The sequence below is a fragment of the Trachurus japonicus genome, chromosome 13, assembly GCF_045865225.1.
Source record: "Trachurus japonicus isolate A0001 chromosome 13, Traja_1.0".
Taxonomy (NCBI): Eukaryota; Metazoa; Chordata; class Actinopteri; order Carangiformes; family Carangidae; genus Trachurus; species Trachurus japonicus.
The window spans coordinates 3,220,620-3,292,708 of record NC_140919.1 but is presented as its reverse complement, the minus strand read 5'-3'; the positions used below and the strand labels follow the sequence as shown (position 1 = coordinate 3,292,708).

General features: G+C 42.5%; 1 protein-coding gene across 1 annotated transcript; it reads left to right on the top strand.

The window, feature by feature from the left end:
- The first annotated feature begins 36,087 nt into the window (after positions 1-36,087).
- Positions 36,088-63,105, top strand: LOC146975265 (protein NLRC3-like). The gene is made up of 9 exons (XM_085794584.1): positions 36,088-36,206; positions 39,727-39,840; positions 42,287-42,365; positions 42,526-42,754; positions 42,908-44,735; positions 45,195-45,368; positions 45,460-45,633; positions 61,871-61,917; positions 62,393-63,105. Exons 1-9 carry the CDS (start codon positions 36,088-36,090, stop codon positions 62,929-62,931), a joined length of 3,303 nt encoding a protein of 1,100 aa, XP_085650710.1. The 3' UTR covers positions 62,932-63,105.
- Positions 63,106-72,089: the final 8,984 nt, after the last annotated feature.

Sequence of the window (72,089 nt, the reverse complement as noted above, 5' to 3'; positions counted from 1 at the left end):
AGTAAGGAGGGCAGCTGAAAAAAAAAAGGACGGCAGCGGGAGCAGCGCTACAACAAAGGTAGAACACGTTCTCTGGGAACATGAGGAGCAAAAACGCATCCTTCACATCATAACACTGAGGTGCACAGTGTTTCTGCCCCCCGCCCTGCCGAATGAACGGGCAATTGAAGAAAAAAAAAAGGCATGTAACCAGCTCTTTACTAGCCTACAACAACAACAATATCCTTCTACAAATGAACGATCGCCCCCGTATAATCGTGTAACTTCGGCTAATCATGATTTCACTCACTCTCAGTGGTTATCAGAGACAGGTGATTGAGTCCGTTTTGGCCCATATGGATCTCAGTTTACATAGGCTAGGCTAGGCTCCCACCTTGCGCTCTGCTGTCGGGCTCCGCTGTTTTTTCTCTAACACTGCGGCTCCGTGACCACATAATCTGACCAATCCCGGGGCCCCTCCACACGTGGGGCCCCTAGGCTGCAGCCTAGGTTAGCCTGTGCATTAATCCGCGTCAGCCCATCATGCCTCTGGGCTGAACCAACGGCGTTCTGGATTTGATGCTGCGTGTTCATGAATGCTATGCTAGTGGATTAAATGGATGAGTAATGAGACTTTTACAGGAACCACATGGGGCTTTGAACCATGGATTTTCATCAATGACAACACTGACAAACAACAAAGATAATGTTCAGTAAAGTCAGATGTGTTAAACCTACAGTCACTGATGTTGTGCTTCATTTGTTTGAATCATAACCAGGAATCAGAGTTTAGTTGAAACTGTTTCCATTTTTACTAACAGGTGAATATTGTATGTAACGGATTACAACTTGTCAGATGAAATTAGTATGGGAGTCTTACTTTCTTACCTTTTTATGTTGACATGTAAATTCACACAGTACGTCTGCCTACAGTTCTATAGTTATATATTTCCTGTATCATTGTGTAGACATCAGTCTGTTTTTCAATGTTCTCCACAGTTATATGCTACAGTCAGGATTGGAGGTAAGTATTATAAACTCTTTCATATTTATTTTCAGTCATTGTATATTGTTAAAGTAGATTTAGTGTAAAAAAGCCAGAGAGGGAAGCTCTTTTCTCATTTCTGCTAAACTCAGCCACATGTAGTCTATAACCGCCAAACTAATGAGCTGCTCCTGTAACATCTATTTAAAGTGTATGTGGACTGAAGGACACTTGAATTTGACCACTGAGACAGTTTAAGCAGCCACATTGAGGCCTTTGACTGTCACTGTATAATATAATATAAACCAGTGTAAGTGATATTTCAGACAGACATGGTCAAAGTTCCTCAGCTAGAGGTGAAAGTTTATAAAACTGCTCCCTGTGAGTCAAAACCCAGGGTTTAGTCTCCTCTGAACACATTGATCACATGACCACAAACAGCTGATTGTTGTCGTGTGAACTGACACCTTTCATTAGTTGTCAGTATCTCAGCGGAATGTGAAAATGTCACAGACAGGACAGAATATAAATATTTGTTTTAGCTGCTGAATGTGGCGACAGTGACGTTTTCTGTCCACAATAAATCAGAAGTTAATCTGTCCTGAAAAGAGACCAAACACTGCACTCACCTGTAAACTGTGTGTAGAGACAGAAGTGACCAGAGCACGTTCAGATGGTCATCATCTCTCTGAAACCTTGGAAATCAGTCAGACTTGGTTATTTCACTTCAGTGGTTTCCTCCTGATGTATCTGCTTGTATTAAACCCCCTGCTGGACAACAAGTGACATCACAACACTATTATAGCTGTTAGACTACCAATAACTGTTTATAATAAGAATTATCATCTGATTCATTCAAAGTTATCCACTGAGTGTTTTATGTCAGTGACAGATAATTGTCATAGTGTATGGTTCAGTTCACCTGGGAACATGTTGATTGTTGTTACTTTAGCTTACCTCCCTTATGTTACTTTGACCAAATGCCTGTAATATGTGTGTGTGATAAACAGGAGATTCTTTGATACTTCAGTTTGGACACATGTCAGTGTTTTGTACTTCACTTCTCATCCTGACTGAAGTTCACCACCTGTTCATCAGTTCACAACTAACACATTTATTTATTTAATGTCTTAACCCTCTAGGCCCCAGAGTTCATTTAGGAAAATATTAAGTTTGGATTTCAAGATAGAAGTGGTGAGGGATACATCTATGGTGTAAATGAGAAAAATATTCATAATGACCTAAAGTTTGTGATAGGAGTAAATTTACTCATCTAATTTGCATATTGTGACGTCACCAGGTGGCAGCCACATTGGATTACGTGACTTTCAGTAAAACTGAATTTGAAACATATTTACACAGAAAAAATATTTCTTTCTGTACATTTACAGTCTGCCACACGGGGACACACACACACACAGTGTTTCTCAACACCTGAAGATCCCTTCCTGTTCAGCTTCGAGCTGCGGGAGCCCCTGAAAGAGGAGTGGCTGCGCTCCAGTGAAACTCTTTTTTTCTCAGATATTTTGCTTAAAAACACACCCACAAATGACATCAGGATTGAAACTGAGTGTGTTCGCCAACTAATGGTACCAAGCAGTAACAATATAGGGCAGTAGATTTAAAGATGGGCTTTATTAGCTTTATATGCCGCTACTGCTGCATAAGGGGGCCCCACAGAAAGAATAGCCTAGGGGCCCATGACTACCTTAATCCGCCTCTGATGAGTTCCACTACTGCCATATTCAGTGGGCCACATAACACGGAGGTCACCCCGAAAGTCAGAAGCTTTTTCAGTGAATGTGACAGGCGAGCAGCTCTGATAGTTGTTGTAATAAAAACTCTTGTAATCTCTGACATGGACGCTGCTCTGCAACAGACTCTACTGTGCATCATTAATAGTAGTGAATAGTGAACTCACCTCTCTCTGCTGCTCTGTTGGCTCCTTACATCCTTTGTTGCAGCCGTGTGACTGTCACTTCTCTGACATCAGATACAACGTCCTGTCGTCACGGCGATATATGATACTAGTTGTCATAGTGTTTGATTGAAGATGATTGGCTGGCTCCTACCTTAACCCATAAGCTTCTCCTGTAACTACTATACTCATGTAGTCTGTAGGTTACAGTTGTTATGGTTCTTCAACAGTGGACTGACTGTGTTCCCAGTCATGTTGCTCAGACTAGAGCCAGAAACCAGTCCACTCTGAAACACAGTGAAGTGAGCCTGCAGTCCAGCCTGGTCATGTGACCTTCTACCTGAACTCACCACTTTCATATGAGTGTTCATTCATGTTCATGCCCTGACCCCTTGTGGTTGTTAGGTGGCACTGCGTTACATTGATAATAATATGAACAGGTGAGTGTTAAATGTTCACTGTTTTATTCTGAGTCTCATCACATAATCCATCATTTATTATAATTTACTTATTTATTTTAGGACCAAAAGAGCATAAGAGATTTTTGGTGCCACAATCAAGAAATGATTCAATAATTTAAAATGATGCCTCCTTGATTTTTGTAATTCTTCTTATCATTATTTACTTTGAATCCAGAAATCAAATTAATCTGGATGTATCTGATTTGTAATTCTAAACCAAAGACTAGAAATAAAATCACGTGATCAATTGGTTTTTTGTTTCTTAACTAAATGAGAGTAACTAATTCTTTAACTCTTTCGCGACCATTGACGAGTTAACTCGTCACAGCCTGCCGAACGTTCACGACCATCGACGAGTTAACTCGTCAAAACCGTTTTTTTTACAGATTACGATAATAGACACTCTCAGGTACTCTGTGTGTGAATATGGTTCCTCTGATATGTAAAACTGTTTTAAACTACAATCAAAACATAATGTTTTTTATAAACTGTGTGATCTTGGTTTTGTTTGAGTAATCGGTCTCCTTGAATGCTGCTCTGGGGACAGCGTGCAGCGCTGTGCGGCTGTCGGCTACAGTGTTGCGACTTTCTCGCTGAATCTGGCGACTTTCCAAACCCTCTTGGCGACTTTTTTTGACAAAAGCGACTGGCGACTTTTGCCGGTGCTGTTACAAACGTTTCTGGTGTGGAGACTCGTATCTGAAAGCCCGTTATCACAGCTGTTTTCACGGCGCTGTGCAGCGGAGCGGGCGCTGAGCAGCGGGTGCTGTGACTGGCCGCCCTCGCCCCAGAGCACTCATCGCCGGCCAGTCACACAGCAGTGTCACGGAGCTGCTCCGCTGCAGCCAGAGACCTGCACCGCTGCACCGCTGCTCTCCAAGCTGCCCCCCCCCCGGATTTGCCTACAAATATATTTATTTAGCCGTAGAAATGATTTGGGAGACGCCACACTGCAGAGTACCGGTAAAATGAGCCGATTGCCACTTGACACAAAAGTGCGTTTTTCTCTGAAACTAGAGCGGGAGCTCCGTTTTTGGAGAAACCCAGCTCTCTTCACGAAACGAACGAAACGGCGGAAAAACTCGCCGTTTTTTCGAGGAGCACGTTGGAAAGTCACTCTTCAACCACGTGAAAACTAGGTGATGTACAGAGTTCGGTTCGACGTGAGAAAAAGGTAAACAAATAGCCAAAAACATGTGGTCCGGAGCGGATGTGCTGAGCAATTAGTATGGTCGCGAAAGAGTTAAAGAGTACGCCGCTGCCTCGTCATAGATGACGTAACCTTATTAGCCCATGTGCTGCAGACATGAGACGTGAATGTGGAGCGACTAAAACCTTGGTGAGTTATAAAGCCATTAACATGACCAGTAGTGATGGGCAATCGAGGCTTTGTTGAGGCTTCAACACCTTTTTCGAGTAATGATTCATTACTCGCGAGGCTTCACTGACACAGTGCTCCAGTACGACATCTAGTGTTCAATAAAATGAAGTGCAATTGAGACGTGTCATTCATTGGTTCATTGATTGTTTGAGATTTGATTTGCCATGCACACTCCTGTTCAACAAACGTTACATGGTTGTATGGTTTCAAGCTGACACAATAAAAATAAAAATATAAAATAAACATGAAGTTTCTCATGTGGCATATGATTGTGATAGGCTTTCGGTATTGACTTAGCCTGATATAGCTATTAGGCTCTGCTATGAATTACATTCTCCTCTGAAACAAGTCTAAACAGTCTATGGCTTTATACGATGTGAAATGGTGTAGATGGCAAATGTGATCTCATTTCAAAATAGAAAGAAATATGGCAAGTTCGGCAAAGGATTCGATTTCACGCCTGTGGGGTGAGAGACCGATGTAATCACGATGCGCCACCGTCAGTTTCACGATGTGACGTACGGGACGTGTTAAATATTTCTGAAGCCCATACGGTCGTTGACGCTTCAATCGTTACAAATATGCGTGTTACGCTTAAATAAATTATTTTTCCTCTGCTCCACATATCATGTTATAGAATTCCTGGTACTGAATGCTACACTTTCCAACCAAATCTCTGCCGGCTCAGTTTCTATGTGCTTCGAAGGCTCAGCTCAGCTCTCACAGAGAGCCGAGACAACCAAAACATTGACGGTGCTTCATGAATGACTGAACCACTCAACTGCTTCAAACGTCATCCAAGTGGTTCATACGTCACAAGTCACGTGACCAAACCACGCCTCGGCACACTGGTTCGATACAAATGCTTCATGAGCTACCGCGCATGTGTCGGAGCCTCGGGTGTCAGAGACCCATCACTAATGACCAGTGGTAGCCTACTAACAGGTAGCCTACTGTACCACTTATTCAACATGTTTAAATGTGATTTCAGAAAAGCACCCATTTGTGCTTGTTTGGCACTACTCAGAGCAGAGTAAAATTAAAGCTCTTATTGAGAAACATTGTGAAGCTGTTGCAGTCAGCTTGTTAAGAACAATGCTGTCATTGACAGGCTGTTAATCTTGCCACAAATCACACAAAACTTAGCTGAGACCAACCAGCCCCAAGCCTCTGTCTAACATTAGGCTACCTGGATGTAGTGAATCACAGCAGCAACAGGAGGAATCACTCATTCAGCTTGATTTTAGTGAAAATTTTAATTTGTTCCTGAGTTTATTGTGACTTTACTGTTGTAAACTGTTCCTACTGTAGAAACAGTAGCATTGTTGCCAATAATTTGTTGACATAAAAACGGCAATTAAGACAGGATAGAGACACCTTTTACTGTATGAAGTGTGGAAACTTAAAATAACAAACACTGATTCATTTGTCTTCATTATTCACAGATGGATTTTAAGATACTTGTTAAAAATCTTTGTGGAAAGTTCAATTTAACATTTTTTAAAAAATCAGCATCATAATTGAATGTATTGCAGCCTGTCACTTAATGATGTGCTGGTACTCTGATTTTTATTGTTTGTTTGCGCTTGTTGTTTGGCATTGGTTCATTCATTAATTACAAGTAGCTAATTAAATATTCTTGTGTTATATGATAAACATTTAGTGACATACATTTCAAAATATGTAGTGTATTAGCCTGGGAAGTAAATCCATATCTATCATAGTATTATTTGTTGATGTTTGTTGTGTCAAAATTCACTAGCACCTCCTATAAACACCCCCCCCACACACACACAATTATATATTTTTTGGTGCCGCCGCTGCAAAACAGGTAAGGCAACTTAAATAGTTTCACCTTGACTCAGCGGTTGTGTCGCAGTTTATTTCCTTGTGTGAAGGTAAGGTGAATAGTCTGAATGTTTTCTTCGTTAACATCTATCGTTACCTGAGAATCTGCCCTTCAACTTGTCAACGCGGCCTGAGCTCGTCCGGACAGCCACTGGAGAACAGCTGTGACTTTGTCTGTGGTGAGTGGCCTGTCACTAGATTTACACTACAGGACTGATGTGGACTCAGTGTGGCGGGCTGAGGGGCTCACAAGGTTTTTAAGGCTCTAGATGATGTTCAGAAAGACAGTGAACACCGCATCAAATGAGTCACAGGCTCCTGCTTCAACAGCTACTACAGTCTATTGATGAATATTAGTCTGATCAATACTCAACTGAACTGTATTGATGATTGATTTTCCAGTGTTGATCAATGTTCAGCATCAAGTTGTTCACAGTAACTGAATACATTTAGTGCAGTACAGGTGTGAGATACTTGTACTCTCCTTGAGTATTTCCTTGTTGTGCTACCTCCTGCTTGTACTGCAGCTCATGTACCTGACAGGTGAAGCTACTGATGTAAACCCCTTTTGTATTTTGTGTTAAAATCGTGCAATATTTAATTTTGTCTATTATCACTTGTAGTAGCCTACTATTTTATTTGTATAGTTTTGTGGTGCATTGTTTGAAAAGTTTGGTTATAACTTTTGTTACTTTGGTTCCGCCTGTCCTTGTGTTACGAGGGACAGGTAAAGGTGACGTTCTTGCATGCAGTGACATGAGTTGGGCAAGTTTAGCTGTGAATTGACTGTTCTGTTTCAGTGTCTTTTTTTATGAAGAACGAAACTTGTAATCCACAACACAACACTTTATCCACTCATAGAGCAGGGTTACACTTGTTCAGATTAGAGAGAGCACAAAGGGCAGAGGAGCATGTTAGTAACACACAGGTAAGATCACAACCTCACATCAAAACAGGTAAGGCAACTTAAATAGTTTCACCTTGACTCGGCGCTTATGTCGCAGTTTATTTCCTCGTGTTCAAGGTAAAGTGAATAGTCTGAATGTTTTCCTCATTAACATCTGTCGTTACCTGAGTTCTCTGCCCTTCAACTTGTCGTTGTGTTGTTGTTGTATTATTATAGTGTTACTGTAGCTGAGTCAGAGCTGTAACTGTAAAGTCTGGACCAACAGAACTGTGTCCGCCATGTTGTGTGGATGTTGTTGGTAGAAGCGCTGGAATAAGAGCAGGTGTGGACTGAGTGTGGCGGGCTGAGGGGCTCACAGGGTTTTTAAGGCTCTAGACGATGTTCAGAAAGACAGTGAACACCACATCAAATGAGTCACAGGCTCCTGCTTCAACAGCTACTACAGTCTATTGATGAATATTAGTCTGATCAATACTCAGCTGAACTGTATTGATGATAGATTTCCCAGTGTTGATCAATGTTCAGCATCAGGTTCTTCACAGTAACTGAGTACATTTAGTGCAGTACCGGTGTGAGGTACTTGTACTCTCCTTGAGTATTTCCTTGTTGTGCTACTTCCTGCTTGTACTGCAGCTCATGTACCTGACAGGTGAAGCTACTGGTCACTTTCCAGCTGCAGGTTGTAGATTAAAAACACCTGATGAGCTCAGAAACACATGATTAAAGATGGTTATTGGACAGAAATCATCAATACTGTTGTGGAGAATCTTTTAGAGCTGCAACAGTTGTTCAATCAACATTTTCCAAGCAGAAATTTTCAGTTTTCAGCCTCCAAATTGAAGATTTCCTTGTTTTCTCTGTTTGATTTGACTCTATACAGTCAAAAAACTGAATATTTTTGTCTCTTTGATTGTTGCAGTGACAAAACAAGACATTTGAAGACATGGCCTCAGACTGAGAGGAACTTGAACGCATCATTAGTCTGTATTTTGTGACATTTGATGGAGCAAACGATTAATGGATTGACAGAGAAAATAAGTGTCAGTGGCAGCTGGAGAGGGTTTTTCTCTCTTTGAATTTCCTGTGTGAGTGAAATGACTGAATGATGCCACAATGCCTCCTGCACCAAAGCTAACACACACACACACACACACACACACACACACACACACACACACACACACACACACACACACACACACACACACACACACACACACACACACACACACACACACACACACACACACACACACACACAACATTGGGTCTGTATAATAACAAGGACAATGTGAAGATACATAATATGAGAAACCATCAAAACTCAACTCTGAAGGGGGCTCATTTTAGCTGAAATGCATGACTCAATTTACCACGATGCATTAAGGTAAATTAAGTCACCCACAAAAAATGCATTTGAATTATATATAATAAGTTAGCTTAGCAAGAATTTTGCATTCTATCTAATGAGGGGAATCACAATGTGTATTATAAATCCCTTTTTTTAAATTGTATATCTGTTTTTTACTGAGTTATCACCTATCAGTTTCAAGAGAAATTTGCCAGGCCACTTTTCTCACACTTCTTCTCAGCAGGCTGGATATAAAGCATTGTTCCACCCACAACAGCAACCAAAGACCACTCAAAGCAATTATTTTTGTCAAGTACAGTTGTAGCAACAATTTGAAATAATTTGCAGCCATTGCCGGATAAAATTTAAAGAGCTAGGAGGCTCAACCCCTAAATGGCTCATTTTACCTGATGGTTCAATTTACCTGATGTCGCCCTACCCTACTACAGTCTATTGATGAACATTAGACTGATCAATACTCAACTGAACTGTATTGATGATTGATTTTCCAGTGTTGATCAATGTTCAGCATCAGGTTCTTCACAGTAACTGAGTAATGCAGTACAGGTGTGAGGTACTTGTACTCTCCTTGAGTATTTCCTTGTTGTGCTACCTCCTGCTTGTACTGCAGTTCATGTACCTGACAGGTGAAGCTACTGATGTAAACCGCTTTTGTATTTTGTGTTCAAATCGTGCAATATTTAATTTTGTCTAATATATTATTATCACTTTTAGTAGTCAACTATTTCAATTGTATAGTTTTGTGGTGCATTGTTTGTAAATTTTGGTTATAACTTTTGTTACTTTGGTTCCGCCTGTCCTTGTGTTACGAGGGACAGGTAAAGGTGACGTTCTTGCATGCAGTGACATGAGTTGGGCAAGTTTAGCTGTGAATTGACTGTTCTGTTTCAGTGTCTTTTTTTATGAAGAACGAACCTTGAAATCCGCAACACAACACTTTATCCACTCATAGAGCAGGGTTACACTTGTTCAGATTAGAGAGAGAGAGCGCAAAGGGCAGAGGAGCATGTTAGTAACACACAGGTAAGATCACAACCTCACATCAAAACAGGTAAGGCAACTTAAATAGTTTCACCTTGATGCAGCGATTGTGTTGCAGTTTATTTCCTCGTGTGAAGTTAAGGTGAACAGACTGAATGTTTTCCTCGTTAACACCTGTCGTTACCTGAGTTCTCTGCCCTTCAACATGTCGTTGTGTTGTCGTTGTGTTATTATAATGTTACTGAAACTAAGTCAGAGCTGTAAGTGTAAAGTCTGGACCGACAGAACCGCGTCCGCCATGTTGTGTGGATGTTGTCGGTAGAAGTGCTGGAATAAGAGCAGAAGCTGTTGCTACCTATCTCTGATCAATACGGACTATTACTGCTTATCACTTATCAATACTGACAGTTTCTGTCTATCACTGATCAATAGGCTACACCTCATGTTGTCATCAAAATGTTCAGTTTTCATTATTGATAAATTATTTTCCAGTATTGATCAATTTTCAGCATCAGGTTGTATATTTAGTGCAGTACGGGTGTGAGGTACTTGTACTCCTTGAGTATTTCCTTGTTGTGCGACTTCCTGCTTGTCCTGCAGCTCATGTACCTGACAAGTGAAGCTACTGGTCATTTTCCAGCTGCAGGTTGTAGATTAAAAACACCTGGTGAGCTCATAAACACATGATTAAATATGGTTATTAGACAGAAATTATCAATATTGTTGTGGAGAATCTCTTAGAGCTGCAACAGTTGTTCAATCAACATTTTTCAAGTAGAAGTTTTCAGTTTTCAGCCTCAAAAGCTGAAGATTTCCTTGTTATCTTAGTTTGATTTGACTGTAAACTGAATATTTTTGTCTCTTTGATTGTTGCTGTGACAAAACGAGACATTTGAAGACGTGGCCTCAGACTGAGAGGAACTTGAACGCATCATTAGTCTGTATTTTCTGACATTTGATGGAGCAGACGATGAATGGATGGACAGAGACAATAAGTGTCAGTGGCAGCTGGAGAGTGTTTTTCTCTCTTTGAATTTCCAGTGTGAGTGAAATGACTGAATGTTGTGATAGTGGAGCTGTGAGGTGAAATAAGTCTCGGCCCAGTTGTTGTGTGTGTAATAATCAGCTGTAGCTTGTTTGATCCAGTGGTTTTCTACAGGGACGCTGTCCACACAGAGACTGTGTCACATCAACTCAGTGGATCTCAGTCCTTGTGTGTGTCAGTGGATGGAAACAGTGGTCCATGGATCATGTTGCTGGGCTGCAGCTTCATGACGCCATCTAGTGGACTGATAGTAGAAGTACAGCAGCTGATGGCAGCTTCCTCTTCCTCACTGCTGTGTGACTGCATTCAACTGACACTGATATGAAGCAGAGGAGAAGAGCCAATCAGTGGAGGAGCAGCTGGAGACATGATGGACATGTGAGCTGCTCTGCAGATGAATGATGTGTGTTTCCTCTGCAGGTGAAGCTACAAAGTGTGTGTGAGCTGATGTGGATGTGACCTCAGCAGCATGGATCAGTGTGAGGACAGAGAGGAGGGAGCCCCTCCCTCTAAAACCACTCTGTGTGGGGAAGATCAGAGCCAGACCACAGGTCAAAGGTCAGAATTTAAAACAGTCAGAAAGACTTTTCTCTCTAAAAGTCAGTTGTTATGTTTATTAAAAGATTAAAGATATTTCTCATCAGTTTTTCTCCAACATACACATTTATCAGTTGTGTGTGTGTTGTTTCAGGATCCAGCAGCAGAGACCAGACTCTCCTGAACCCAGCTGTCCGTCTTCAAAGAGCGACGACTCAAAGGGCTGGGGCATTGACGAAAAAGGAGAAAGTGGATCAGCTGATCAGATGTAAGCTGTAAGGCCGCGTTCAGACTGCCAGCCAAAATCCGATTTTTAGCCCATCCAGATTGGAACTGGATGGCTCTTTTTAAGTCTGAACAGTCCCAAATCACATGAAATCCAATTTTTGCAAAACGGATCGAAACCACCTCCAGGAGGTAGTTTCAGATCGCATTAGGACAGATGCGTCTCAGTCTGAACAGCTCCAAACACTCAGATCGGTTTTGACTGTCCGTGACGTCACTCTCCGCGGCGCTGTCATTGTGTTACAGGTCCCGTACGGTCCCATGAGCTCCAGTTAAATATCAATTTCCTTCTTATTACTTTTATTTTATGCAAACTACCGTGTTGTCGGCGACAGGAGTGACGGCGGCGGCGCACTCCCAGCTCGGGGGTGCTGGAGTTTCCCGTCTCTGTGGCTGCACACGCACACACACACACGCACACACACACACCAGTTTCTGGTACACGTACACGTACACACACACCAGGCGGGCTGAGGTTGAAACTAGCGGGGTAGTGCGGCTGCAGCACCGGGCAGATCACTGTGCTGCAGCTGATCTGCCCGGTGCTGCAGCCGCCGCGTCCGCGAGGCATCGCCTGTCACATACGGCGTAGCCTCCGCTCCGACGTCGTTGCTACAGCAACCTGTCAGATGGGTCAATAATGTGGCCCAGTCTGAACAGAGCCAAATGCGATTTGGACACTTGCTAAAAACAGTGTGGACAGTCAGCCCTAAAAATCGGATATGAGAAGGAATCAGATTTGAATCAGATTTGCCTGCAGTCTGAACGCGGCCTAACTGACAGTCAGACTCAGGTTATTGTAGAAAAGAACCAGTTTGTACGATGTGCTGTTGGACCAGGTCTGAAACATAGACTGTAAAAAGAATGGACGTAGCGTCCGTGACGTCACCCATTGGTTTGGGGGAGTCTGTTTTGTGATCCTACTACGGGCATTTGAACTGTGCCATCTTGGATTTTAGTGGGAGTTTACTTTCCATATTTGGAGGAGATGCGGCGGTTAGCCGGCTGTGTACCCGCCTACTGAACTGGAAACAACCAGCTAACGGCCGGTAACTGTCTGTGAACCTCTCACTCAACATAACCACGCCCCAATTTATGTCAGAATTTTAAGCCTAAACAACACTAAAACAGTACAACCCCCCCCCCCCCCACAGTGTTTACGGAGGTAGAAACTATCGGTAGAGACCAAAAACAAAAAATGTACCAGGCTGTAAATATGTTTAATATGTCACAATATGTCACTTGTAGAACCCACAACTCCCCCCTTGGTCTGAAATCAAAGTGTCTCTGTCTGTTGTGAACGTCCTCAGGGGACAAATAAAGTCCATCTTGTATTATCTCTCTGTCCTGATGTTCACTTGACACTGATTCCTCCACAGAGTGGACCAGGAGAGCTCAGAGGTTCCCAGTGGTCAGTCTGCCCAGCAGCATCAAACACACCTGGACTCCACTGTTATGGATCAGTGTGGGGACAGAGAGGAGGGAGCCCCTCCCTCTAAAACCACTCTGTGTGGGGAAGATCAGAGCCAGACCACAGGTCAAAGGTCAGAGTTTAAAACAGTCAGAAAGACTTTTCTCTCTAAAAGTCAGTTGTTATGTTTATTAAAAGATTGAAGATATTTCTCATCAGTTTTTCTCCAACATACACATTTATCAGTTGTGTTGTTGTTTCAGGATCCAGCAGCAGAGACCAGACTCTCCTGAACCCAGCTGTCCGTCTTCAAAGAGCGACGACTCAAAGGGCTGGGGCATTGACGAAAAAGGAGAACGTGGATCAGCTGATCAGATGTACGCTGTAACTGACAGTCAGACTCAGGTTATTGTAGAAAAGAACCACTTTGTGCGACGTGTTGTTGGACCAGGTGAAACATAGACTGTAAAAAGAATGGACGTAGCGTCCGTGACGTCACCCATTGGTTTGGGGGAGTCTGTTTTGTGATCCTACTACGGGCATTTGAACTGTGCCATCTTGGATTTTAGTGGGAGTTTACTTTCCATATTTGGAGGAGATGCGGCGGTTAGCCGGCTGCGAACCCGCCTACTGAACTGGAAACAACCAGCTAACGGCCGGTAACTGTCTGTGAACCTGTCACTCAACATAACCACGCCCCAATTTATGTCAGAATTTTAAGCCTAAACAACACTAAAACAGTACAAACCCCCCCCCCCCAGTGTTTACGGAGATAGAAACTATCGGTAGAGACCAAAAACAAAAAACGTACCAGGCTGTAAATATGTTTTTTAAGCTGTAAAGTCAGCTAATTTAACATGGGGGTCAATGGAGAATTGCTCACTTCTAGTCCCAGCCCCCAGTGGCTGCCGAGGAACTGCAGCTTTTTGAACGCGGAAGTGGTATTCACTTGTAGAGCCCACAACTCCCCCCTTGTTCTGAAATCAAAGTGTCTCTGTCTGTTGTGAACGTCCTCAGGGGACAAATAAAGTCCATCTTGTATTATCTCTCTTTCCTGATGTTCACTTGACACTGATTCCTCCACAGAGTGGACCAGGAGAGCTCAGAGGTTCCCAGTGGTCAGTCTGCCCAGCAGCATCAAACACACCTGGACTCCACTGTTATTGATCAGTGTGAGGACAGAGAGGAGGGAGCCCCTCCCTCTAAAACCACTCTGTGTGGGGAAGATCAGAGCCAGACCACAGGTCAAAGGTCAGAGTTTCAAACAGTCAGAAAGACTCTTCTCTCTAAAAGTCAGTTGTTATTTTTATTAAAAGATTGAAGATATTTCTCATCGGTTTTTCTCCAACATGCACATTTATCAGTTGTGTTGTTGTTTCAGGATCCAGCAGCAGAGACCAGACTCTCCTGAACCCAGCTGTCCGTCTTCAAAGAGCGACGACTCAAAGGGCTGGGGCATTGACGAAAAAGGAGAACGTGGATCAACTGATCAGATGTAAGCTGTAACTGACAGTCAGACTCAGGTTATTGTAGAAAAGAACCAGTTTGTACGACATGTTGTTGGACCAGGTGAAACATAGACTGTAAAAAGAATGGACGTAGCGTCCGTGACGTCACCCACTGGTTTGGGGGAGTCTGTTTTGTGATCCTACTACGGGCATTTGAACTGTGCCATCTTGGATTTTAGTGGGAGTTTACTTTCCATATTTGGAGGAGATGCGGCGGTTAGCCGGCTGCGAACCCGCCTACTGAACTGGAAACAACCAGTTAACGGCCGGTAACTGTCTGTGAACCTCTCACTCAACATAACCACGCCCCAATTTATGTCAGAATTTTAAGCCTAAACAACACTAAAACAGTACAAACCCCCCCCCCAGTGTTTACTGAGGTAGAAACTATCGGTAGAGACCAAAAACAAAACATGTACCAGGCTGTAAATATGTTTTATATGTCACAATATGTCACTTGTAGAACCCACAACTCCCCCCTTGGTCTGAAATCAAAGTGTCTCTGTCTGTTGTGAACGTCCTCAGGGGACAAATAAAGTCCATCTTGTATTATCTCTCTGTCATGATGTTCACTTGACACTGATTCCTCCACAGAGTGGACCAGGAGAGCGCAGAGGTTCCCAGTGGTCAGTCTGCCCAGCAGCATCAAACACACCTGGACTCCACTATTATGGATCAGTGTGGGGACAGAGAGGAGGGAGCCCCTCCCTCTAAAACCACTCTGTGTGGGGAAGATCAGAGCCAGACCACAGGTCAAAGGTCAGAGTTTCAAACAGTCAGAAAGACTTTTCTCTCTAAAAGTCAGTTGTTATGTTTATTAAAAGATTGAAGATATTTCTCATCAGTTTTTCTCCAACATACACATTTATCAGTTGTGTTGTTGTTTCAGGATCCAGCAGCAGAGACCAGACTCTCCTGAACCCAGCTGTCCGTCTTCAAAGAGCGACGACTCAAAGGGCTGGGGCATTGACGAAAAAGGAGAACGTGGATCAGCTGATCAGATGTAAGCTGTAACTGACAGTCAGACTCAGGTTATTGTAGAAAAGAACCAGTTTGTGCGACGTGTTGTTGGACCAGGTGAAACATAGACTGTAAAAAGAATGGACGTAGCGTCCGTGACGTCACCCATTGGTTTGGGGGAGTCTGTTTTGTGATCCTACTACGGGCATTTGAACTGTGCCATCTTGGATTTTAGTGGGAGTTTACTTTCCATATTTGGAGGAGATGCGGTGGTTAGCCGGCTGCGAACCCGCCTACTGAACTGGAAACAACCAGCTAACGGCCGGTAACTGTCTGTGAACCTGTCACTCAACATAACCACGCCCCAATTTATGTCAGAATTTTAAGCCTAAACAACACTAAAACAGTACAACCCCCCCCCAGTGTTTACTGAGGTAGAAACTATCGGTAGAGACCAAAAACAAAAAACGTACCAGGCTGTAAATATGTTTTTTAAGCTGTAAAGTCAGCTAATTTAACATGGGGGTCAATGGAGAATTGCTCACTTCTGGTCCCAGCCCCCAGTGGCTGCCGGAGAACTGCAGCTTTTTGAACGCGGAAGTAGTATTCACTTGTTGAACCCACAACTCCCCCCTTGGTCTGAAATCAAAGTGTCTCTGTCTGTTGTGAACGTCCTCGGGGGACAAATAAAGTCCATCTTGTATTATCTCTCTTTCCTGATGTTCACTTGACACTGATTCCTCCACAGAGTGGACCAGGAGAGCTCAGAGGTTCCCAGTGGTCAGTCTGCCCAGCAGCATCAAACACACCTGGACTCCACTGTTATTGATCAGTGTGAGGACAGAGAGGAGGGAGCCCCCCCCTCTAAAACCACTCTGTGTGGGGAAGATCAGAGCCAGACCACAGGTCAAAGGTCAGAGTTTCAAACAGTCAGAAAGACTTTTCTCTCTAAAAGTCAGTTGTTATGTTTATTAAAAGATTGAAGATATTTCTCATCAGTTTTTCTCCAACATACACATTTATCAGTTGTGTTGTTGTTTCAGGATCCAGCAGCAGAGACCAGACTCTCCTGAACCCAGCTGTCCGTCTTCAAAGAGCGACGACTCAAAGGGCTGGGGCATTGACGAAAAAGGAGAACGTGGATCAACTGATCAGATGTAAGCTGTAACTGACAGACTCAGGTTATTGTAGAAAATAACCAGTTTGTACGACATGTTGTTGGACCAGGTGAAACATAGACTGTAAAAAGAATGGACGTAGCATCCGTGACGTCACCCATTGGTTTGGGGGAGTCTGTTTTGTGATCCTACTACGGGCATTTGAACTGTGCCATCTTGGATTTTAGTGGGAGTTTACTTTCCATATTTGGAGGAGATGCGGCGGTTAGCCGGTTGCGAACCCGCCATGGATGTATTATATTAACTGGATACCGGACCGGAAAATGGCCGCCGTTCATTTCAATGGAAGTTGCTCGCCTGGCGCATACGCCGAAAAAGTTTCTGACTTCCGGGTTTACTTCCGCGTTATCGGGCCCATAGAGCATGTGCAGTTGAGTCATCCCCCATGATGCTCTGCGGTCTCCCATCATGCCCTGGGGCAATGAGAACGAGCAACCGCCGTTCTAGTTTTGGCGCTGCGCGTTCATGTATGTGTTACTTGTGGATTTAGGGAATGAGTATTAAGACTTTTACAGGACTCACACGGACTTTAAAACAAAGATAATGATTTAAAATGTAAGACGGCCGATCGTATGTTTACTACGGTCGTTTATATGATCGTTAAATCGTTTTGACAGTTAATTAATACGATGTTACACTGAAAACAAGTTAGTCCGAACCTGTAAGCTTAAATCACAATGGAAAATAAATCATAATTAACTGTATTTTTGTTAAACATGACAGATGACCCCAGAACACCTCAAATAATGTAATGAGGCTTTACTCTTACCTTTTTTATATATTTAACTTGCTGCACAGTTCACCAGTTGTATTTACAGGACGTTGGTGGAGGTATAAACTTAGTCACACGTGTTTTGTTTTTATCAACCACACTGTGATTAAAGAAAGTTAGAGCTCTTTGGCAAATGCATCTTCCTTTTAATAATTGTCTGTACTGGCTGTGTTTATAGTTTCATCATCATCATCATCATTAAGCCTTCAGGTGGATGAGACTCTTTGTAATTCAACAGTTTAACCTTACAATATTTCCACAACACGCAGAATATCAGTGTCCATTAATACAGCTGTTACAGAACCAGACATTTTAATTAAACACGAATGCCCCAGACACAGTTGATGTTGGATTTGGTAGAAGAAGAAAAAAGTCACAAGCATGTTTGTTTTTTTCCAAACAATTTAATAATATGATTATGAGTTTAAGTGATCATTTAGCATACTGACACTGAACAAACACACACTGACGACGGTGAGGAGGAGGAGGAGGAGGAGGAGGACGTCCACGGTTCTTCCTCCGGCCCCGGTGAAGACGGGGAGCAGCTGCACCGTCAGGACACACACATGACACACACTGACCATGGGGGAGAAGTCTCGGTTCCTACATTTTACCACCGTGGCATTAATTAAGCCGTAAAATAAATTAACGTGGACGTTGTGAACGGAGCAACAGGTGTTGAACATCAGCCGCGATGAGACACTGTTGACACACAGACACATACAGACAGCATAAATGACTTATCCAGCTAAAATTACTGAAAAATATGAGTTTTACAGGAGCAGTAATGTAAAACAGTCCGGTTTCACGTCAGTAAAAGCAGTCACTACGAGGCGATCTCATCAATTAAAACGTTACGTTTAAGAATACGAGTTGACAAGAGACTAATAACAGACATTAAATATCATAAAGTTGATGTGACCAAACAAAAACTCACCTTTGAGCCGTGTTTTCCACTTTTCTGAGTGATTTTAGCGCCGCACAGAGTCTCATTAGTTTCAGGCATCCTCGGTCCCGAGACACACACGACCGCGCACTGCTGGTGCACGGACACAGCCGTGACGTCACGGCCAGAAATGAGACTTTTCTGTGGCTTTTCTGGCCGTTAGAAAACATTTTGACGGATAAAAAGTCCATGACTTAAAAATATAGAATACAAAGATTAGTAATTAACGGAGGTTACAGCTGGAGGTGTCCTGTGAACAGTTTTACAGGCTTCTCTTTTACTATTGCGGTCTATGGGAAAAATCCTTTTTGGGCCCCATGGGATTTTTTGTTGGCCACTGGGAAAAATCGGCGTGCCTGCTGAGAGGATTACAGGGGGGCTGGAACCCGCCTACTGAACTGGAAACCCCCCCCCCCCCCCCCCACAGTGTTTACGGAGGTAGAAACTATCGGTAGAGACCAAAAACAAAAAACGTACCAGGCTGTCAATATGTTTTTTAAGCTGTAAAGTCGGCTATTTTAACATGGGGGTCAATGGAGAATTGCTCACTTCTAGTCCCAGCCCCCAGTGGCTGCCGAGGAACTGCAGCTTTTTGAACGCGGAAGTGGTATTCACTTGTAGAGCCCACAACTCCCCCCTTGGTCTGAAACCAAAGTGTCTCTGTCTGTTGTGAACGTCCTCAGGGGACAAATAAAGTCCATCTTGTATTATCTCTCTTTCCTGATGTTCACTTGACACTGATTCCTCCACAGAGTGGACCAGGAGAGCTCAGAGGTTCCCAGTGGTCAGTCTGCCCAGCAGCATCAAACACACCTGGACTCCACTGTTATGGATCAGTGTGGGGACAGAGAGGAGGGAGCCCCCCCCTCTAAAACCACTCTGTGTGGGGAAGATCAGAGCCAGACCACAGGTCAAAGGTCAGAGTTTAAAACAGTCAGAAAGACTTTTCTCTCTAAAAGTCAGTTGTTATGTTTATTAAAAGATTGAAGATATTTCTCATCAGTTTTTCTCCAACATACACATTTATCAGTTGTGTTGTTGTTTCAGGATCCAGCAGCAGAGACCAGACTCTCCTGAACCCAGCTGTCCGTCTTCAAAGAGCGACGACTCAAAGGGCTGGGGCATTGACGAAAAAGGAGAACGTGGATCAACTGATCAGATGTAAGCTGTAACTGACAGACTCAGGTTATTGTAGAAAAGAACCAGTTTGTACGACATGTTGTTGGACCAGGTGAAACATAGACTGTAAAAAGAATGGACGTAGCGTCCGTGACGTCACCCATTGGTTTGGGGGAGTCTGTTTTGTGATCCTACTACGGGCATTTGAACTGTGCCATCTTGGATTTTAGTGGGAGTTTACTTTCCATATTTGGAGGAGATGCGGTGGTTAGCCGGCTGCGAACCCGCCTACTGAACTGGAAACAACCAGCTAACGGCCGGTAACTGTCTGTGAACCTGTCACTCAACATAACCACGCCCCAATTTATGTCAGAATTTTAAGCCTAAACAACACTAAAACAGTACAAACCCCCCCCCCCAGTGTTTACTGAGGTAGAAACTATCGGTAGAGACCAAAAACAAAACATGTACCAGGCTGTAAATATGTTTTATATGTCACAATATGTCACTTGTAGAACCCACAACTCCCCCCTTGGTCTGAAACCAAAGTGTCTCTGTCTGTTGTGAACGTCCTCAGGGGACAAATAAAGTCCATCTTGTATTATCTCTCTTTCCTGATGTTTACTTGACACTGATTCCTCCACAGAGTGGACCAGGAGAGCTCAGAGGTTCCCAGTGGTCAGTCTGCCCAGCAGCATCAAACACACCTGGACTCCACTGTTATGGATCAGTGTGGGGACAGAGAGGAGGGAGCCCCTCCCTCTAAAACCACTCTGTGTGGGGAAGATCAGAGCCAGACCACAGGTCAAAGGTCAGAGTTTCAAACAGTCAGAAAGACTTTTCTCTCTAAAAGTCAGTTGTTATGTTTATTAAAAGATTGAAGATATTTCTCATCAGTTTTTCTCCAACATACACATTTATCAGTTGTGTTGTTGTTTCAGGATCCAGCAGCAGAGACCAGACTCTCCTGAACCCAGCTGTCCGTCTTTAAAGAGCGACGACTCAAAGGGCTGGGGCATTGACGAAAAAGGAGAACGTGGATCAGCTGATCAGATGTAAGCTGTAACTGACAGTCAGACTCAGGTTATTGTAGAAAAGAACCAGTTTGTGCGACGTGTTGTTGGACCAGGTGAAACATAGACTGTAAAAAGAATGGACGTAGCGTCCGTGACGTCACCCATTGGTTTGGGGGAGTCTGTTTTGTGATCCTACTACGGGCATTTAAACTGTGCCATCTTGGATTTTAGTGGGAGTTTACTTTCCATATTTGGAGGAGATGCGGTGGTTAGCCGGCTGTGTACCCGCCTACTGAACTGGAAACAACCAGCTAACGGCCGGTAACTGTCTGTGAACCTCTCACTCAACATAACCACGCCCCAATTTATGTCAGAATTTTAAGCCTAAACAACACTAAAACAGTACAAACCCCCCCCCCAGTGTTTACTGAGGTAGAAACTATCGGTAGAGACCAAAAACAAAAAACGTACCAGGCTGTAAATATGTATTCTTAAGCTGTAAAGTCGGCTAATTTAACATGGGGGTCAATGGAGAATTGCTCACTTCTGGTCCCAGCCCCCAGTGGCTGCCGGAGAACTGCAGCTTTTTGAACGCGGAAGTAGTATTCACTTGTTGAACCCACAACTCCCCCCTTGGTCTGAAATCAAAGTGTCTCTGTCTGTTGTGAACGTCCTCGGGGGACAAATAAAGTCCATCTTGTATTATATCTCTGTCCTGATGTTCACTTGACACTGATTCCTCCACAGAGTGGACCAGGAGAGCTCAGAGGTTCCCAGTGGTCAGTCTGCCCAGCAGCATCAAACACACCTGGACTCCACTGTTATGGATCAGTGTGGGGACAGAGAGGAGGGAGCCCCCCCCTCTAAAACCACTCTGTGTGGGGAAGATCAGAGCCAGACCACAGGTCAAAGGTCAGAGTTTCAAACAGTCAGAAAGACTTTTCTCTCTAAAAGTCAGTTGTTATGTTTATTAAAAGATTGAAGATATTTCTCATCAGTTTTTCTCCAACATACACATTTATCAGTTGTGTTGTTGTTTCAGGATCCAGCAGCAGAGACCAGACTCTCCTGAACCCAGCTGTCCGTCTTCAAAGAGCGACGACTCAAAGGGCTGGGGCATTGACGAAAAAGGAGAACGTGGATCAGCTGATCAGATGTAAGCTGTAACTGACAGTCAGACTCAGGTTATTGTAGAAAAGAACCAGTTTGTACGACATGTTGTTGGACCAGGTGAAACATAGACTGTAAAAAGATTGGACGTAGCGTCCGTGACGTCACCCATTGGTTTGGGGGAGTCTGTTTTGTGATCCTACTACGGGCATTTGAACTGTGCCATCTTGGATTTTAGTGGGAGTTTACTTTCCATATTTGGAGGAGATGCGGCGGTTAGCCGGCTGCGAACCCGCCATGGATGTATTATATTAACTGGATACCGGACCGGAAAATGGCCGCCGTTCATTTCAATGGAAGTTGCTCGCCTGGCGCATACGCCGAAAAAGTTTCTGACTTCCGGGTTTACTTCCGCGTTATCGGGCCCATAGAGCATGCGCAGTTGAGTCATCCCCCATGATGCTCTGCGGTCTCCCATCATGCCCTGGGGCAATGAGAACGAGCAACCGCCGTTCTAGTTTTGGCGCTGCGCGTTCATGTATGTGTTACTTGTGGATTTAGGGAATGAGTATTAAGACTTTTACAGGACTCACACGGACTTTAAAACAAAGATAATGATTTAAAATGTAAGACGGCCGATCGTATGTTTACTACGGTCGTTTATATGATCGTTAAATCGTTTTGACAGTTAATTAATACGATGTTACACTGAAAACAAGTTAGTCCGAACCTGTAAGCTTAAATCACAATGGAAAATAAATCATAATTAACTGTATTTTTGTTAAACATGACAGATGACCCCAGAACACCTCAAATAATGTAATGAGGCTTTACTCTTACCTTTTTTATATATTTAACTTGCTGCACAGTTCACCAGTTGTATTTACAGGACGTTGGTGGAGGTATAAACTTAGTCACACGTGTTTTGTTTTTATCAACCACACTGTGATTAAAGAAAGTTAGAGCTCTTTGGCAAATGCATCTTCCTTTTAATAATTGTCTGTACTGGCTGTGTTCATAGTTTCATCATCATCATCATCATTAAGCCTTCAGGTGGATGAGACTCTTTGTAATTCAACAGTTTAACCTTACAATATTTCCACAACACGCAGAATATCAGTGTCCATTAATACAGCTGTTACAGAACCAGACATTTTAATTAAACACGATGCCCCAGACACAGTTGATGTTGGATTTGGTAGAAGCAGAAAAAAGTCACAAGCATGTTTGTTTTTTTCCAAACAATTTAATAATATGATTATGAGTTTAAGTGATCATTTAGCATACTGACACTGAACAAACACACACTGATGACGGTGAGGAGGGGGAGGAGGAGGAGGAGGACGTCCACGGTTCTTCCTCCGGCCCCGGTGAAGACGGGGAGCAGCTGCACCGTCAGGACACACACATGACACACACTGACCATGGGGGAGAAGTCTTGGTTCCTACATTTTACCACCGTGGCATTAATTAAGCCGTAAAATAAATTAACGTGGACGTTGTGAACGGAGCAACAGGTGTTGAACATCAGCCGCGATGAGACACTGTTGACACACAGACACATACAGACAGCATAAATGACTTATCCAGCTAAAATTACTGAAAAATATGAGTTTTACAGGAGCAGTAATGTAAAACAGTCCGGTTTCACGTCAGTAAAAGCAGTCACTACGAGGCGATCTCATCAATTAAAACGTTACGTTTAAGAATACGAGTTGACAAGAGACTAATAACAGACATTAAATATCATAAAGTTGATGTGACCAAACAAAAACTCACCTTTGAGCCGTGTTTTCCACTTTTCTGAGTGATTTTAGCGCCGGACAGAGTCTCATTAGTTTCAGGCATCCTCGGTCCCGAGACACACGACCGCGCACTGCTGGTGCACGGACACAGCCGTGACGTCACGGCCAGAAATGAGACTTTTCTGTGGCTTTTCTGGCCGTTAGAAAACATTTTGACGGATAAAAAGTCCATGACTTAAAAATATAGAATACAAAGATTAGTAATTAACGGAGGTTACAGCTGGAAGTGTCCTGTGAACAGTTTTACAGGCTTCTCTTTTACTATTGCGGTCTATGGGAAAAATCCTTTTTGGGCCCCATGGGATTTTTTGTTGGCCACTGGGAAAAATCGGCGTGCCTGCTGAGAGGATTACAGGGGGGCTGGACCCCGCCTACTGAACTGAACCCCCCCCCCCCCCCCCCCCCCCCACAGTGTTTACGGAGGTAGAAACTATCGGTAGAGACCAAAAACTAAAAACGTACCAGGCTGTCAATATGTTTTTTAAGCTGTAAAGTCGGCTATTTTAACATGGGGGTCAATGGAGAATTGCTCACTTCTAGTCCCAGCCCCCAGTGGCTGCCGAGGAACTGCAGCTTTTTGAACGCGGAAGTGGTATTCACTTGTAGAGCCCACAACTCCCCCCTTGGTCTGAAATCAAAGTGTCTCTGTCTGTTGTGAACGTCCTCAGGGGACAAATAAAGTCCATCTTGTATTATCTCTCTTTCCTGATGTTCACTTGACACTGATTCCTCCACAGAGTGGACCAGGAGAGCTCAGAGGTTCCCAGTGGTCAGTCTGCCCAGCAGCATCAAACACACCTGGACTCCACTGTTATGGATCAGTGTGGGGACAGAGAGGAGGGAGCCCCCCCCTCTAAAACCACTCTGTGTGGGGAAGATCAGAGCCAGACCACAGGTCAAAGGTCAGAGTTTAAAACAGTCAGAAAGACTTTTCTCTCTAAAAGTCAGTTGTTATGTTTATTAAAAGATTGAAGATATTTCTCATCAGTTTTTCTCCAACATACACATTTATCAGTTGTGTTGTTGTTTCAGGATCCAGCAGCAGAGACCAGACTCTCCTGAACCCAGCTGTCCGTCTTCAAAGAGCGACGACTCAAAGGGCTGGGGCATTGACGAAAAAGGAGAACGTGGATCAACTGATCAGATGTAAGCTGTAACTGACAGACTCAGGTTATTGTAGAAAAGAACCAGTTTGTGCGACGTGTTGTTGGACCAGGTGAAACATAGACTGTAAAAAGAATGGACGTAGCATCCGTGACGTCACCCATTGGTTTGGGGGAGTCTGTTTTGTGATCCTACTACGGGCATTTGAACTGTGCCATCTTGGATTTTAGTGGGAGTTTACTTTCCATATTTGGAGGAGATGCGGTGGTTAGCCGGCTGCGAACCCGCCTACTGAACTGGAAACAACCAGCTAACGGCCGGTAACTGTCTGTGAACCTGTCACTCAACATAACCACGCCCCAATTTATGTCAGAATTTTAAGCCTAAACAACACTAAAACAGTACAAACCCCCCCCCCAGTGTTTACTGAGGTAGAAACTATCGGTAGAGACCAAAAACAAAAAACTAGGGATGTCCCGATCCGATCACGTGATCGGAAATCGGGGTCGATCACGTGGTTTCAGACTCGATCGGAATCGGACGTTACATCCCGATCAGGAATCGGATATATTACATATCTACATGTCAGGGTTTTCCTATCTGTCTAAAGCGAAGACGGGCCACATGGGGGGCGTTCAGATGTATCATCTTTTGCACTCTCAAACACATTACTTTTACTGTAGACGTTCGTCATGTGCGCTCATTACCCAAAGCGACGCGCATTCGGTGCAGCGTGCTTGTGTTTTGTGCATGGTCTGTGGCGCACAGCTCCACGGTGTGTGTGTGTGTGGCTGCGTCGTCGTGGACAAGTAACGATATGAAATGACGGCGCTTGCGAGAGTGTGAGAGACGATCGTGTCACCGTGTCAGCTCACTGTTTGTTTGTGTGTGTGTGGCTGCGTTGTTTCACTGCTGACTTCCAAGCAGCTTGTTGTTGATGTTTGAGCGCTACACACACCTGCAGCAACAACAGTCACTGCAGCTTCTACTGAGAGCGAGTCCGACGTAACGCACGTGAGACCGACACACGGACCGACCGCGCAGATGTCGCGGACATTCTTAAACTTCTCATACTGTTGAATAAAAAACTACCGTTGTGTTGCGTGATGGCAGATACAGAACCAGGTATTTATTTAAAGTTAGAGAGGGAGAAGGAACAAGGTGAGCTGGGTGAGGGAGGGAGGGAGGGAGGGAGGGAGAAGGAGCGGAGTGAGTGAGGGAGGGAGAAGGAGCGAGGTGAGGGAGGGGGGGGCAGACAGGCAGGAGAGGGTGGGATCAGGGGAGAGAGGCTGGTGATTGAGAAAGACATGATAAGCTATTTTATTTTTGACCAAATGTTCTTGTTGTTGACTTATGGATAACGGCATTAATATTATACTGTGGAGCTACTGTGCTAATATACATTGAGAGTTTACAATACTGCAATAAATGTCATGGGCTTGTTATTGAGGTAGAGTATTATTGTGAGATTGTGATATTGTTACATCCCTAGTAGAGCACAAACAACAGAAAAATAGTGGGATGATACAGTTGATCTACATTAAAAACTTTACTGCATTGCCAAAGTATCAGATCGGGACTCGGTATCGGCAGATACTCAAAATCAAATGACTCGGACTCGGACTCGGGGGCAAAAAAATGTGATCGGGACATCTCTAGTTCTCGATAAGCCCTCCTAGGGTTTCTAACCTCTCCTGCACTGTTTCATTGTAGTTTATCATATATTATCTATTGTATATTTTCTTTCTTTTATGTGATATACTCTTTGTTTGTAATGTTTTAAAGTGCAAACAATAAACAAAAACAAAATTAGTTGGGTGGGCTAATAAATAAATTATACCCATTAAATGGTTAACACAGCAGTAGCTAAAAGTTACATCCCATCTGACTGGCACAAAAGTATAGCAACTAGGCCTACACAGTGTACTAAGTAGAAGGGTCTAGTCCAAAAAAAAAAAACTTCACCTGGTTATTCTTGTTGTCTCACGTGTTTTTTATTCAGAACAGGAAAACACTTACAAACGCCGTCAGTAGGGGGCAGTATAACATCTCAACACTGTGTCAAATTACTTTTTTTTACAACACTCCCACTTAATTTTACACTAGCATTTAAGCACTTAAGCAATTTCCATAACTAAGATCAGTGCTCACAAATAATGTCAAAAATAATAAATCATTTCAAACTTATATAAGTTTTTCTTTCTTATTACTTTTGTCTCTTATTCTCTGTTACCTTGTGTACTGTTTTCACAACATATAACATATTGAACAATGACAGTACAGTAAGCATATTACACAGATTTAAACAGGGTTAAGCCCGATCTCTTTTCTAAGGTACTCAAACCTTTGTCTTGTAAGTGGCTTGGTCAAGATATCTGCCTTCATATCAACTGTTGGACAATACTGTACTTGTATTTGCCCATTCTGCACACATTCACGAATGTAATGGTAGCGAATGTCTATGTGTTTAGTTCTTGAATGATTGACTGGATTCTTTGCGATTGCGATGGCTCCTTGATTGTCCTCCAGGATCAGTGTAGGCGAATCATTCATTCCAAGTTCAGTCAGTAATCGCTTCAGCCAGGTACCTTCTTGAGCTCCTTGGCTGAGTGCAATATACTCGGCTTCTGCTGTTGACAGTGCGACTGTTGCTTGTTTCTTGCTGAACCAACTCACTGCTCCTCCACTCAGGAAAAACATATTTCCAGTTGTTGAGCGACGGTCATCCTGATCACCAGCCCAATCAGCATCTGAGAAACCAATCAAAGTTCCTGACTCTGACTGCTCATACTTGAGGGCAAGATTCACTGTTCCCTTCAAGTATCGAAGAATTCTTTTCACAGCCGTCAGATGTGCAGTGTTTGGATTTGCATTGAACTTTGACACAACACTCACTGCTTGTGCTATGTCTGGTCGTGTGGCCATTGCTGCATACAACAAACTACCTACCATGGACTGATAAGTACTTGGGTTCACAGGTTTACTGACACCATCATCTTTTCTTAACTTTACATTTGCATCTGCAGGGGTTGCAATGGGATTAGCATTGTTCATTCCATACTTCTGGAGAATGGTTTCAATGTAATGCTTCTGATGCAAAAAGACACACTTCTTTGCTCTGTCTTGAACAACAGATATGCCCAGGATATAAGACAGTTCCCCCATGTCCTTCATCTTGTAGCGTCTTTTGAGAGCTTGTTTCAGCTCATCCATGCTTTCTGTTGATTCTGTAATCAAAATCAGATCATCAACATACACAGCTAGAATCTCTAGCTCCTGTCGAGCTCTCACAAACACACATGGGTCTGATGTGCTCTGTTTAAAGTCAATGTCTTTCATGAACTCTGTGAAAGCCTTGCTCCAACAGCGAGGAGACTGTTTCAGTCCATATATTGACTTCTTCAGTTTGCACACAAGATGTTCCTGTCCTGGTTTGATGTATCCCTCTGGTTGCTCCATGTAGATTTCTTCCTCTAGATGTCCATTTAGGAATGCAGTTACTACGTCCATCTGGTGTACATGTAGATTATTCTGGACAGCAAAAGACAGCAATGTACGAATCGAGCTGAATCGTACCACAGGTGAAAATGTTTCATCATAGTCAGCACCATACATCTGTGAGTAGCCTTTAGCAACGAGTCTACACTTGTGTCTCTCCACTCGTCCGTCACTGTGATGCTTGACTTTGAACACCCACCTCGATCCTATTGCTTTGCGATCCTTTGGTAAATCCACTAAGTCCCACGTTTCATTTTCTAGCAGTGACTCATATTCCAGGTCAGCCGCTTCCTGCCATTCCTTTGCATTGGGACTCATCAATGCCTCTTTCAGTGTGCTTGGCTCTGTAACACAACACACATTAGCAATATGATCAACAGTTACTTTGTCAGCAAACTCATCATATCCATATCTCTTTGGAGGCTTCCTGATTCTGCTGCTTTCTCTAGCAGATTCACTGACAGTGGTCTCGTCAGATGGTGTTTCCCGTTCATCAGTATTGATGGATATTTCCTTCTCTGAACTGAATACTTCCACTTCTTGTTTCCAACCGAAGTCAGATTCATTGAAGACGACGTCTCCACGAATGAGAATCCTCCTTTTTTCTTCATCTAAGAGACGGTAGCCTTTTGCATTGCTTGCATATCCCATGAAGCGAAGTTTCACAGCTTTCTTGTCCAGTTTTCTTCTTTCTGTGTCTGGAACATGTGCATAAGCAACACAACCAAATACTCTCATGTGACTCATGTCCGGCTTTTTGCCACTCCATCTCTGGTATGGTGTCATTTTCTTCAGAACAGATGTGGGCAACCTGTTCTGTATATATGCTGCAGTTGCTACAGCCTCTGCCCAGTACATTTTTGGCAACTTAGCATGAGACAGCATACTTCTGGCTGCTTCAATCAGTGTTCTGTTTTTTCTTTCAGCAACACCATTTTGCTGAGGTGTATGAGGTACAGTCATCTCATGATGGATACCTTGAGCTTTCAAGTATTCTTGAAATTCACTGGATGTGTATTCTCCACCATTGTCTGTTCTCAGCCTTGTGACTTTCTGTCCACACTCATTTGAGAATGTTTTTTCAAACTCCTTGAATTTGCTAAGAACCTCACTTTTTTGTTTCAGGAAGTAGACTTTGCAACATCTGGAATAGTCATCAATAAAAGTCACAAAGTACTTTGCTCCACCTATTGACTCAGTCTGCATGGGACCACAGACATCACTATGAATCAACTGCAACTTACGTTTGGAGCGAATCTCTCCCACTAGCTTGTGTGGTTTTCTAGACAGCTTGCCCTCCACACAGGCTTCACAGAAGGTAGCTTCTTTCTCTGCAGTAAAATCCACTCCATTTACCAGATTTTTGAGTTCCTTTAATTTGCTGGTGTGACCCAGGCGCTGATGCCACAGGCTGGCTGTTACTGATGCACTTGATGCACCATGACACACAGGCAAACTTCCCTCGACGTCCAGCTGATATAGTCCATCAGATCTTTGTGTTCCCATCCCATGGAGAGTTCCATCTTTCCCACGTATGTAGCAGCGAGACTTCTTGAACTGCACTGTATTTCCTTTTCTTGTAGCAGCTCCCACTGAGAAAAGATTTCCGGATAACTTGGGAACATACAGCACATCATACATTGTGACATTTTTTACATCACTGACTTTGAATGTCATTCTGAGTTTGATGTTACCAAGTCCGAGTGCATCCACCACTCTACCATCACCAAGTTTTACAGACTGTGGTTCTGAAAACTGTTGGTAGTCTTGAAGACATTCTTTATAGCAAGTCATGTGCTTTGATGCTCCAGAGTCAATCAACCACTGAGCCTGTTGTGACATCTCATCCTGATTAGTCTCTTTCACTACAAAAGCACTCTCAGATGACTCTTCAGTATCCTCACACATCATGCTTTTGGCCTTGTGGAATTGATTTTTCTTTTTTCCTCTTGGACAGTCACGCTTTATATGACCTTCTTTTCCACATTTATAACATCTCCATGAGCTTGATCTCTCAGGTCCGACTGCCTTAGAATTAGGCTGCATATCTCCACGAACTTGCGTTGACATGGCTGATGCACCACCCGATGCAGCTCCATTATCATCTGCTTGCACTTTCTTTTGTTCTTCATTTATTAATGCTTGCTGAACAAACTGCAGTGTCAAATTGTCCATCTTTGTTTCTAATGCAGTGACAATTGTAGCATAGCTTGATGGCAAACTACCCAGGAGAGTTACAATCTGGTCTTCCTCTTCAATTATAGCACCTATTGCTCCAAGCTTGTCGGTCAGTTCCTTCATTCGTTTTAAATGTTCAGTTAAACTTTCTCCTTCCTTCATTTCACATCTGAAGTATTTTTTCTTTAGGAACAGTTTATTTGCAAGAGTGTCTCTCTCAAAATGTCCTCTGAGCGTATCCCACGCTTCTTTTGGAGTCTGACAGCTTGTTATCAGGTACAGCTGGGGTGTACTTACATTTAGCACCAAAACGGAGAATGCCTTTTCTTTCCGTCGTTGAAACTCAGCTTGTGTAGTAGCATTAGCTCCTGCTGCTAGCACATCCGTTTCCATTACCATGCCCCACAGTCCTTTTGCCTTCAGCAAGTGCTCCATCTGAAATTTCCATGTTGCCCAGTTCTCTGGTCCGCTCAGCTTGTCAATAAACAGCTTATCTTCCATTGTGAATCCCACAACACTGTTTATATCACGACACGGCTTTTCTGCGACGCTCTGGGCCCATAACCTCTTGTTGTCTCACGTGTTTTTTATTCAGAACAGGAAAACACTTACAAACGCCGTCAGTAGGGGGCAGTATAACATCTCAACACTGTGTCAAATTACTTTTTTTACAACAGTTATCTCTCACACACTAACACACAGTCTCTCTCTCTCTCTCTCTCTCTCCCTCTCTCTCTCTCTCTCTCTCTCTCTCTCTACGATATTGCTCAATTAAAAAAAAAAAAAAAGACGATATGCTTATACATACGCAGCTCATATCGACGGCCTTTCTGGTCTGATTGTTTATTGCCATGTCATTTAAAGGCCCCATGGCATGAAAAATGTGATTTTGGTTATTTTTTGGTGCTTGGGGAGGTCTCTGGGCCACGTATATACTGCCCCATGCATCAAACTGGTCATAAACGGAGAAACACACACCGCCCATTTGTAGGAACATTCTCTTTAAGACGAGCAGATAGCACTTCCTCCTTTCTGTGATGTCACACACAAGGTAACTCCGTCCACCGTGACCAGTTGTTTTTTTTTCAATTTTTATGAATGCAGCTTAGATTTCAGTTACTTGCCTGTGATTGGCCCGACCACATGCCACTCAAAAACAGTCAGCCAATCAGGGGAGAGGTTCTCATTCTCTCTTCTGATTGGCCAAATGACCTGTGCCTGCTAGAGCTCCAGAAAGAGGCAACAAAAAGGGGCAATATAAACGATATTAAGCAGATCACAGGTACTCAAAACCAATGATACGTCTTGTTAGGGATATCAGCAGGTAAATAAACCCAGAAAAAAGTGCACAGCATGGGGCCTTTAAGTCTGGTGCTTCCGGTGAGTTTAGAAACTAGATTCTGCTGTTCGTTCATGTTAGCAAAGACAGTTTACAGCAGTAAAGTAGGCTAATGCTACCTGTGATGCTAGCGCCTAGCGCCGCTGTTTTCTGTCTTCTCCCTCCCACAACAACACAACTTTCTTTAACTCCGGTTCCTGTCATTGGTCTGAAAACAGCGGTGTTGGGCTAAATGAAATCAGCCCCAATGACAAGTAAACCAAGGGGGTGGCACATGACGCCTGTCAATCACTAACCCTGTGTCAGCCCGCTGCTGATTGGTCAGAACCGCTCGGCCTGTGGGCTGAATGAAATTAGCCCCAACAGTCGGTCAATGGCGAGGGCGGGACATGGCACCTGTCAATCATCCACAGTCGGAAAATGAATGAGAGCAGACTCGGTGAGCTCGGGCTGATTAAAATTAGCCCATTTAGAGATATCCTGTGTTTTTCTTGAAACTATTTAAAGGGGACCTATTATGCTTTTCCAGCTTTTCAGACTTTTATATGTGTTTAAAATGTTGGATAATGGTTCTAGAGGCCGTGGAAGTGTCATATCATGAGGTTAATGCATTTGGAGGTAAACCCTGCTAGATAATTGGGATTTCTCTGCACACCTGTTACACTCGGTTGCGCTGAGTTTTTTTTGACAGGAGCTCGCGTCTACGTCGATGCGTGCCGGACTCCCCTACATGGTCATGCCGAGGTCTCTGCTCCAGCCCATAGACCGGCCCCGCCTCCTCCCATGCTGCTCTGTTGTGCCTGGTGTCACAGCGGAGAGCGGAGCAGAGCACTTCCTGCTTCTTCCCTGCATGTTTTAGCGCTGTAGCGTCACTTTACTGAGTTTTATGTAGGACGTTTCATGTAAGTGAAGCTGTACCTGTGTGAGGAGCGACGTACCGCCGGGGCGACGTTGTTTGCCGGACCGACGTAACGCTGGACCGACGGAGCTCCGGAGCTCCGGAGCTGCAGCGGCTCCTCACACAGGCAGAGCCCGTCTGCAGGCCTCCTTGGCCGGGCAGGCGTCCGTGCTCATCGCGGTAGAGAAAACCATCGCTAATAAACATACCCGCAGGTTTTTTAGACGTTTACCGCCGTGTGGTTAGTCTATTTAGCAGAATGTTGGTCTCATTGATGAAATCTTGTGGCAGTTGAATCAGTTTGAATGAAAAGTGAAGCTGTGAGAAGGAGGGGGAGAGGAGGTGCAGTGCTGCGGAGCTCTGTAGTCTATGTGCACAAATCACCACATTTACATCAATAAATAACTGTTTTACAATGAAGTGACCATTCTGCATATATTTTTAATTTATTTTATATAATTATTTTTGCATTTTTATATTACATGTTACATAGTTACAGTAGCCTACATGGCAAAGACGATACCATCTTTGGTTAGGGTGAGACTAGGTCATGGGCACATTTCATTACACAATGTAGACTGTTCAGATACATACTGATCTGGCAATTTGCCTACTGCAGATTTAGCTTTTGTTTGCATACTACATTTTGGCCAAATCAGTATAGGTACTAGTAGTAGACATCGTCATGGTAACGCAATGCTGAGGGAGTGGTTCATTTGCATTTAAAGGGAGGGGCCACTGAAACAGACCGTTTTGCAGAGCCCTGTTTTTGAGAATGCTGTGATGTTTGATCTTTGGGGTATTTTGACCGAAGCACGTCACAGACATGTCTTTAAGACACCCAGGAACTATTTTAGTTGGTGCAAAAAGGAGCATAATAGGTCCCCTTTAATATTGTTGCCACTTCAGATTTCACTAAGACTTATAACAATCTTTTGTATGTTATTTAGAGAATATTTTTCCTCATCTTTTGTTGTGTAATGCGGGGAGGGCTTAGCCCCACTAGCCCATTGATACCAGCCGTCACTGAAGACTGAAGACAATTTTATATTTAGGGCCCGAGCGTCGACGAGCGTCGGCGAAGGCCCTATTGAAATTGCTCTGTTTATTTTTCTTTTGCTTTTTCCACCCAAAGGATCGCATTTTTGGGGGCCTGAACATGATCGAAAATACATGATTCTTGGCACACACATAGGGACTGGCGAAAATGTACGTATTCTAAAGTTGTTTCAAATGGGCGGGGCAAAATGGCGCTCTAGCACCCCCTAAAGTTCAGCCCCTCTGACCAGTTTTACCTACATGCATGAAAATTTGTAGGCTCGTAGAACCCTTCAGGACGAACAAAAAAGCCTCTTGGGCTGATGGCCTAAACCCAATAGGAAGTCAGCCATTTTGATTTTATCCACACCTCGTATTTTAACGAACTCCTCCTAGCTTTTTCACCCGATTCACTTCAAATTTCTGTCAGACCATCAAGACCCCATGGCGATCAAAACTTATTAAAAGAATGTCTGTAGGTCAAAGGGCGTGGCCAATATGGCGCCGCCAATTCTGATTGCTCGGCATAAAATTTCGAACAGCTCTCACGCCCACATACTTGATCCCATCAACTTCAAACTTGGTGGACATGATGATGGCTCCGTCCTGATTTGCCCGATGTATTAATATCCCACCTTACTCATAGCACCCCCCGGTGGTAACAGGAAATGACCTGTTTTTACTCTAACATGTACTGATGCCACATACTTGACCCCATCAACTTCATTCCACTTCTAATACATGAAGAACAAGTTGGTGAAGCTACATCATGAACGCTGTGAAACTATGAGTAATGGCTTCCATGTGGCGACACGGCGACTATCAATCCCTTGCCAAGAAAATACGTTTGACTTTTTGATGGCTTTAATAAACTCGTATCATCATGAAAATTGATACAGAGGTCAATGGTCAAGGTCTTTGATCTGATAGGGGTCACGCCCATGGGCGGGGCCAAATGCCTCTATAGCGACCCCTTGAAATTTTCAGAAACCCCTCCCCATAGGGGTTTTTTGGAGTGGGAACATGAAAGTCGGTACACATGTGTATAGATAGATAGATAGATAGACATCTTTATTGGTAACATACAGAATGTTTTAAAAACAATAAAACATACGTCAACACAATTGCTACCAAAGGGATAAAAACTAGGGCTGTCAGAGTTAACGCGTTAATCGCGATGAGATTAATTTGAAAAATTAACGCGATTAAATTTTTTAATCGCGGTTAATCGCGGCCCATTTTGTCCTCTGTCTGCTGGACTGGAGGACTGGAGTGTGGGACCTCCAGTCCAGTAGGTGGCGGTAAGCCACCTTCAAGTTGGTTGCTACACAAATATACACAGTCTAACATATATCCACAGCTCCATCCATTGATTTTTTGACGGCTTTGTTGTAAACAAATGCACATGGCCATGTATTGATTTTTTTTGAAGGCATCGGTTGTCAACAAATGCACATGGCCAGGCAGAGACGTAGCAAAGTAAAGGGCAATTTCCACTGGATGCAATTCGTTTCAATTCTGTGTGAGTTTCATGCATCATGTGTTATGATTAGGTAGGCCTACTAGGTCTGGTCTAAAAGTTGTTTGTCTAGAGATTATAACACTTTGGAGTGTTGAAAGTTCAAAGCGCCATATATAATATTTTTAATAGAGATTAATCGCGAGTTAACTATGGAAAAAATGCGATTAATCGCGATTAGAAAAATTAATCGTTTGACAGCCCTAATAAAAACACAAAAAAGCCGTCGGCTTATTTCCATTGTGGTCCCTGAGTGTGTGTGTCCGTGCGTGTCAGTGGGTGTAAGTGCATGTCCATGAAGGGAATGTGAGGGTGTGTCTCCACACAGAGAAATCGGGGTGGGGGGACATATTTCAAAATACAGTTACAACTTGACAGTATTGAAAATATACAAATACATAGCTCAAAGAAAAAGGAACAACGACCATCTTTTGATCTTAAACTAAAAAGTTGCTCTCAGCCAACCCTTGAGGGCAATTTTAAAGGAAGTAAGTGAACTCATGCTCTTCATGGCTGAAGGCAGTCCATTCCATGCCAGTAAGTTGTCAAGGCGTGTAACGCCGCATTATGTAATAATGACGCATTATGTAATAATGTAATAAATCTTCACGTCATTATGTAATAACGCCGCATTTTGTAATAATCTGCCGCATTTTGTAATAAAAATCTTGAACGCAATATGTAATAAACTTCGCCGCATTTTGTAATAAGTTGTTACATTTTGCATCACTTATTACATATTGCGGGTGTTACACTTTTTTTTGAAAAAAATGTAATAATTTGGTGCATTATGTAATAAACCACCAAAATGGATGTCTTAATTAGAAAAAACATTAACAATAATACACGCTGCTCCTCCTCCCCCCTGAGCAGAGCGGTCTCCTCCGACAGCGGGTCCCACGCGGATGGTAACCGCTCCGCGTCTCTCCCTCCCCCCTTGCCCACCGACAATAATACGCCCGGGTCATGTTCGTCTGTGGAGGGATGACATGGACCACGGTCCGACTGGAGCTCCAGGCCGGGTCCAGCTCTGCTCCAGCAGCGGCAGGGGCGGCTGGGATCACCGCCCCCGGAGCCGCAGCTGGGGCGAGCTGGGGGGGATCGAGCTGTGGGATTTCATCGGGCTGATGATGCTGGAAGTGATTTTGCCTCTGATTTTCACCAGATTTAACATTTTATCAAAATTTGCCCAGCTGATCCATTTAAATTACTGAAAAATTATCATCATCTGCAAGCAGCAGCTGTAAAACGAGAACCAGTCCCAGAAGCTCCAGGCCCGGAGAACCAGAGAGGGGGCCCTGCCAGAGCGCTCCCAGAATGGTGCATCGCCGCCCGGGTAAAATACGTGAGGGAGAGGGCTGGATGATTTGACGCTTTTTTCAAAACTCCGATCTAAAATATCAGATTATAGCCTACCACTTTCCCTTGGTCGACTGAGGTCCAGTAAAAAGTATGATGGTCTTTTAACTCTCCTCTAGCCATGTGTGTATTATGATGTCATGTTTTTACACAGAGTCACGTGACCACATGTTTTTTGTCACAAAAAACTGTATGGTAGGACATGGCCATATAAAATGAAAAAAAAAAAAATGCTCCAGCAAACTATAAGTAAACAAATCAATCAATGTTGGCCCTGTTCAAAGGCAGACATGTGACTGTTCTCATAATAGTTGGAGGAAATAATAATAATTATTATTATTTTTATTTTATTGCAGTTTTTCAACATTTTTATTAAGGATATTAGCGGTCCCTCGCCAAAACAGGCCATGAAAGGGATACATTATTAAAAAATATTGATGAAATTTACACATCATTCATTAGAAGACAACTAACCCTATGCACGAAAAAAATAATAATTGTAATACCTATTTTTACTAGCAGAGGAAGAAGTGAGAGCTGTCTGATAAAGTTTGTGTTATGTTGTTGTATAGTTACGTTGGGTCGGACGCTACAATATCAATAAAAACATGTGCTTAACATAGACGTCGGACGCGAAATAGCCGCGGAGTGGAGCCAGTTTCCTTTAACAGATTGTGCCAGATGCGCCAGAGCGCGCACCTCTGTGCCAGGCTCGTGCTCTGCAGCGATTTGTTTATTCATCTTAACAGAGCGCGAGTGAGATTTAACACACACATTCACACAGGCGACACACACATACGGGCTACACATGATACACATACCCACACACACACACACATCTGAGGGGCCGAGGCGCCTGCCGAGCGGCAAGGAGAAAAGCGCATCTGGTGGCGTGCCCCTCAGCAACCAGGTTGAGCACCCTGCTCAACCTGGTTGCTGAGGGGATTTGACCGTCCAACTGGTTTTAGAAATTAATTCATATTTATGATTCATGCATGCTGGTATGCTTAAAGTCAGTGTTATTCTGATGGTCCTAATGTCTTTTTTTTCTAATTAAGGCATCTATTTTGGTGGTTTATTACATAATGCACCAAATTATTACATTTTTTTCATAAAAAAGTGTAACACCCGCAATATGTAATAAGTGATGTAAAATGTAACAACTTATTACAAAATGCGGCAAAGTTTATTACATATTGCGTTCAAGATTTTTATTACAAAATGCGGCAGATTATTACAAAATGCGGCGTTATTACATAATGACGTGAAGATTTATTACATTATTACATAATGCGTCATTATTACATATTGCGGCGTTACAAGGCGCACGTAAAAGTCTCTTGCACCATTGGTCTACTCCAAACAGGAAGTCGGCCATTTTGATTTTACTCGCCATTTTGGCGTGATTTCCACACGTTGTGTTAACGAACTTGTCCTAGGAATTTTGTCTGATCGACTTCAAATTTATTACACATCATCCAGAGACCATGCTGATCAAAAGTTATTAAAAGCTTTTCTCTATGTCAAGGGGCGTGGCCACTATGGCGCTGCCATGTTTGATCCATCGCCATGTATACTAAAGCAGCTTTCTCACCTACATACTTCATTGAAACTGCTTCAAAATGTCTGTACATGTTCAGAGCTCCACTCTTAAAGGAGCATTATCGCAAATCCAAATTCTTAATTCGGCCACTAGATGGAGCCAGGCGGAGCTTATCAGATATAAACAAGTGGGCAGCTGTCAGAGAGAGAGAGCAGCCTCGTTTAGTCCCGTCCCCCCCCTCCTTCCCCCTCCTCCTCCCTCACCAGGCTGAATTAACGTGCAATCGCGGGAAAAAGAAAACTCGGCTAGTGGAAGCGGCAGCTCTACGTCGCGCACAACCACAACAACGACAACAACAGCAACTGCAACTTCCTCCTCCTTAATAACGCTGAGAGTACAGCTGAAGAAAGACACAGGACGTGGAGACAAAGTGTTCTACCGAGCGATTCAGTGACTGTAAGCAGCCTGACACTGCTACATTACAATTTACTGTTGCATTTTTCCGGTTCGGAGGTCGGATTTGCGAGTTTCGAGTGCAATTGAACGCAGCAAGCGCCGGGCCGGCTTGGATCATAACAAAGACAAATTCTGCATTTGCCCCACGGACACTATACTGTTGGCGATTTTTTTTGTAAATTTAGTTATGGCTCCCCCCGACCCATCTTTTGCATATTTCAGCTTATTTTATGCTATTACTGCTGTATTTGCGATAATGCTCCTTTAACGTCTCCATATGCGCACAAGCAATCTTATTCATGTCGCCCCCTTGTGGAAACAGGAAATGCCGTGTTTTACATCAACATCCGATTTGCTCCAAACTTCACATGTGTGATCAGGGTCGCCCCCTGAATGCACCGGCCAATGTTAACATTACGCTCCTACCGCCCCCTGGTGGATGAACCATCAACTTGCCATAACTCCTTCATGCATTGCCCGATTTGCTCGAAACTTCATGTGTGTGATGAAGGTCCACCCCTGAGCTCATCTGCCCACATCTGATTGCTGCCCCCTGGTGAATGAACGAAACATTGCGTTTTTTCGCTCCTGCCAGGTTTTTTCTCCCTTTTCCCTTCTCGCCACAGCCCCTGCATGCCTCAGGTCCGTGGTGGCGCGGAGTCGCGAGAGCCCGATCATCGCCGCTTGTGGCTTTAATTGTATTTGTATTGTTCAGGTAATAATAAAAGTCCATGAGGTCTTTATGGCTGCCTCTATAGAGAAGATAAATGTCATCAATAAATCTACAATACATTTTAACATTATCACAGTAAGGATTCTTTTCATGATTAAAGACATATTCTGACTCCCAGAGACCTAAAAAGAGGCAGGCATATTCAGGCGCAAAGCTGGCTCCCTTACTGGTTCCTTTACATTGTTTAAACAGTTTATCTTGAAACAAGGAAACATTATTACTCAATACCCATTCAGTCAACTCTACTATGAAGCCAGTAGGGGGCATTAATCCCTCTCTGTCAGATAAATAGTGATTGACAGCTCTCAGTCCATCAGAGTGATCAATTTTGGTGTAAAGTGCCTCAACATCTAAAGTGAACATAAAGTCCCAAATAACATTATCAACCTGGCTCAGTTTATTTAAAACATCCGTGGTGTCCCGTACATATGAAGGTAACTTATGAATATAAGGTTTTAAATAATAATCAATAAACTGTGAGGCCAGTTCAGTCAGGGTACCATTTGCAGATATATATCAGTTGTGTTGTTGTTTCAGGATCCAGCAGCAGAGACCAGACTCTCCTGAACCCAGCTGTCTGTCTTTAAAGAGCGACAACTCAAAGAACCGACTAATTACCTTTAAAGGAGGACGTGGATCAGCTGATCAGATGTAAGTCAAAACTACATTTCAAAGTTTTTGAGTTCTGTTGAACGTTCTTCCTGTGGAGTCAAATTTCAATGATTCTCCATAAAAACAGAGTTATAACTCAGACACACATTCAGTGAATGACTGACAGCATCCCATGCATCTTTTTTTTCTGTTATTGCATCCACTGCTGACGCTACTAACAGCTGCTTTTTGTTCACTTCCTGCAGCAGTCGCTCCATTTCACCACTAAAGTTCTTCTTATGTCTGGAGTCCGACGCTCCCTTTAGATTTTTGTTTGGGCATTTTAACTTTCTTTCTCAACTCACCTTCTCTGGTGTTGGAGCTATTAGTGCTGTTTAGTTTAGTATTTTGTTTAGTGAGTATTTAGTTTTGGTTATTCTCAGTTAATTTATTTGACTTCATTATGACTAAATTTCTATTAGTATTCTAGTTTATTATTTGTTTAGTTTTGGTGTTTCTTGTTTATTATTTATTTTTGTTTCATTTGGGCACGGTAGGAGGGCACCTAGGTAGGCTGTCGGTAAGGGACCAGCATGCACCTGGGTGGGCAAATGGTGTATTTACCGGAGCAGGAGAGGCACAGGAATTTTCTCTGTTCTTTGTTTGCTCACTTTTTGTTAAATAAACCACAATTTTTGTTGAAACTGGACATTTGTTTGGACATTATGTTCTTCACCAATCAAATGAGCTCCTCTCCTTGCCTTTAAATCCACCGCGGGCAAGGTGCAGTGCAAGTTTGATTTCACCGTGGAAGAAGGAGGCAGCAGTGAGACGGGAGGAATCTGATGTTCTGATCCGGGAGGTCCAAGCTCGCAGTGTCTGAATATATGTTCATTCAAACAGACCTCGCGGGCTGATGATGCAAAAGTAGTCTGGGAGGAGGTTACTGTTACCCAGGTTTGCTCTGACATATTGAGAGCCGTTGCCCAGTAAAAAAAAACACACACACCCCATTTCCATTAATAAAGACACTCATATTTAGTAACCTATATTTAAACCTGTGTGCACATATCACAACATAAACAAATACCATGCGTAACTGGAATGAAATCAGAAACAGGTGTGCGTAAAGGAGGCATCGCAGAGCGTCTCTTTTTTTCTTTTTTCTTTAGAATTTTCCTGAGATGGGAGATGTGAATATATGCTCACTATCTGATGCCAAGGCTGATTGTGGTTTGCAGAGAAAGATTATATTTTTTTTGTTTTCAGTTTTTCGTTATGGTCGCGTGAGGATGTGGCCGCGAGTTAACATTAAGCATGCCGACAGCCTTTGATCTGTCATCAGTGTGACGAGATAATCGATATAGATATAAGTTTATGTGCTGATTCAGATAGTTACAATAAATAGTGGTTATTGTGATTATTTATTGCATTTAAATGTGCCTGGAACTGTGGAAACCTGCCTGTGAGGTCTTGGTGATGTGTGCGCACTGCGCACTGGCCAGTCAAATTACCACTTAGCCAACTGCGCTTCACCTTGCGCCGAGAGTAGACCAGGTTGGAGCTGACGAGCTTTCGACGCACCCTCGGCGCGGCCTTTTGGTACAAAATTGTCACTACACCAAGCTGAATCTGTCAACACCTCCCCCTGCTGCGCCACCACACCCATCTCGGCGCACCGCAGTCTACCAATTTACCAAATCCGCTGCGCACGGTGCTGCACCGGCCACGCCAGGCTTTGCCGCGCTGGGCCACCATGAGTGGCGCCATGAAATTAGAGCCCAAAGAGATATTGGTGAATGAGGCCCATTGTTACAAAATGTAGGAAAAGGAAGTCATTCACATTTGTAACCATTAAAATAACTTTGAAGAGAATTCTTTTAAAAACCTAAAACTGTTAAACATGGGTTATGTTGTTGTTTCAGGATCTGTCTTTAACTGACAGTCAGACTCAGGTTATTGTAGAAAAGAACCAGTTTGAACGGCATGTTGTTGGACCAGGTCTGAAAAATAGACTGTAAAAAGAATGGATGTAGCATCCGTGACGTCACCCATTGGTTTGGGGGAGTCTGTTCTGTGATCCTACTACGGGCATTTGAACTGTGCCATCTTGGATTTTAGTGGGAGTGTACTTTCCATATTTGGAGGAGATGTGGCGGTTAGCTGGCTGCGAACCCGTGCACTGAACTTGAAACAACCAGCTAACGGCCGGTAACTGTCTGTGAACCTGTCACTCTAAATATGTTTTTTTTAAGCTGTAAAGTCGGCTATTTTAACATAGGGGTCAATAGAGAATTGCTCACTTCTGGTCCCAGCCCCCAGTGGCTGCCGGAGAACTGCAGCTTTTTGAACGCGGAAGTGGTATTCACTTGTTGAACCCACAACTTCCCCCTTGGTTTGAAATCAGAGTGTCTCTGTCTGTTGTGAACGTCCTCAGAGGACAAATAAAGTCCATCTTGTATTATCTCTCTGTCCTGATGTTCACTTGACACTGATTCCTCCACAGAGTGGACCAGGAGAGCTCAGAGGTTCCCAGTGGTCAGTCTGCCCAGCAGCATCAAACACACCTGGACTCCATATTTATGGTGAGGACATGTCCAACAGCTGCTGTTACATCTGTTGTGTTCACAATCATCTCCATGCTGCACTTTGACACCAGTGGATTGTCAGTCTGTCCAACATGGATCTGATGTTTGGCTCCATGGTTTTAGTTTGATGCTGTCACTCATAGAGTTTCTGTTCCAGATGCTGGAGGAGAACATGGTCACTTTTGTCAAGAACGAGCTGAAGAAGATCCACAAGGCTCTGAGTCCAGATTACCCAGAATGCTCAGGGGGTCAGAGGGAGGATGAGGAGGTGTTGGATGGTGAGGATGAAGAGCAGAGGAGAAGCAGCAGAGAGGCGTTAGTGAAGATCACAGTGAACTTCCTGAGGAGGATGAAGCAGGAAGAGCTGGCTGAGCGTCTGCAGAGGAGTAAGAGGATTTCTCTAAAGATTCAACATGAAGGACAAATGAGACGTTCACTGACCTCAACACATGGAGGGAAACATGTTCATATAGTCGTTATTTGGAGGAATTAAAATGTTATATTTTGTGATCGAAATTTTTTCTTGTGTTTTGTTTCAGGACATGTTGCAGCAGTTTGTCGACATAAACTCAAATCTGTCCTGAAGAAGAAGTTCCAGTGTGTGTTTGAGGGGATCTCTAAAGCAGGAAACCCAACCCTTCTGAACCAGATCTACACAGAGCTCTACATCACAGAGGGAGGGGCTGGAGAGGTCAATGATGAACATGAGGTCAGACAGATTGAAACAGCGTCCAGGAAACCAGACAGACCAGAAACAACCATCAGACAAGAAGACATCTTTAAAGTCCCACCTGGAAGAGACCGACCAATCAGAACAGTGATGACAAAGGGAGTGGCTGGCATTGGGAAAACAGTCTTAACACAGAAGTTCACTCTGGACTGGGCTGAAGACAAAGCCAACCAGAACATACACTTCACATTCCCCTTCACCTTCAGAGAGCTGAATGTGCTGAAAGAGAAAAAGTTCAGCTTGGTGGAACTTGTTCATCACTTCTTCTCTGAAACCAAAGAAGCAGGAATCTGCAGGTTTGATCAGTTCCAGGTCGTCTTCATCTTTGACGGTCTGGACGAGTGTCGACTTCCTCTGGACTTCCACAACACTGAGATCCTGAATGATGTGACAGAGTCCACCTCAGTCAACTTGCTGTTGACCAACCTCATCAGGGGGAACCTGCTTCCCTCTGCTCACCTCTGGATAACCACACGACCTGCAGCAGCCAATCAGATCCCTCCTCAGTGTGTTGACATGGTGACAGAGGTCAGAGGGTTCACTGGCCCACAGAAGGAGGAGTACTTCAGGAAGAGGTTCAGAAATCAGCAGCAGGCCAAAAATATAATCTCCCACATCAAGACATCACGAAGCCTCCACATCATGTGCCACATCCCAGTCTTCTGCTGGATCACTGCTACAGTTCTGGAGGAGCTGTTGAAGACCAGAGAGGGAGGAGAGCTGCCCAAGTCTCTGACTGAAATGTACATCCACTTCCTGGTGGTTCATCTAAAACTGAAGAAGATCAAGTATGATGGAGGAGTTGAGACAGATCCACACTGGAGTCGAAAGAGCAGGAAGATGATTGAGTCTCTGGGAAAACTGGCTTTTGAGCAGCTGCAGAAAGGAAACCTGATCTTCTATGAATCAGACCTGACAGAGTGTGGCATCGATATCAGAGCAGCCTCAGTGTACTCAGGAGTGTTCACACAGATCTTTAAAGAGGAGAGAGGCCTGTTCCAGGACAAGGTGTTCTGCTTCGTCCATCTGAGTGTTCAGGAGTTTCTGGCTGCTCTTCATGTCCATCTGACCTTCATCAACTCTGGACTCAACCTGAATTTAGAAGAACAAAGAACATCCTGGGTGGCTCCACTGATGTCCATCCTGTGGACTAAAGTCTTTGGATACAAACCTGAATTCATACTTTTCTACCAGAGCGCTGTAGACGAGGCCTTACAGAGTCCAAATGGACACCTGGACTTGTTCCTCCGCTTCATCCTGGGTCTTTCACTGAAGACTAATCAAAATCTCCTACGAGGTCTGATGACAAAGACAGGAAGTGACTCACAGTCCAATCAGGAAACAGTCCAGTACATCAAGATGAAGATTGAAGAGACTCCCTCTGCAGAGAAAAGCATCAACCTGTTCCACTGTCTGAATGAACTGAATGATCGTTCTCTAGTGGAGGAGATCCAACAGTCCCTGAGATCAGGACATCTCTCCACAGATGAAATGTCTCCTGCTCAATGGTCGGCTCTGGTCTTCATCTTACTGTCATCAGAAAAAGATCTGGATGTGTTTGACCTGAAGAAATACTTTGCTTCAGAGGAGGCTCTTCTGAGGCTGCTGCCAGTGATCAAAGCCTCTGACAAAGCTCTGTAAGTGTAGAGATTAAAAATCAATATGATAACATTCAAACAACATTGCAACTTAAACCAGTGAACAAAGGAAGTGAGGTCAGTACAGTCAAGTTGTTTTCAGGCAAATGTGTGAAGGGAAAGAGAGGGTCAATGGTCAGAGGGCGGGGTTATATCACCTTAGGGGGTGTGGTTAGGTGTGACTGTGGTGATGCAGGCAGGGTGGAGTCTGTGATTTTATCACTGACTATATATATATACAAACAACAAAACATATATGATTATACAAAGATGAATGAGAGATCACAGTACATAATCAAAACTATCCATAAATCTATTTATACAAACTAGGACATGTTGAGTAAGAAACACAAACTCTCAGGTTTGTGTTGAAATGTTGTGTTTTTATGATTCTAACCCGTTATTTCCTTCATATTGAGACTGATTCATGTGAGTGTTTTTCCTTGAATTCTTCTTCAGACTGAGCAGCTGTAACCTCTGGCTGAGAGGCTGTAAAGCTCTGTCCTCAGTCCTCAGCTCCCAGTCCTCTAGTCTGAGACACCTGGACCTGAGTAACAACAACCTGCATGCCTCAGGAGTGAAGCTGCTGTCTGGTGGACTGGAGAGTCCACACTGTAGACTGGAGACTCTCAGGTGAGGATCCATCCAGCTGTTTATCTGATGACACTTGAACACAGCAGCAGGTGTTGACAGAGGGTTCCTGTGTGTTGTTGTGTGTGTTCAGTCTGTCAGGCTGTCTGGTCACAGAGGAAGGCTGTGCTTCTCTGGCCTCAGCTCTGAGCTCCAACCCCTCCCATCTGAGAGAGCTGGACCTGAGCTACAATCATCCAGGAGCTTCAGGAGTGAAGCTGCTGTCTGCTGGACTGGAGGATCCAGACTGGAGACTGGACTCTCTCAGGTATGCAGAGGCTGCTGCAGCCACACACACTGTCTGATAGAGGAGCTGGAACATTTTCTATGGCCCCGTTCACACCTGGTCACACCTGGTATTAACATCTTTTTTTTTTTTAAACATCTTTATTGACAACAAGAGTATACACAGGATTAAATACACTTAGAGATGAGATGTGTATACAACAGTAATACACGCGCGCATTTGTATGTTACCTGTGTGTTTTGATGTGTGTGTGTGTCTGTAACTGTAATGACATGAAGCTGGTTCTAGTGTGTGTGTGTGTGTGTGTGACTGACTTGACACATGTTATGAGCTGCATCCTGTGTCAGTCTGATTTAGCTGTGTCTGTGTTTATAAACATTTAAACGAGCGCCAGGTGGATTGTTTATGAAGTTAACGAGCTCTGGCCTGAGAATCACAGAGGTTACCACGGCGATAGGGGCCCCCCCAGGGCTGAGGCAGACAGAAACGTGGAGAAAAAGAGCGATTTTCTGCCTCTGCACCGGTCTCACATTTAGGCTTACTGTGACAAAACGGTAGCTCCTATCAGAACAAAACACAGATCACGTTGCTCTAAGGACTTCTTGAAAAATTTGGTACGATTTGGTGTTTCTACAGTAAATATTTTGGAGACGCTGGCAGTTTTAAAACATCAGTCCGTTCTGCTTCTCTCAGAAAATATTTGTATTGGAGTCAATGAGGAGCAGAGACAGACGTGGCCGCACTCAGAGGCTTATTCTGTAAATTCTGTAAGTCTCTCTGATATTTTGAGCACATGATATGAGAGATAACAAGTTTGTCTTACAAATTCTGAAAAAAATATGTGTGTAGAGTGTAAATTGTGTGGAAAGAGAAAAAATCTGGAGTTTTTCTGGCATCTCTCCCACTCTAACCGATGATGTCACGTGCTCTGACACGAACATTCCGTGCAATACACAACCATTATAATCTCATAATTTCTCCAAAAATGATCATGGTCATTGAACAGGGATTGATCAAAAACTATATGACCTATCAAAACGTGGAGTAATACACCAATACACAAGACTTGTGTCTACTGTTTAACGTTTAAATGGAGTCTCTAGGCGAAAGTATGCCTGAGCAGTAGACGTTTGTTAAACTCCAATGATTGGTCTTTTTCGCTCTTTTTTTCCCGCCCGTCCCATTGACTTCAATGCAAGATTTTGCGCAGTTTATCGCGACTTACGTCGCGAAAAATTCGTACACTGTTGAGAAAAGTAATAGCACACCGATCCCAATCAGGACGCACGTTTTGATATATAATTTGTAGCGAACCGAAAATCGTCCGGAAGATGAAAAAAAACAACTAGAAAAAGCATTTCCTAACGGAACATGCGTGTGAATGCTGAAAGCCATTGCTGAACCATGCTGAATTAGCAGAATAAATTGACAAAGACATGGCATACAAGAAACTGAATTGAACCCACAACTCCATGAGTGGTAACCTAACACACTAACCGTATGGCCACAGAGGACCTGAGTTACAATGAGCTTTATACTATGAGGAATCAAAGACTGTCCAATGACAGCTGAATAATTGGAATCAAAAGTCAAGCAATGATGTGAAATGACTGAGGCAGGAATCAAACCCATGACCTCATGATCACTAACCCTTTACTCTGCCACTCAGCTACAGAGAGCACACTGCTTTCAAGACTGTTGTCGTTCATTGTAATGTGATGATGTGCTGCAAACTGGTACGAGTAATCAAGGAGATAACAAACACTCGAACCAACTGAAGGCGGGGGAGGGGAGGTGAATTCTGCCAGTGACGTCCAATAGTGGGCAGCGCAGGACAAGAAATTATGGATACAAATCATTCAAGAGCTTTGCTTTTCTCTGCTGCTCCAGTGCATTTAAATCTTAGAGCAGTGGTATAAACAAGAAACATGTCCACAACCCTGGACCTCATGATTGGCAACCCAGCAAACTAACCTCTCAACCACAGATAAAAGATAAAACATGCAGAATTGTGTACCGTGATAAATCAAACACTGTCCAATGCAGCTGTAGTTTACACAGTTTAAACAAGGAGCAAGTTATCAGAAATCAACAGAGGAAGACTGGGGGAATGATTCACTAACAAAGTGATCGGGGCTGGATTTGAACCTGCAACCTTCAGTACATCAGCCCAGTGATCTAACCACTTAGCCATAGTTACATTCAATGAGAGAATGGTAAAAGAAATCCCTGTATAAGAGGCTCACTGACTTCTGAAGAGAGGTTGAGACTTTGATGAATGTGAGATTTTTCAATGATGCTTAAAAAAAGAAGAAAAGAGTATTAGAAGTTTGTCTACAGACCAGAATTTGAATGAGGTCTAGCAGAAAGTACGACATGAATGAGGCACAAACCCATGACCTCATGATCAATAAACCTTTACTCTGCCGCTTCGCCACAGAGACCACACACATAAGCATGTTGTCATTGTGAGCACGGCGACCAAGCTTTGATAAACACACCGGATCCGTGCCGGTTTACAGTATTCTACCGTAGTTTAGCCGGTCGCTACTGGAGCTTAATTGAAGAGAAAAAAAAAAAGTGCTGGTCGCGGTGGAGCGGAGAACAGCGGAGTTTCCTCTGTTACAGCTGAACAGCTGACATGTGGTCTAGACGGTTACATGATGCCATTCCGACATGCTGCCACTCCGACATACCGCCATTCCGACATTCTACTATTCAGACATGTCACCATTCAGACATACCACCATTCCGACATGCAAACGTCCTGCCATTCCGACAGTTTCGTCCCGCCATTCCGACAAGGCTTTAATTTCCATAAGGAAATGTGCGTTACTCCGAGCGGTGGTTACAGAGGCGATTTTAGAGTCTGCTGGGGCCCTAAGCAAAAATCCCCAGGGGGCCCTCCAACCAGTGTTTATCACCGTCATTTTATAAATAATCGAACACCAACAAAAAATGTATGAAATTTAAACTTTTTTTATTCCAAATGTCCAGTTATGGTGTAAGCTGGTGACATGTTGTCTTCATGATGGGCAGGTGTTGCTGTCTCACTGGAGGTGGACGTTCAACTGATATGACAAAAAAACAAAAGACAGTTTTACTTTAATTGATAATATACCATGCCCTCTAAAGATTCTTTATGACAATATACACTTACAGTTTTCACTGTCAGCACTGGGAGGGGGCACTTTGTCCCTCTGTTTTGCTGCTGTCAGAAAATCAAATAATAATCCTGGGGAGAGATAAGAGAGTGATTTTTAAATGTTTTCCTTAGGCATAGCTTTCATAGCACCAATAGCTTGTTAACTTTTACACTTTCATATTATTATTATAATAATAGGCTACTCACTTCAATACTGTAACATAACTTTACTATGTCACCCTGCTACCTAGCAAGTTAATAGTGTTGTTACTTGCTGCCAAGGAGACCACGTTAAGTTAACTTGCTTTTTTTTTTTTTTTTTGTCACTTAACGACCGTAACCGAGTGGAGCACCAGAACCGCACGCACCGAGTCCCTCACTCCAGTGCAGTCCCACTCGCTAACTGACTGACTGACTGTAAACGTGAAGTAGCCTGGTCACCACTGGTCTGAAGCTAACATTAGCTGCTATTCAAGTGTCTCCCAGTTAGACTATTAGCATTTGTTCAACAGTTATTTACTGTTCACGTTACACTCTGCTCCACTTACCACCACTGTCTTGCATTCTTTTTTACTTCAGCCTCTTTTTTGTTCACGTCTTGCTCCCAGGTGGACTCTTCTTTTTCCCTCGGCTTCATTAGAAACACCCAGTGATAAGGTGCATCATACAGGTTGACGTTAGCTGGGATCAGGTCCGGCGGAATGACATGGGGCCCCGTTAGGGGGGTTTCCCACTGAGATGTCATTGGAAATCAACGCTATATGACGATACGGGGAGGGGGGTGCGGTCACTGCGGGTAGCGCATTTTGAGATATTTCTGTCGATAAAACTGCCCTCGGGCCCCGACCCTCGGGGGCCCCCTAATGGCTCGGGGCCCCAAGCAGTTGCCTGCCTTGCCTGTTCACAAACTGCGCCTCTGGGTGGTTAGGGTGTGTGTGTGTTTGTTTCCGTTTTGTTTTTTGTTTTTTTTAAGACATGTGTACAGATGTGATACAGTCAGTGGAAGCTTAATAAATAAACAAACACAAAGTCTCGCCATTTACAATCACACACTCCGATGTCAGTTTGTAACAATTTCCCTTACAATAAGGATATAAGGGGAACTGGCACAACGAAGTCCTGCTGCAGGCGGACCTAGGCTCGCGCTACTGGTGCGTCCAGGGAAGCAATAATCAAAGCCGCTACTCGCTAGTCTCTGTATTTCACTGAACTCAAAACGCGCCCATCACAGGCGGCATATAATAAACAATTACACACAGATCAATAGAACCCGAAAACCCTCCCCCCATCCCGCTGTCCATTAAGTCCGAGTCCCAGCCGTCGGAATGAGTGTGTATGTGTGGTGTGTATGTGTGTGGGTGCGCGAGCGCACAGTCACTGTCCGTGCCGGCGTGTGTGTGTGTGTGTGTGCGCGTGTGTGTTGGCGTGTGGTGAGTGAGAGAGAGTTTGTTCGTCCAACTGTCCACACGGGAGAGACGCCGCGGCTCCGCCGAGGTGACCACGCCAGTCCTCTCCCTCGTCCCGCTTGGCTGAAAACCGGCCCGGCTGTGCGGTGTCCAAACGGGCTTTTATGATCCACAGGGTAATCCACCAGGAAAAATAATCCACTATGCCGCTTTGGAATTGCCGCCACGCCAGCCGTCCAAACGCCGACTGTGTCTCTCACTCTCCTCCCCTCTCACCACGTCACTTCCCCATTTAAAGCCTCAGTCCCACTAATGCACTTTTACGCATTACGCACACAACTTACAGCAAAAAAGAAACATTCATTCATTCATTAAAGGTCCGCACGTCCCAGTGCGCAAACCACAAGGATAATTGATCATTTCCCTGGCCTAATACACAATGAAAAAAACCTGGGGAGCAAACCTGCAAATCAACTACCCCAGCTGGCCAGGCAAAACCCAGTGGATCACTACAAGTTGTTGCAACTTTGGGGAATTTACTCCTGGTAAAAAGGCTTACGAACATGGACCAGGACAGCTTCATAATACGCACAAAAATCCAAAGGAAACGAAAGGTAACTTTAAAAAAAATAGCAACAGCATGAAGTAGTCAAAATATGTGTTTTACGCATGCCACATTTAAATGATAACAAAGTGCAAGTAATCTGTGGTGATTTCAATATAAATTTGCTAAATCCAAACAGACACCAAAAAACAATTGACTTTATTAACACAATGTATAGCAACTACCTTTTCCCTGTAATACTAAAACCAAGTAGAATAACCATTGATACAGCCACACTGATAGATAATATATTCACAAATCAAATGGACTATGAAATAGTAAGTGGACTTCTAATAAATGACATTAGTGATCATCTTCCTATTTTTGCAGTTATTCAAAATTTTTTTGGGAAGAAAGTTAAACAAAAGACTCATACACACGAAATGACAAGACATAAAACACCTAAAGCCATTGCTGCCCTCAAGATGGACCTAGAGGGACAACGCTGGAATGAAGTCTATGCCAGTGAAGACCCAAATTGTGCATATGATAAATTTATGTCTACTTTAATTTCACTATATGAGAAACATTGTCCCCTAAAAAAAGTAAACAGAAAACATAATGATAAATATAAACCATGGATCACAAAGGGGATAGAGGATGCATGTAAAAAGAAAAATAGATTGTACAAGAAATTCTTAAAATTGAGAACTAAAGAGGCTGAATTAAAGTATAAGGTATATAAAAATAAACTTGTAAACATCATAAGAACAAATAAGAAAGAGTATTATCACACATTATTGGAGCAGAACAGGTGTAACACACAAGGAACGTGGAGAGTATTAAATTGTATAATTAAAAAGAGCTTTAAAAAAAAGGATTATCCAGTATACTTTGTAAAAGATAATGACATTATTACAGATAAAATTGAAGAAATAGTAAATGAATTTAATAACTTCTTTGTTCAGGTTGGTTGCAACCTATCAAAAGATATTCCGAAGCCAAAAAGTAATAATGAGATAGATAAGTATATTAGTAAAAATTCCTCCTCCATGTTTTCTAGTGCTACGAATGATAGAGAGATACTCGAGATTGTTAATAAATTCAAAAATAAAAAATCCTCTGATTGTTTTGATATGGACATGGTATTAATTAAAAGTATCATTGAATATGTAGTTCAGCCATTTACGTATATTTGTAATTTATCCTTTCAAACAGGTATTTTTCCTTCAAAAATGAAAACAGCAAAAGTTATCCCTATTTATAAAACTGCTGAAAGAAATCTATTTACCAACTATAGACCAATATCATTACTCCCGCAGTTCTCAAAAATTTTAGAAAAGTTATTTGTAAATAGACTTGATAATTTCATTGAAAGAAATAATCTATTGAGTGATAGCCAGTATGGCTTTAGAGAAAAAAGGTCCACCTCGATGGCGGTAATGGAACTTGTGGAAGGGATATCAAATGCAATAGACAATAAGGAATACACAATAGGTGTCTTTATTGATTTAAAAAAGGCATTTGATACTATTGACCACCGAATATTAATGAATAAATTAGAGAGATATGGCATCAGGGGGATTGTTTATAAGTGGATGGAGAGTTATTTGGAGGACAGATATCAGTATGTGCAATTAAATAATGTAAAATCTAAATACTTGAAGGTCAGCTGTGGGGTTCCCCAAGGGTCCGTTTTGGGCCCTAAATTATTTTTGTTATATGTTAATGATATTTGCAATGTCTCCGATTTATTGAAATGTGTTTTATTTGCTGATGACACCACTCTCTACTGCTCTGGTAAAAATCTTGAACAGCTTCTGAGTATAGTTGAAAATGAATTGAACAAACTTAAAGACTGGTTTGATTTGAATAAGTTATCATTGAATCTAAATAAAACAAAGTTTATAATTTTTGGTACCAAACAAATTAAAACTCAGGTTAAAATTATAGTAAATAGTATTGAAATAGAAAGAGTGTATGAAAACAAATTTCTGGGTGTTACAATTGACGACAAACTGTGTTGGAAGCCACATATAAACAATGTGATAACCAAAATGTCAAAAATCATCGCAATATTTTATAAAACAAGAAATTATCTCAACCAAAAGTCATTATACACACTCTACTGTTCGCTGTTACTTCCATATATGACCTATTGTGCCGAGATATGGGGTAATGCGTACAAAACTAACACTCAACCTATCTTCAAATTACAGAAGAAAGCTATAAGAATTATAAATCATTTAAATATTACAGAGTCAACAAACGCTTATTTTGTACAGTCAAAGACTCTTAAATTTTACGACTTAGTTAATTTCAAAATGGCTCTAATTATGTTTAAAGTGCATAACCATATGTTTTGTTGCAGTACTCAGAGGCTGTTTGAAACTCGAGAGAGTCGTTATGAATTGAGAGGATTAGGTGTCTATAAAAGACCAAAAATACGAACTAATATAAAACAGCGTTGTGTTTCCGTCAGAGGTGTCAATTTGTGGAACAGTTATGATGAGGAATTAAGAATGTGTAGCTCGATTTCTATTTTCAAGAAAATGTTTAAATCCAAGGTACTTAAAGAATATATAGATTTGTTATGAGCGCCAAATGCTTGTTTGATTTAAACTCTAATGTAAAAGTTGCCTTGTTGAAATAGTTTCTGGATTGATTGTTGTTTTTTTGTTTTTGTTTTTTCTCTCTCTTTACCTCTTTTTTTGTTTTGGTAAAAAGGGTAGGCATAATAAGCCTAGGCTTCAGCCTACACCTTTTCGATCAGCACCCCTCATCACATGTACAGTAAGCACTTGTGTACATTTAGTAAATTTTACCTGTGGAGAAGGGCGGGGGGGGGGGGGGGGGGGTAAAATGCTGATCGAATAAACTAAACTGAACTGAACTGAACACTGTGCGTCTGCCTGTTCAGCTCCGCTTACATGTAAAATGACATTTCGTTGCGTACAGTAATCAACAGACAAGACGTCCGTTGTCCATGCTCACAATCATTACAACAAACGAAATCATTCACAGCAAATCATTTGGTGATTTGAAAGCCTATCAAATTGACATATTTTTTAATCGAAGATGGCAGTAAAAAATGATTGATTTTTTTTCTTTTTTGCCTCCTGTTTGTGTCATTTTGTGGAGCAGTTATATCTGCTGCTCTGCTCTCTCCCTCTGCACCGAGCAAAACTTCACTTCCCTGCCTGATACTTCTTTCTGTAATTTTGATGCATGTTTATTAGTTTCCATCGTATTTGTATCATTATTGTAGCAGCAAAAGGAAATGCGCAATAGTAAATCATATGCATTAGGTTCTCAAATCAGCTGCCAATCTGCAGGGACTGCGCGTGTCATAAGCTGAAAGACAAATATGTACACAAGCAGGAAAGCTGGTCCATGGAAAAAAGAAAATAAAGAGTGAGAGCCGGTCGCAGCGCATATCTCTCTCTCTCTCTCTCTCTCTCTCTCTCTCTCGGGCGGTGACACGCTGTCATTCATTTCAGCACTGAGACAGCGGACAGCGCGCTTGGTCATAGTTCAGCACTACAAAATATCAGCAGTTCACTCTTCACCGATAAATCCATGGCACTGTCCATATAGTTATGAGGCAGAAAGAGAACTCAACACTGTCTTCTCCCGAAGTTGAAAAATATAAAGACAACGTTTCGAGCGACTGGCTCTGCGTCGTATTTGACTCGAACAGCAATAATATAATAATAATAATAACTAGAAAATTTCCTCTCTGGAAATTTTGAATGGGCCACGGCTACTGCCGATTTTGCCATCTCTGTCAACATGGGAATCAAACCCACGATCTTAAGGTCAAGACAGAGCTGATCAGACAGACACATGATCATCTTTCTATAAGCACTGATATGGAGGAGCTGTAACCACATTAGGTTAACTGTGTGTGTGTGTGTGTGTGTGTGTGTGTGTGTGTGTGTGTTTATCTTGTGTAATAGGGCCAGGACGCAATTAAAACAATCTAATTAATTAGAGGCTTTGTAATTAATTAATCGCAATTAATTGCATTTTAATCGCATATAAATATTTGACATGAGAACAGTGAGAAGCATTTTTTTCACATGGATTTTAGTATACCATTGAATGACTGAATAGCTTAAGCAACAAAGCATTGTTTTTTTTTCAAGGTGGTACTTAACCAAGACCAACATGCAAATTATCGATTAATTCATTAATCGATATTTGATACAGATTTAAATGGTCTTTCCTGCCAATACACTATGATGATTACTGTAGTATTTAACTAGGCTACATAAATCACAGTAGCATAAACTGATTTGTTGAACGGACCAGGTGATGGGCTGACTGGTCCTGTCTAACTTCTGTGTACTGGGTGCCATTGTGCAGGGTGTTAAGGCAGCCTTCCTCCACTGAAGTCGCTATGGTCCTGGACCCTCTGGCTGGTGGGGTGGGCTGCTTTCAGCTGGGGGGGACTCTATCAGCTGCTCCCACAAGAGGCATTTGACGCATTTGACACCAACAAGGTTTAACTTTAAAACCAGATTAAATCATGGTTTAAGTTTAAATTCTGTTGCACGTCAGTGGCGGAGCCAGGTAATTTTCTGTGGGGTGGCCAGGATGGTCATGTGATCATTATGGGGTGGCAATGTCTCACTGTAAAATATAGCGATATTTAGGTCACCTGCTGTAAACCACACACCTCCATAACATTTAGAACGCAGGTAATGATGGAAAAGATCAACTGATATTCAGTGTATCTAACTTTTTTTCTTATTCCTGCAAGTAAAGTAACAAAGATGCTTACACTACAAATAGCACAATACAGTATACAGACAACTGCACAGTGTACTGTGATGAGAGGATTCGGGAGATGATCAGCTCCGCTTGTAGTGATCACTATGAGCTCATTCTGTTGGTGTATCAGGAATACACAGACATAATTTGAGAAACAGTTGTTTTATTATAGGCTGATCAAGCTACAGTATAAACACACACAAATAATGGCCAGCAAATTGGGTCAACATAAGGATTCCAGTCATAGACAAGGCTTAAGGGCTACTGTACAAATGCACAAAACAGTTATATGTTGATGGTCTGGAATGTTGTTGAAAATAAATTGGAGAAACCTTAGGGTGAGCAACAGAGGAGGGATCCCTCAGGACGGGCAGACATGCAGTGGATGTTGTATACAGACAAGAAAACAGACAAGAAAACAATTTACAACACATTGTTCACCGTCTCCTGCTGTGGGTCTGTCTGTTGTCTGTTGACACAGTTGAACCACACACACGATAAAATATTAATAGGAGTATTTGGTCATGTCGGGTTTAAATTATACTATACTATTACCTAGCATTGTTACTTAGAATGTAATGATTAATTGCAATACATAAAGTAAACAGTAGCTGTGGGCATACCTACCTTGTGATGAGCCCTGCATGGGTTCTGTGGTGACAGTGTCTGAAACACAAATGTTGAAACTGTCAGTAAGTCTTAATGATTTTATCAAGCATCATTACATATTATATTATAGGTGAAACAAAAGGCAGAAACGGCAGGCAGTCACAGTGTGCTGTAGCTACAGGATCTGTGTTCTCATCCTGTTCCTGTCTGTCCTCACCACTGTCCCTCCTTTCAACATTCCCTGTATTTCTACTGAGGTAGCAGGCAATTTTTGTTTTCATTTTGCCTGACAGGTAAGGCGAGCAGCAAAATACATTAAGTTACCACACGACTATCGTTATTTGAGTGTTTATGCTTATGCTGCTCTGCTACAGAGAGTAGCAGCATGCAAGTCACTATTAAAAGATATTGTGTGCTGAATGTGTGGGGAAAAAACATTGCAGCTGGTGATTAATCAATGGTATAATGATGTCTATTTTTTTTAAGTGCAACAGACTTGTCTAAAATCACAAAATACACACAATATAATATAATGTAAATGAGGGCAGTCAGAGCAGACTCTCCATTCGCGAATGTACCACAAGGAGACTACCAGATGTATGTGTCTGAAATGCTTCAGAACTGGAGTAAAGTCACAGTCAACAAGTAAGAAAACTCGACCAGAACCGACCAAAGTGATCACTTACCTCCAAAGGTGTCCTTGCTTGGCGACAGCGTTTATGACAAACTGGCTGCTCCTGCTCTGCCCCTCTGCTCTGCTCCCGCGGTAAGTTTGTTGTGTGCTGCAGTAAAATGCGTCCGCGCGGAAACGGCGGTAGGGCGGAACTAAAGTTCCGCGCGCAGAGCCGTTTTTTGTCAAATTATGCCCCAGCCATGGGGGTGGCCAGTGGGGTGGCCAGAGAGTGGTCAGGGGTGGCCGTGGCCACCCCTGACCACCCCTTAGCTCCGCCACTGTTGCACGTTAACTGTGTTTTAATCACATGAATGTGTGTGTCTTTGTGTGTGTGTGTGTGTGACTGTAATCACATGAAGCTGGCTCTAGAGTCTGTGTGTGTGTGTGACTGACTTGACACATAGTTAGTTAGTAGCTGCATCCTGTGTCAGTCTGATTTAGCTGTGTCTCTGTTTATAAACATTTAAACGAGTGCCAGGTGGATTGTTTATGAAGTTAACGAGCTCTGGCCTGAGGATCAAAGAGGTTACCACGGCGATAGGGGCCCCCGCAGGCTGAGACAGACAGAAACGTGGAGAAAAAGAGCCATTTTCTGCCTCTGCACCGGTCTCACATTTAGGCTTAGCATGACAAAACGGTAACTCCTATCAGAACAAAACACCGATCAACGTTGCTCTAAGGACTTACTGAAAATGTTGGTACGATTTGGTGTTTCTACAGTAAATATTTTGGCGACGCTGGCAGTTTTAAAACATCAGGCCGTTCTGCTTCTCTCAGAAAATATTTGTATTGGAGTCAATGAGGAGCAGAGACAGACGTGGCCGCACTTAGAGGCTCAGAGTTTAAATTCTGTAAGTCTCTCTGATATTTTGAGCAGATGATGAGTGACAGGACAAGTTTGTCTTACAAATTCTGAAAAAATTATGTGTGTAGAGTGTAAATTGTGGCCGGGCCGAGTTTGGAAAGAGAAAAAATCTGGAGTTTTTCTGGCATCTCTCCCACTCTAACCGATGATGTCACGCACTCTGACACGAACATTCCGTCCAATACACACCCATTATAATCTCATAATTTCTCCAAAAATGATCATGGTCATTGAACAGGGATTGATCAAAAACTATATGACCTATCAAAACGTGGAGTAATACGCCAATACACAAGACTTGTGTCTACTGTTTAAAGTTTAAATGGAGTCTCTAGGTGAAAGTATGCCTGAGCAGTAGACGTTTGTTAAACTCCAATGATTGGTCTTTTTCGCTCTTTTTTTCCCGCCCGTCCCATTAATTTCAAAGCAAAATTTTTGCGCAGTTTTTCGCGACTTATGTCGCGAAAAATTCGTATACTGTTGAGAAAAGTAATAGCACACCGATCCCAATAAAGCCGCACGTTTTTATATATAATTTGGCCTGCAACGACTAGTAGCGAACCGAAAGTTGGCCGGAAGTGGAAAAATAATAAGAAAAAATCCACACAATAACAGTAGTGCCCGGTGCGATTGCCCGTGGCCCTAATAATAATAATAATAATAATAATAATAATAATAAAAAAATTAATTTCACATGTAAGAGGAGCTGAACAGTTTTCATTCACAAACCAATGTGGGAGAGGTCCAAGATGCACAGAGGCATGCGTAAAACACCGACCTGTTTAGTTAATCTTTTAGTTAATTTTCGTTTCTTTTGGATTTTTGTGCGTATTTTGGAGCCGTTTTGGTACATGTTTGTAAGCCTTTTTTCCCCCTGAATTATATTTTCTAAAGTGCAACAAGTGGGTTCGGAGTGTGTGATTGAAAGCACGGTCTGCTTCCCGTTCAAGGCCTATCTCCTCCTTCGTTGGTTTACAAGGTTGTGGAGTCCCTCTGCTTAAAATCTGAGGTTTTGAAATCGTCTACCGTTTGAATTATCTGACCAATCTGTGTGCTTTAATGAGATGCACTGGACAAACGTGGGCAAACTGCTATTTTGCGCCGGCATATCATTAGTGCAAAATCGTGTTAGGCCTTATTTATTTATTTATTGGGGGGGGGGGGTAGGCTTTTAAACGATTTGTCGGAATGGCAACACGTTTAAAAAAGAAAAGAATACAGCCATTCTGAACTTAGGAGACGAAAATTGTCGGAATGATGGGATGTTTATTAAAGGGCCATTCCGACAATTAGGGCCTAATGTCGGAGTGGCGGCATGTCGGAATGGCGGTTGCCCCCCGGTAAAGACGTAGCTACAGACCTGTCACTGTCTCACGGTGCAATAATTTCATTATTATAGGACTTCAACCTCAGAGCTCTCTGTCTTCAGAGTCCTGACCTGTCCCTGAACATCACACAGGGACAACATGGAGCTGCCTGTGTGATTGGTTACTGAGTTTATTAATGTTTACATCAGGCTGAGTTCAACAATCAGTTTATTCATACAATATTCAATGCTATACTAAAATCCATGTAAAAAAAAAAAAAATTGGCCAGTAAAAAATCTTTCTGGACTGTATATTTTTAAGATTAATCTGATTATTTAAGAATATTTTTGTGAAGATGCATTTTTATTTCATTTGCATGTGTTTCAAACCACATTATACTTATTATCATCATTATTATTGTTATTTTTATTATATTTAAGATGAACGTTGCAACATTATATTTTGGATCGAACAAGTAGCCCTTCATATTGCTCGGGACCCTTGAAGTAGCTCTCGATTTCAAAAAGGCTGGTGACCCCTGCCTATTTATGTAGCACATTTAAAAAAATGTTTTATAATGTTATTGTGTATTGAGTTTATTTAGTGGTGGTTTAGTTGGGCTTTTACCTTTTTTAATACTGAAAACATTGGTGACCTCAAAATCAAACTTTGTGAGCTGTTTTCTTAAAATAGTCTGATATGTTTCTCACTTCTGAATTAATGGTAAAGATAAGAGTCGCCCTAGCTCAGGCTTTTGAGCCTATAGACTATAGAGTCCTATCTTATCCATTAATTCCAATATTGGGACCAGTACAGGATGTGAATCTGTCTGGACTAGAGCATGTAACACATGTCTTTGCTATGTAGATAGTGTGTTTGGTTCTGGTTCAGCATTGTGTGGATCAGCAGAAATGTGTGTGTGTGTGTGTGGGGGGGGGGGGGGTCTAGAATATAATGCTAAATTATCGGTTTCCAACAACCACACTAGTTACTTAACTCTTTCGCGACCATTGACGAGTTAACTCGTCACAGCCTGCCGAACGTTCACGACCATTGACGAGTTAACTCGTCAAAACCGTTGTTGTTGTTTTTTACAGATTATGATAATAGACACTCTGAGGTACCCTGTGTGTGAATATGGTAGTCCTCCGATATGTAAAAACTGTTTTAAACTACAATCAAAACATAATGTTTTTTATAAACTGTGTGATCTTGGTTTTGTCTGAGTAATCGGTCTCCTTGAATGCTGCTCTGGGGACAGCGTGCAGCGGCTGTCGGCTACAGTGTTGCGACTTTCTCGCTAAACTGGCGACTTTCCAAACCCTCTTGGTGACTTTTTTATTTTACAAAAGCGACTGGCGACAAATCTGGTGACTTTTTCCGGTGCTGTTACAAACGTTTCTGGTTTGGAGACTCGGATCTGAAAGCTCGTTATCACAGCTATTTTCACTGTGCAGCGGGCGCTGTGAGCCGCCGCCCCCGCCCCGAAGCACTCATCGCCGGCCAGTCACACAGCAGTGTCACGGAGCTGCTCCGCTGCAGCCAGAGACCCGCACCGCTGCACCGCTGCTCTCCAAGCTGCCACACCCCCCAGATTTGCCTACAAATATACTTATTTAGCCGTAGAAATTATTTGGGAGACATGCCACACTGCAGATTATCGGTGAAATGAGCGGATTGCCACTTGACACAAAAGTGCATTTTTCTCTGAAACTAGAGCGGGAGCTCCGTTTTTTGACAAACCGAGCTCTCTTCTTCTCCTTCGTACTCACGTACGAAACGGCGGAAAAACTCGCCGTTTTTTTTGGGAGCACGTTGGAAAGTCACTCTTCAACCACGTGAAAACCGTTTGTTTCTAGGTGATGTACAGAGTTCGGTTCGACGTGAGAAAAAAGGTAAAAAATAGCCAAAAACATGTGGTCCGGAGCGGATGTGCTGAGCAATTAGTGTGGTCGTGAAAGAGTTAAACACAGCCTTGCCCCCGAGTTCAAGAGACAGCTGGCTGAAAAGTTAAATAATAATTGTTAAAAATGCTGCAAATCAACAAAAAGTTTATGTTTTGTTACGTGATTGATACTCCCAGAGTGCACCAGATTAATTCATTTAGATTGCAAATTTTCCAAATTTCCTTCCCGCCGTATCCCCCCTGTAAAAAATTTTCAGGCACAGGATTTTTACCTGCTTCAAGCCCTGCGCTTACGACTCTGGCCTTCTCCCAGTTCATTATGTAGTTTTGTCTTTTACAGTGGTCTTTCTCTTTTTCGGATCTGGTTTGCCGTTTTTCCGTTTCTTTTTCACATTCTTTCTGGTGCTCTTTTTTTCGGGTGATCACTGTGATCAGATGGTTTCTATTAGAGCTCCTTCATCCACTCACTGCTGCTGTGGCTCCTGTGGAAACCTGCTCACAGTCTCATTCTTCAGCTTCCTGGGGAGTTTTCTTCAGACAAACACAAGTTGTGTTCACACTCAGTGTTTCTCACTAAACTCACTGTGTGTTTCACTGAGCTTTAACAAACGTGTTGAGTGTGTTTCCTTCCTCATCAAACACTGAAACCATCCACTGTTCACAGCTGCACTCTTCTTCTTTCCTGGTGCATTGTGGGATATCTGGGCTGGTCAGCTCCACTTGTTGTGTCTTTATCTTCTTTGCTGTGACGTGTGTTTGTGCAGCTTGAGAGTCAGAGAGTGAAAGTGTGTGTCTCCCACTGAAGTGACATCACGTGGAGAAAACACATGATAAAGTGTCTCCTCCTGCTCTGTATCATCACTAGATAAAGACTCCAGCTCCTTCTTCTCTGTGCTCAGTGTTCATCCATACATACTAGCCTCCATGTGAACACAGTGATAAAACAGTGTGTGTGTGAGAGCCATGTAATGTCCATGTGTGCATGCTGACAGAGAAGGTGCTGCTCTGACCCCCCTCCTCCTTTCAGGGTGGAGCCTGCTGGAGTCCCATGGTTGACACCAGGTCTGAGGAAGTGTAAGTCTGTTTTTACTTTGATTCATGGAAACAAAGCAGCACATTCAACCATCAATCTCAATCTCAATCAATTTGTTTATTTCGGGCAATTTAAATCATCGTCAGCACACTTCATCCTAGTTCAAATAATACAATACACATGGCCGAAAGGGAAAGCGGGAGAAGCAAAAGCTTATCTAGTCCCACCCCCATTACCCACAGAATAAAAAATATTTATCATAATCTTTGTTTTTTGCTCCCCCCCCCCCTTTTTTGCATTTTGATATAACATTCTTTTACTTATGACATTTTGACATAAGATGTTACAGCAGTAGGTAATATACAGATCATATCATAATCTTTTCCTTTGTTTTTGCTTTTTTTCCATTTTACCATCTTCACACTGTCACATCACTGACCTCATGAGTCTTCATCAAACTGTCAATAACTGATCACATGATCAATAACTGCAGCTGTGTCTTGTTCTCTCCATCAGATTCCTGTCCACTCACAATCGACACAAACACAGTGAACACAAAGATCAAACTGTCTGACAACAACAGGAAGATGACACGTGTGGAGGAGCATCAGTCATATCCTGATCATCCAGACAGATTTGACCCGTTGCCTCAGCTGCTGTGTTCAACTGGTCTGACTGGTCGCTGCTACTGGGAGGTCGAGAGGAGAGGAGAAGTTGAAATATCAGTGAGTTACAGAGGAATCAGCAGGAAAGGAAACAGTGGAGACTGTTTGTTTGGACTGAATGATCAGTCCTGGAGTCTGGTCTGCTCTGATGGTGGTTATAGAGTGTGGCACGAGGAAAGAGAGACACGTATCTCCTCCTCCTCCTCCTCCTCCTCCTCTGTCTCTAACAGAGTAGCAGTGTATGTGGACTGTCCTGCTGGCTCTCTGTCCTTCTACAGAGTCTCCTCTGACTCACTGATCCACCTCTACACCTTCAACACCACCTTCACTCAACCTCTGTATCCTGGGTTTAGACTACTTAGTCGTGGTTCCTCAGTGAGTCTGTGTTGAGTGAATCAGAGTCTCCTCCTGTCACAGAAACCTTCTCACTGTTGAACAGTCAGTTCAGTCTCTACATGTCTGTCTCTGTCTCTCACTCACGTTTTCACATTCATGGATTAAATCAGTTGATTTTTTAAACTTTTCTCAGTGATTCTTGTAAACTTCTTCCTCTTCTTTTAAAGATGGAAGCGTTGATTATTATTATTATTAGCCTTTTGTTGTGGCTTTGAACCGGTTGTATATTGATGATGTTTTTTTTTTCATTTTAGATACAGCTTTACATCTATATTCACCACCAGGGGGCAGTGGTTTTCATACCCTTGTTCACTCACATCAAACTATAAACATTGATTCTGATCAATTCTGAATATGAAGTTTAAAAAACAATTAATCCAGAGGGGAGGATGAGAGTCTCTGCTGTTGTGTGCGGTTTCTCCTGCTTTGTAATTAAAGGGACAACGAGGAGTTTCTATTTGGTTATAAAAAAGTCTCACGTTAAAGCAGATATCAGTGGCACGGCCGTTTCGGCTAATGCTGTGTTCAAGGCAGGCTTTTGAAACCGTAAGTTACAGCTTCAAGTCACAACTACGACTTGGTAGCGTTCCAGGTAACCCGTAGCTCGTGTTTTTACCGTCCTGTTGTCTGTGAAAGTTCCCTATAACGGCCACTCGTAACTTCCGACCCGTGAACTCGTACCAGATCGAACTGGTATGACTTCACAGGAAGGAAAAACACAAAGTACGAGTTTCCTTGAACGCACCATGAGTTAGCAGCCCCCGCCCTTGTCAGGCATCAATTGGTCCTCGTGCTACGTCACCACATTCACGCGCATCCCTTGGCTGCACACACAGCCCTTCATGCCGTTCTCTCCCCTCATTGGATAACACTTGTATCCCACAAGGAAAATTTTCTCCTCGGGTTACAGCAGAGCAGAGTGACGGAGAGACTCGTGTTTAGGCTGAAATACTTCATGTAAGTGATTGCTGACGGAAAATAGGACTATTTAGGACTTATATTAACAAAAACATTCCACTGATATCTGCTTTAATGTGGATGAATCTACGCTACCCACGCTTGTTAATGGGCACATTTTCGATACATATATTTCATAAGATTCCAAGTTCAATAACATTTTTCATAGAAACGTTATAATAACACAAACAGTGGCTCTTTCCCTCTGTTACAGTAGAGATCCAGTCTGGTTCTCTACAAGATTTCATTATTTTCCTTCAAAATATTAGTGAAGCAAGAAAATATTGTTAAATGGAGCAGAACATAGATTTTGTACAGATATGATTAAATAGGTTACATGTACAAGTATGAATAAAATGATTTTTTTGGACTGGATATCTGGCTCTGCTTTGTGTTTTTTATCCAATACATTTTCTGTTTAATAATTCATTTTAATTTAACATTTTTTGTCTAAAAAATATTGAAACAAACGACAGACAAATTAGAGTGTGTTTCTATTACATCATGTTTAAAGTTTTATTCCATTAGTTCTGATGTGAGGTCAGAACTAATGGAGTTAGTTCACTGTTTTATTTTGTAGTCAGTGTTTTCTCTTCCTGTGTGCTCCCCGCTGTGATTACCTAACGTGTCTTGTGATAGAATGATTTCATGAAAGAGTGATGTGTGGTTAAAATACATAATAAATAGCAGAAGTTAAAATAAATACAATAAATACTGATAAACATGCAAGTGAAATTATATTACTGTAAAAAGGGTTAAAATTCATTACAAGGTATTCAGGGTGTTAAAAAGATGTGTTCAATGATTGATTAGTTTTGCCTGCAGGCCTGAAGAGGGAGCCCTTGCCACGCAATGCTTCACTCTCAATGAAGCTGACTACAAGGGCCAATAAGTTTCACCCTCTGTCTATTGTAAACTAGAGCTGAGGACAGTTACAGGTGGTTGTAGGCAGCCACTTTGAGGCCTTTGACTGTCACTGTATAATATAGGCAAGGCAATTTTATTTGTATAGCCCGTTTTTACAAACAGTTTGTCTCAAAGGTCTTTACATGGCATCGTAACAACATCCTCTGTCCTTAGACCCTCACATCCACTGAGGAAAAACTCCATGGAAAACCCTTTTAACAGGGAAAAATCGGAGAAACATCAGGGTGAGCAACAGAGGAGGGATCCCTCACCCAGGACGGACAGACGTGCAATAGATGTTGTTACAGACAAGAAAACAGTTTACAGTTTATGTCACAGAATGTAAATAGTATATATAATATAATATAAACCAGTGTGAGTGATATTTTAGACAGACATGGTCAAAGTTCCTCAGCTAGAGGTGAAAGTTTATAAAACTGCTCCCTGTGAGTCAAAACCCAGGGTTTAGCTTCATCTGAACACATTGATCACATGACCAGCTGATTGTGGTCATGTGAACACATAGTTTTTATCCCAGTCAGTGTTTGAACACATAGAAGAGCTGTTACTCTCATCATTTGTTTCACTGTATTATTCTGATGATCTTTGTGATGTCATCTTCAGCCATGAGGCGTCAGTGTCTCAAATAACACATAACACATGGTTGTGTTGTTTAGTTGTTCCACAAGTCCATCCTCAATGTTTATGTTATTATTTATGTTTATGTTACTGTCATGTCCAGTCGTACCTGTGTGCTGAGGCGATGCCCCCCTCCCCCCTCTGCTCCTAACTGGGGTTGGGTTTATTTGCAGACTTCTGGATCTGTGGAGGAGGAGAGAGGTCAGAGGTCAAGTTTGCTCAGGAAAGAGTTGAGTGGTGTAGGTGCATCTAACGACCAGCAGAGGGAGACGCTGCTACACACACTCACACAAAACAAAACAACTGAGACCAAAACAAGAGGCTGCATTAGATGGTGAGGAAATCAAGACATGAACTGAGAGCAGATGGAAATCTGAAACGAGACCTTGAACCGAGCCACAGGAGGCGAGTTCTGTTGCAGGGCGGAGCCTGGACTCCCTTGGGACTGTGGTGGAGAGAAGGATGAGGAGCAAGTTCTTGTGAACAGGGAGTTTAACAATTTACAATGACTGAATAAATATGAAAGAGTTTATAATACTCATCTCTAATCCTGACTGTAGCATATAACTGTGGAGAACAGTGAAAAATACACTGATGTCTACACAATGATACAGGAAATATAGAACTATAGAACTTTCAGCAGACGTACTGCGAATATACATGTCAACATAAAAAGGTCAGAAAGTAAGGCTCTCGTACTAATTTAATCTGACGAGTTGTAATCCGTTACTTACAATATTCACCTGTTAGTAAAAATGGAAACAGTTTCTACTAAACACTGATTCCTGATTATGATTAAAACAAATGAAGCACAACATCATCTGACTTTACTGAACATTATCTTTGTTGTTTGTCAGTGTTGTCATTGATGAAAATCCATGGTTCAAAGCCCCATGTGGTTCCTGTAAAAGTCTCATTCCCACTTGTTTACATAGACGCTTGTTTATCCTGTTACATGCAGCGTCTGTTGTCTGTCTGACGTCTGCCCGAGTTCACGTGAATGCAACATCAAGAATACGTTCAGATATGCAACCACACCGCTAGATGGGGGGAATTCTTACATACTGGGGCTTTAAAGGGATAGTAGCATTTTTTTTAAAGTGAGGTGCTCCCATTGGTTCCATTGTTCGCTATAATATATATAATTATAATTTTTTTTCCCAGCCCCTCAAAATGCAGGAAAAACACAGTTTTTATTTGGACCTAACCAACTGCTGATCGGTGGGCGATACGTGAGTTGGTTAGGTCCAAATAAAAACTGTGTTTTTCAGGTAAAACCTCTTTTAGTCCATGAAAATAGGCCGTTTCTTTGGGTCTGTTCACAACACTGTATGTTGTAAATCTCTGGGCAGGGCTATTATGGGCTGGCGTTGCTAACGGGAGGAGTGCAGAGAGTCTTCTACTGCAATTGAAGTACTTAGGGGCTATTTGTAGATCATACAACCCCACTTTAAAAAAATGCTACTATCCCTTTAAGAAAATATGCACCGAGAGAGAGAGAGAGAGAGAGCGCAAAGGGAAGTAGGAGCATAATAACATACAGGTGAGACCACGCCCTCACGTCAAACAGGTGGGGCAACTTAAATAGTTTCACTTTGACCCAGCGGTTGTGACGCAGTTTATTTTCTCCTGTGCAGGTACGTGAACAGTTTTAATGTTTTCCTCGTAAACACTTGTTGTTACCTTAGTTCTCTGCCCTTCAACTTGTCGTTGTGTTGTTGTTGTGTTAATATAATGTTACTGTAGCTGAGTCAGAGCTGTAACTGTAAAGTCTGGACCGACAGAACCGTGTCCGCCATGTTGTGTGGATGTTGTGGGCAGAAGCGCTGGAATAAGAGCAGAAGCAGAGTTAGTGGATGGTCAGTAGTTGAACACAGAGTGGTTATTTGTTTGCAGCTCCACTTCCTGATGACTGGAGGCAGCTTTACCAGCTTTACTTCACTCCAGTGGTTTCCTCCTGATGTATCTGCTTGTATCTGCTAAATTCCCAGCTGTATGATGAGTGACGTCACAGCACTATCATAGCTTTTAAACTAACAACGTTATAATTATCATCTGATTCGATCAAAATTATCCAATAAGTGTTTTATTATCACATACGATTCATTTTTTGCTACTGTAGCTTACTTCCCTCATGTTTTTATGCCTGTAACATAGTGTGTGTGATAAAAGTGCTTATTTATTTATTTATTTATTTATTTATTTTATTTATTTGGTTCATTTCGGGCATGTCAATTAGTCATCATCATCACACATCATCTCAATCCAATTAATACAATACACATGACCGAAAGGGAAAGCGGGAGAAGCAAAAGCTTATCTAGTCCCGCCCCCAATACTCACATATTCATTTTTTCTGCATGTTACATTTTTGACATAACATTCTTCCAGTATTTTCAAAATTTAACAATTTAACAATTTGACATGACATTTTTTGTTTTGTTTTGTTTGTTTGTTTGTTTTTTTTAACATGACATTTCTCAATTTTTTTTTTTTTTCAACATTTGACATTTTGACATAATGTGTTGCAGCATTAGGCAGTATGTAGAGTTGAAGAAATTGAAGTCCAGCTCTAGATAGAGCATAAGGATTACGTGTGTGTCTGCACATGTGTCCAACCGTCATGAGCGAACAACAGTCTCTTCTTGTTGCCAGGCATGTCACAAAAGTCACAAAGTCACAAGATGGTCCAATTGACAGAGAGCAAAGTCTGGTGTATTGATTTTTAGTTGGGATGGTGGGATGGTGTAGGAGCCCTTTCTTCTTTTTACTCATTCTCTGCGGTTTTCGTCGCCATTTCTCTCGATTTCCTCCCGAGTTTTGGCTATGTCAGCTCGCATCAGTGACACATACTCTCGGATTGCGGATATGTCGGACCGTATCCCGACCACAGCACTCCGAGTTGTTGCGTTATCCTCCCTCGCGTCGGTCTGCTCGGTGGCGATCTTTCTCATCTTACGATACTGCATGTAGGCGCCAAAACCCAGGGCGATCATTCCAATTGTCATGAACGTGAAGATGTACACGTCCTCGACATCCTCCACATCCAGTGGGGCAAGGCAAAGGACTCTCCACTTCTCCCATCCATCCAGCATGTAGCCGGACATGAAGGTTCCGTCCGGGCATCTTGGCTCACCAGAGGCCGCACGCCTTGTTGAGAACACTCTGTCAATCGCATTCAGTGACCAGCTCAGCAACTCCATCGTGGACCAGTTGATTGGCGTTGGTGTGTCGATTAGCAGTTAGTTGAGTTCTTCACTTGACTGATTTCTCACAATTAAATCACAGTTGCAATTGTGCCCCAATTTATCATCACCCTGTTGATACTCATTATAATAACATACTACGTAATATAATAACATACTACGTACAAACTGACATTGGCCTCTGGCCACACAAGTTTCTCTGGTTCATCACATTGTTTTGGGAACACAGTGCTTTTTGTTTTTACCCCTTGTAGTCTCGATACTGTGTCTGCCGTTAGCCTCTCTGACCTTTATCAGCTCTCATGTGTCAATCTGTACCGGTCAATCGTTGAGTTTACATACTTTTTCTTGAAGACGTTAAATGTTGGTAATTTTTTTACTTCATCCTCTAGCACATTCCATATTTTGACGCCTGCGACCGATAAGGAAAAGGATCTTAGTGTGGTTCGTGCCCTCCTCAGCTTAAAGATGTTTTCCCCTCTAAGATTGTGTCTCCCTTCTCTGTTCATGAATAGCTTTTGCAGGTTGAGGGGGAGGCTGTTGCTGGCAGCTTTGTACATAATTTGCAGGGTGCGATAGTTTATTAAATCATATAGTTTGAGAATATTAGATTTAATAAATAACTGATTTGTGTGTGCCCTATAATTGGCATAATGTAAGATCCTCAGTGCTCTTTTTTGGAGTAATAACAATGGATGGGTGGAGCCTTTGTATGTGTGTCCCCACACCTCTGCACAGTACTGTAGGTGTGGAGAGACTAGTGCATAGTACAACATATGGAGGGCTTTTTGATTTATTATTTTTTGTGCTTTCCATATTATGGATACACTTCTGGCCAACTTGCTTTTTAAAGTTCTTATGTGTGGCTTCCAGGTTAACATATTATCAATAGTCACACCCAGTACTTTATTCTCACTAACCCTTTCAATATTCACTCCATTTACTTGGATGTTAATACTGTTGCTGAGGCCTTTTTTCCCAAATAGCATGTATTTTGTTTTCTCTAAATTTAGTGATAGTTTGTTTATGTTAAACCACACATGGAGCTTGGCCATTTCGTGGTTAACCGTTTCCACGAGTTGGATCAAGTTACTCCCAGAACAGAAAATATTGGTATCATCCGCGAATAATATTAGTTTCAGAATGTTTGACACTTTACATATGTCATTTATATATAGTATAAACAGCTTCGGACCTAGAACTGAGCCCTGCGGGACCCCACAGACTATGTCTAGGCAAGTGGATGAGTAATCATCTATTTTAACATATTGGGATCTTTTGTCTAAGTAGCTCTTGACCCACTTCAGTACTATGCCTCTAATGCCATATCTTTCCAGTTTAGATATTAAGATATCATGGTTAATGGTGTCGAAGGCTTTTTTCAGGTCTATGAAAATTCCTATTGAGTGAAGTTTTTGGTCAATAGCATCAGTGATGATCTCCACCGACTCAGTTAGAGCCAAGGCAGTCGAGTGATTCTTTCTGAATCCATACTGGCTATCATTTAGTAATTTGTGCTTATTTATGAAGTTGTCAAGTCTATTGTTGAATAGCTTCTCTAGGATTTTGGACAGTTGCGGTAGTATTGAGATTGGTCTGTAATTGGTAAACTCATGTGTGTCCCCATTCTTAAACAGTGGCACGACTTTGGCAACTTTCATATTATTTGGAAATGTTCCAGTTTGAAATGATAGATTAAATATGTATGTTAGCGGCGCGATGATACCAGGTAACACTTTCTTAATCAACTTCATGTCCAGGTCATTGACATCAGTAGATGTTTTTGCTACACACTTGCTGACCAGGTGTCTAATCTCTGTGTCCTTCACTGGTGTGAGAAACATTGAGTTGGGATTTCTGTCTCCGTCTTTATCATAGTGGTCCCAGTGTAGGGGTGAGTCAGGAATGTCCTTGGCTAGCTCTGGACCGATGTTTACAAAGAATGAGTTGAATCTATTTGTTATGACTCCTAGGTCGTCTTCCTGCGTGTTGTTATAGTTGAAGTAGGGAGGGAGGCTTGGTTTTGCTCTTTTGTTATTAGTCACTTTGTTTAAGATATCCCATAGTTTTTTAGTTTGATTCATATTTTCAGCTAATAGATTGCTATAGTATTCTTTTTTGCGTTCATTTAAGATGCAATTTAGTTTGTTTCTGTACGTTTTGTATCTCACTTCTGACTGGACCGTCCTAGATTTAATGAACTGTCGGTACAGAGTGTTTTTCTTCCTGCAGGCATTTATCAACTTTTTCGTGAGCCATGGCTTTCCCTCCTTATTCTGATTTGTGCGTCTCTTTCTGACTGGACAGTGTTTGTCATATAGTGTTTTGAAAGTTTGCAAGAAGGAATCATAAGCATCATTCACATCTGTTTCATTGTAAACATTGCTCCAGTTTTGTCCCAGTAGTTCATTATTCAGTGCGTTCAGACTTTCTTCAGTTCTGATTCTAATGTATGTGTTTTTGTTAGGTGTCTGTCTTACTGTGCACTTCCAGTCGTAGATAGCAAAGATAGGTAGGTGGTCACTTATATCATTTATCAGTAGTCCCCTTGCTATGTCATTAACATTAGTGAAAATATTATCTATTAGAGTAGCACTGTGTGTCGTGATCCTGCTTGGGCGTGTGATGAGAGGTTGTAAGCCCATTGTAAACATTGTGTTGATGAACTCATCGATTATCGAGTTTTGTTTTGGATTGAGCAAGTCAATATTTACATCACCACAGATAAAAATTCTTTTTTGGCTTGCTTCGGAGAATAATTCTCCCAGACATTCATTAAAATCTTCTATTTTGGAGTCTGGTGCCCTGTATACACAGCTCACAACTATGTTTTTACCTTTTGTCACACAGATTTCAATTGTCACACATTCCAGTAGATGATCAACATCTTTAGACATGTTTTGTACAGTTTCATACTTAATGTTATTGTCAATGAACAAGGCCACTCCTCCACCGCCTTTGTTTCTTCTGTTGACGCATACAAGATTATATCCATCCAGGAAAAAATCTGTGCCTTTATCCTCATTAATCCATGTTTCCGAGACTGCAATGATGCTGAAGGGTTTTTTAAGGTGATTTAGGTATTCCTTGATGTGGTCAAAGTTGGTGTATAGACTCCTGCTATTAAAGTGAATTAAAGACAGTCTCCCACCCATCTCAATGCTGTCGTTGAATTGATCTTCAGTGTAATATTGACATTTCTCTGTCGTGTTGTTGATGTAAAAGTGGTTATCCGGGTCAATTCCTTCATTCGGGTCCGATAAGGTATGATTCACATGTTGATTTGTAGTAGTCAACTCCACACTATCTTGCTCAGCAATCCTTGCAGATAATCCCATCATACTTTCAGTCTGAGTAAAAACCATTGTTCTTTGCTGTTCTGTAGTTATGGAGTGTTCGTAAGCCATACCTTAGTTGTTGAATTTCTCCAGCTCTTCCTCACTC

Coding starts and splice junctions, on each gene's coding strand:
- LOC146975265 (XM_085794584.1), top strand. CDS start 36,088: ATGGACCACGGTCCGACTGGAGCTCCAGGCCGGGTCCAGCTCTGCTCC. Junction 36,207..39,726: donor GAGCTGGGGGGGATCGAGCT/GTGGGATTTCAT, acceptor TTGTTGTTTCAG/GATCCAGCAGCAGAGACCAG. Junction 44,736..45,194: donor AAAGCCTCTGACAAAGCTCT/GTAAGTGTAGAG, acceptor ATTCTTCTTCAG/ACTGAGCAGCTGTAACCTCT.